Source organism: Podarcis vaucheri (genome assembly GCF_965113315.1).
Source record: "Podarcis vaucheri genome assembly, chromosome: 13".
NCBI classification, from domain to species: domain Eukaryota; kingdom Metazoa; phylum Chordata; class Lepidosauria; order Squamata; family Lacertidae; genus Podarcis; species Podarcis vaucheri.
Window position 1 is genome coordinate 10,521,455 of NC_138751.1, and position 72,089 is coordinate 10,593,543.

The 72,089-nt window shown below is 42.5% G+C and overlaps 2 protein-coding genes across 2 annotated transcripts; both read left to right on the forward strand.

Moving 5' to 3' along the window:
- Nucleotides 1-6,072: 6,072 nt before the first annotated feature.
- Nucleotides 6,073-6,972, forward strand: LOC309517410 (vomeronasal type-2 receptor 26-like; the record flags this gene model as incomplete). The annotated part of the gene is made up of 1 exon (XM_082196647.1): nucleotides 6,073-6,972. One exon carries the CDS (start codon nucleotides 6,073-6,075, stop codon nucleotides 6,970-6,972), a length of 900 nt encoding a protein of 299 aa, XP_082052773.1.
- A 16,180-nt stretch (nucleotides 6,973-23,152) lies between these two features.
- Nucleotides 23,153-32,502, forward strand: LOC309517411 (vomeronasal type-2 receptor 26-like; the record flags this gene model as incomplete). The annotated part of the gene is made up of 5 exons (XM_082196648.1): nucleotides 23,153-23,232; nucleotides 23,744-24,035; nucleotides 27,204-28,085; nucleotides 30,159-30,285; nucleotides 30,866-32,502. The coding sequence occupies 5 exons, from the start codon at nucleotides 23,153-23,155 to the stop codon at nucleotides 31,765-31,767; spliced, it is 2,283 nt and encodes a 760-aa protein (XP_082052774.1). The 3' UTR covers nucleotides 31,768-32,502.
- Nucleotides 32,503-72,089: the final 39,587 nt, after the last annotated feature.

The window sequence follows — 72,089 nt, forward strand, 5'->3', positions numbered from 1 at the left end:
CGTTAAAACAGGTACCACTTGGGCTTGTGTAGACTGATCTACAATTGGTGAGGAATTCATCTTATTTACATGAGCATGATCTTCTGAGTTATGGAGACAGAGTAGCAACTCGTCCAATCTGTCCATTATCTCTGTTTGCTCCTGTTTTGGCAATTGGGAGAAGGATAGAAGTAACTCACGCTCCGTAGAATTCTCCAGACGTATAGCCTTTGTCAGTGGAGGCAGGGGGGCGTCAATCCAGCTGATTAAATCTGCGGCCAGGGGAGTTGGGGTCGTGGCAACTGGCGGACCCTCAGACTTATCTGCTTTCTTTTTGAACGAGCAGTTTGGTAAGAGGGGGCAGATCTTGGTATTGGTAAAGACTCTTGTAGCAAGGATTCCATAGTTAATTAGAAGGCTTCTTGAGGACATAATAAGTGCAGGGAGCTTTTTGGTTTTAAAGGAGAGCAGCACTCTCTGCCTCTGAGGTCTGCTGCTAATATGATCTGTATGCTTCAGGTCAATAGAGCTAGGGATTACCCTTAGAAGCTCCGCTAAGTGTCTCCTTATATCACTCTTATAATGCCAGTTTATCACCTTGCCTCTAAAGGGGCAAACCGTTAGGCAGATTTTGGTAGCTTGCAGCAGCAGTTTGTTGGGAGATGCAAAGTGTTGCTCCTTCTTATTTTGCTCACTTTGCTCACTTTTCTGATTGCCAGCAGCTTGAGGAATTATACAGGAGGTATGAGGTAAAACGGGTGCTCTGGGCATTTGTAAGGGCTTCATCTCTGGTAGTACATCAGGGGAACTGTCTTTACCTGTTAGGGATACAAGCGAGATAATCTTCTCCAAGGATCCTCGGATGTCTTTTATGTATTTAAAGATATAGTCCACTGTTTTAGCAACTAGGTCTAGAGTAGTCGAATGTTCAAATAGTATCTCATCAATGCAGCTTTCACGGGCTCTAGTGCAGTCATTCAAGTGGATGCCAGTATTATTATTGCTCAAAGGTTTAGTAGGCAGGTTATCAAAAGGTTCTTTCACAATGGTTTCCTCGTCATTCATCTCTGCTAGCAGTGTGAAAGAGTTTGAAACCGGAATATTAAAAATATCCTTTGTACTTTCAGATTCACTAATTTTTGTTTGTTTAGCAAGAGGCAGGCATCTCAGTTCCTCTGTGTCGTCTAAATCCCCGGAATCTCTGGTACGTTTCCCAGTTCCTCTCCCACAAGCAGGGCCATATAATTGCTTAGTCATTTCTCTCTTCATGCAGCCGCCCCAGTTTCAAGGTCAATGGTTGACTCCCCGATAAAAGGAGACGTCCTCCAACTTACTAATTTAAAACTAAAACTAAAAAACTAAAAACTAAAGTTAAAGGCTAAAAGATAATAGGTTTCTATATTCATTAAAACAATATTAAAAGATAAATCAGGGAGCTCACACTCACGCTGACTAAGTGCCGTTCGCCATCTTCCGCAAATATTAAGTAAGATATTAAAAGGCTGTGCATTTAATTTGACAAGCTGATCTACTTTCGGTCATGGCCGCTCGTTTAGTTGGAGCTGCGTCATTCCGATTCTAATTCCATGCAAACTTTGCATCTCTCCAGTCATTCTCCAAATCAAAGTTGGGAAACTCTTTATCCTCTTCCAAATATATCTTTAGCCGAATACTTTGAACTTGGTTTTCCACTTTTGAATAATTGTTATTTCCACACAGTTAATGACTATTAGAATCATATTATATCACCAAATAAACCACCTCTCCAGTCTCGCTTGCTATAAATAATCAGGCAGTAGGTTCGTTCAGAGGAGGATTTTGCCACATAACATAGCAAAACGAAATATTATAACAAAGGAGGCTCAAACCCCCCCCCCCACACACACAAACACTTTCAGTTCCAACATACCAAGTCAACATAGATGTTTATCCTTTTTCCATTCGAATCCTTTTTAGCACCTCAGTGGCTGAATTAATTAGCAGAGTAGTTTCTTCCCCTTCGCTCAGATCATGTTCAAAACTTAAATCCAGTTTTTCATCTTAAGAACTGGAAGCTTGCTGCTAATTGGAGGCAGCTTTGGAGAGTTGCCAAGAAACGATCCAGGTTTTCCATCCAGCCACCCCCAGCACCCCCCTTCCTTCTGAATTTGGGGCCAGGTTGGGCGATCTGCGGATGAGCTGCCACTCCCCAGCCTGGGGCATGTAGGGAGGCTGATTACTCCCTTCTCAGTCTCTTATTCCAGAACGTACGGCAGTGATGGAATTCAGCAATCCTCCATCGCAGCTCACCGGAAGCTCCTCCCCCAAATGCTCCCCTATTCTTCGATACAATCAATATGTACAAGAATGAAGCTGTGATGATGCCATAATAATAATAAATATCAACAGAAAACATTGAGCAAGGTTATCTGTATTTTCCTATATAAGCTGGAGTTGGTGCTGTCCCTAAACTTGGTAAACTTGGCATACAGATTCAATATATATTCAATATTTTTAGTGTGCGTGCGTGCACGTGTTTATATTTGAATTAATTGGAGTATCAGGAGTTCTTGTTTCCACTTGGAAATGTTTGGCTTTTGCTTTTTCCAGATTTCATATGGTTCATTTGAACCAGCCATAAATGATGGAAGCAAGTTCCCTTCCTTTTACCGCACGGTCCCCAATGAAGTCCTTCAGTATCAGGGAATTATCCAATTACTTCTGCATTTCAGATGGAAATGGGTTGGTCTCATCACTCCAGCTAATGAAGCTGGGGAACATTTCTTACAGACAATTGAGCCAATGCTTTTCAAGAATGGAATCTGTTCGGCATTCACAGAAAGCGTTAAACCCAATATACATTATAACAGTAACTTACTAGAAATGCTGGAGGACTCAAGGATTTTGTTACCAACTTTCACAACCAGCAGAGCTAATGCAATTGTTCTATATGGAGGAAGTAGATTTAGTATATGGTTGTCAAGTGCTTTAATCGTAATGGAGTTTACTCAGCTACTATTTCCTCAAAAGAAGTCACATGAAGGAAAGGTATGGATTACAACTACCCAAATTGATTTCATATTATATAGCCTTCAAAAAAAATTTAATGTTAAAATACGAATGCTCCATGGTGCAATATCCTTTGCAATTCACGCCAAGGAGATTCACAACTTTCAAGACTTTCTTCGGAGTATACGTCCTCATTGGACAGAAACAGATGGTTTTATCCAAGATTTCTGGGAAGATGCATTCAGTTGTTCACTTCCAAATTCCACTCTCTCACCAATCATGTGTACTGGAGAGGAGATGCTGGAGAGTCTTCCTGCACCATTTTTTGAAATGAGCATGACTGGACACAGCTACAGTGTTTATAATGCTGTCTATGCTTTGGCGCATGCCTTAAATAGCATGCACTTGGCTGGAGCCATCCGCAACAGAAGAGGTGCTAGGGGAAGACTCTCTCCTCAATATATAGAACCTCGGCAGGTATTGTTCTCTGTTACAAAGCATTCACTGCATTGGTATATTATGATAGTTGGCATTTAATCATCAGTAAAGAAATAAAAGAATAAAACTTAAGAAATTAAAAATGAACCTTAAGTAAATTTATTGTATGAAAGATGGGAATTAGAATATTTCCTATAATGATACTAAACAGACTTTAGATGACACAGACTTTCAGAAGCAACAGACTACAAAAAACTATCTCCTTCATGCTGCAAACCCCTCCGTTTTCTCCAAATATCCCTCCCCACTTCTCTCTGTCTCTCTTACCTCTCCAGTTACCCAGTGGTGTAAGGTTGGGGGCCTGGGGTCCATGGCCCCGGATGCATAATTCTGATGGAGCAAACCAGGACCCCAACCCCAGGCACTGGCTTTGGCAGGGATCTTCATATCCAAAAGAAAACAGAAGAGCAGCCCATCAGGGAGCTGCCACTGCCTGGACACGCCCCGGAAGGCCCCACCCCCAACTCCTCATCTTTCCCTGTCTGTAAACCACCAGGGGTTTCTGGGCCCTGAAGCCTTGCTGGCTGACCTACAGAAGAGGCTAGCAATTGTGTGATAACCATCTCAAGACCCTCCCCAATTCTCTCGGTCTCTCTTACCTGTCCAGTTACGCAGTGGTGTAAGGTTGGGGGCCTGGGGCCCATTGGCCTTGGCACATAATTCTAAGGGAGAACAACCAGGACCCCAACCCCAGGCACTGGCTATTGCAGGGATCCTCATATCCAAGAGAAAACAGAAGAGCAGCCCACCAGGGAGCTGCCACTACCTGGGCACATCTTGGAAGGCCCTGTCCCCAGCTCCTCATCTTTCCCTGTCTGCCAATCACCAGGGGTTTCTGGCCTCACTGGTAGGTCCCCAGAAGAGGCTAGCAACTGTTTGATCACTGTCTCTAGACCCTGCGTTTCTCCCTTCTCCTCTTCTGCATTGAGTCTGGATTTCAGTCTGCCACTGCCTCTTCCTGCTCCCTTAACCCTGTTGACTTTTCTGCTTCTGACACCTCTTCCTCCCAGTCTGCTCCCTCTTCTGCCACTGACCACTCCTTGTCATCCCACCACCAATCCCCTAGCTCTGAGCCTCCTTTCCTTGGGGCGTCCCTTTCGGGTTCTCCAGCTGCTGCTTCCTACCACTCCTCTGCATCCAACCATGATCAAATCCACTCTATAAACTATGGAAAGGTCCAGTCCGATGTTCTCATGTTGCACTCCTATCTTTTGAGAACATAAGCTCCCATCTCTTCTCTTACATGACTTCTCAATTTCCTTCCCTTTCTTGGATATAGACAAAGGCTGGTCTCAAGCAAGCAGGACTATGGTCTCATCTCTTCATAATATCTTGATGCAAGTCTGTTGAATGTTGAATTGACACTGATTCATGATTTCCTACTCCTCCTGTATCTGCAACTAAAATATGGATGCTCTTCGTTGTGAACTGAAGTGTTCTACTTTGATTCTCTTTCCACTTAGCTCCACTCATTCCTGCAGAGAATCTCATTCAACAACAGTGCTGGAGATGAAATTGCATTAAATGAATATGGAGAGTTAGCAGCTGGCTTTGATATTACCAACTTGGTCACTTTCCCAAATAATTCCTATGTCAGAATCAAAGTGGGCAGGTTGGATCCTCAGGCCCCTCCAGGCAAAGAGCTCACCATTAATGAAGACAGAATCAAATGGCACAGGCGCTTCACTAAGGTATGCAAATACTAATATCTTCTTAAGTTTGTATGATGCTTAGAACAGCAGCTTTTTACCACAATGTATGTGCCACTTGTGTACCTACGGATCATTTCATGCTATTAGTCCTCCTATTTACTATTACATCACCTGATAGTGGATATTTGATAAATTCCCCAAAACAATATCATAATATTAAACTCTTCCTATCTCTTTGGATAGGTGCCACCGCTTTCTCTATGTAATGCCAACTGCCATCCTGGTTACGGGAAGAAAAAGAAGGAGGGGGAGAAGTTTTGCTGCTATGATTGTGATCCATGTCCAGAAGGAATGATTTCAAATGAGAAAGGTTAGAGATGACATCTTAAGATACTGCAGAACCTCTGGGCTCCTGGCTATTTGGTAGACATTAAACTGCTGCAGGAGAGAAGGCTGAAATTAACAGATGTGTTCTTCTCATTGTTTATAGATAACATCAATATATTTTAATCTTTAAAACATCTTGAAGATTTCTTTTTTAAGTGGAAGCTAATGTATTTTACCTCCAACTTCAATGAAATTAGGGTGGACTAGAAGTGGTGTTTTCTCCTCTAAGAATTAGGTTGTTTGACAATGGGGTGAAACTCTTATCAAACTCGCTTTTCGGAGATCCAAAGATTTCAGCTTTAATGCATTTCTCATTTTGTTGTAGTGTTTATGTGGCTCTAAGAAAAAGCAGGGAGACAGTAAAAAAAAATATGTCACCAATATAAAAAATTCCAGAATTGATACACAAGTTTTATTTTTGATACACCTAGTGCAAAAGCATTTGGGCTTGAAGCTCTTATACATTCTGACGTAGAAAACACTATGCTAAATGGACTAGTGATGTGAAATTCTTAAGAATACTTTTGGTTACTTCAAATTGTCACACATTGTTTGTGCATTTTCAGACATGGAAACATGTGTCAGTTGCCCAGCAGATCAGTATCCAAACAGCGGCCAGGATCTATGCATTCCTAAGATTCCAAACTTCCTAGCCTTTGATGAAACCTTGGCCATTGTTTCATCTTCCTCTGCACTTTTATTCGCTCTAATCACAATTCTGGTGCTCAGCATCTTCATTAAGCATCGCAATACAGCCATAGTCAAAGCCAACAACCGAAGCCTCACCTACGGTCTCCTTATCTCCCTCCTCTTGTGTTTCTTCTCTTCTTTGCTGTTTATTGGAAAACCTAATATGGTGACTTGCCTTCTCCGACAAACTGCTTTTGGCATTGTCTTCTCTGTGGCCCTCTCCAGCATCTTAGCCAAAACCATATTGGTGGTTTTGGCATTCATGGCTACCAAACCAGGATCCAATATGAGGAAATGGGTAGGCAAAGAACTGGCTTATTCCATTGTCTTTTCCTGCTCCATTGTCCAAGTAGGAATCTGTGTCCTCTGGCTGGCAACCTCTCCCCCATTCCCAGATGTGGACATGCACTCAATGAGTGAAGAAATTATATTCTTATGTAATGAAGGGTCAGTCTCCATGTTCTATTGTGTTTTAGGCTACATGGGCTTCCTGGCGACTATCAGCTTCACGGTGGCCTTCTTGGCCAGGAAGTTGCCTGACACTTTCAACGAAGCCAAGTTCATCACCTTCAGCATGCTGGGCTTCTGCAGTGTTTGGCTCTCTTTCATTCCAACCTACCTGAGCACCAGAGGAAAATACATGGTGGCTGTGGAGATCTTCTCCATCTTTGCTTCTGGTGCTGGGTTACTGGCTTGCATTTTCACCCCTAAATGCTACATTATTGTGGTGAGGCCTGGCCTGAACAACAAAGAGCAGCTAACACAAAGAAAGGTCTAAATGGCAGTGGAATTTGTTGTTCACTTGGGTGTTAGAATACATGGACTTGGTGGCTGGTATCACTTTCCGAGTCCCTACTCCGGATATGAGTAAAGTTTTCTCCTTAACCTTTTTGTCTGCCAAAGATGTCCCAAAGGCAATGGGTACAGATTTTTCCTCAGGTTCTACTCCCTAAGCCTTTTTCACAAATGACTAATGCTGTAAAGCAGTGGAGGTTTAGGTTCAAAGTTTCCTTCTCCTAGGTGGGCTTCCTTCCTAGGTTTACGAGACCCATCTGCCCCTCATTTCCCTCTACAGCTCCTGCAGTAGCCATCTTTTTGAGCATTGAGCCCACTTTTGCTCTCATCTGCTATATCCTGTCTTTGCATGCAGAGAAATTCCATAACTCACTGAGGATTCGAGGCCCATTGGCTGCCCTCATCTGGTTTAGGGAGCCAGTTGTATTTTCTGGGGTGGGGTGTGGCTGCTGTTGAATGCTGACAACTTCTAAGAGCCCCAGGTGAGAACTGAGTGCAGAGTGGGGATCAGAGGTAGACAAACTGCACCAGAAGGAGCACGACTTGTTCCCCAGTAGAGTTACTACCCCTCCCTAACACTCCATACACCCCTGTCATGTATTACTATATATTTAAAGCAAATGGAATCTTAATAGCAAAACTCTCAGCCTTTTCATTTAGAAATGCTTAAGTTCAGTTGATCAATGTTCTACATGTACTGTATTAATGATTGTTAATAAAAAAGTCTCTTATCAATTACTTCATGGAATCTGCAAATTCATCTTGAAGACAAAAAATGAGTACCAGAAACAAAAAACAATGTGAAATGATTGAGGGCTCTGCATTCTTTATCTCTCACCCACAAGGCAGCTGAGGAATAGAAGAAGGAGAAGTTTAAAACAGCTATTTCCCTTGTTTTTTAAATAGTTTTAACAAGGAAAAGTAGCAGAGATATGCAACCATATCTGGAGGAAAGCATATTGGATATTGCTAACACTAATAGGACAAGCTGCCCGTGGACTGTCTGGCCAGAGTGGTGCATGCTCTAGTTATCTCCCGCTTGGACTACTGCAATGCGCTCTACGTGGGGCTACCTTTGAAGGTGACTCGGAAACTACAGCTAATCCAGAATGCGGCAGCTAGACTGGTGACTGGGGGCGGCCGCCGAGACCACATAACACCGGTCTTGAAAGACCTACATTGGCTCCCAGTACGTTTCCGAGCACAATTCAAAGTGCTGGTGTTGACCTTTAAAGCCCTAAACGGCTTCGGCCCAGTATACCTGAAGGAGCGTCTCCACCCCCATCGTTCTGCCCGGACACTGAGGTCCAGCGCCGAGGGCCTCCTGGCGGTTCCCTCATTACGAGAAGCGAAGCTACAGGGAACCAGGCAGAGGGCCTTTTCAGTGGTGGCACCCGCCCTGTGGAATGCCCTCCCATTGGATGTCAAGGTGATGGACAACTACCTGACATTCAGAAGACATCTTAAGGCGGCCCTATTCAGGGAAGCTTTTAATGTATGATATTTTAGTGTTTTTTGGTTTCTGTGGAAGCCGCCCAGAGTGGCTGGGGAAGCCCAGCCAGATGGGCGGGGTACAAATAAATTATTATTATTATTATTATTATTATTATTATTATTAGCCTTTTTTTCTGAATTATACTTCTAACCAGTATGAAAGAGTGGTGGCGGAGAATATCTCAAATAACCCTAATGGCTTCAGAGAATACAGATGTGTTGTTTCTAAAGTTGATTCTAAAGTCTAGTTATGCTATTTCTGTTATAATATTTTTTATTAATTTTAAATTACCATTCAATCATAGCGTCATTAAAACAATACCAAACTGTAATACTAATACTAAGCACTCAAATACTGAATCAGATAATTTAGGTGCCCCCCCCCACATGCTAGATCATTTCCTTTATTTCTGCATTCCAAAATCTTATTAATTTCTATTATATTCCAGTGAAAATAATAATCCCTTATACAACAACTGCAATAGTAAGAACTTCTATTTGTGTTGACACATTAAATGATTTATAGAACTACAAATGAGGCACTCAAACTATATCCTTGTTCTTCCAGTGTGTGGCAGTTATTCTGTCCATGGTGTCTCTTCCAATCCTTGTAAAATGTTGTGTCTATTGTGACGGAAAAGTTGCTTCCACAAGTATTTCTTTTTACTTTTTTTCCTGCCAGCAAATGCTTAAATATCAGCAGGCTCTGATTGGCTGTGGTTCCAGGAGGGAGAGTTTAAAGGGAGCAGATTTCAAGGGAGAGGGCGTTAGAGTGTGGTTAAGAGGGGAGCTGAGTTGAGGTGGTTGAGGAGGGAGGCTTGAGAGGTTGGAAGTTAGGGAGAGAGGATAGGAGTGTGGAGGAGGGAGAGTTGGTTCTGGAATAAAACATCCACTCCGAGTATACACTGAGTGTAGTGTCCTGCAGGGGTAATAGGATCGAATCTTGCTGGGAGACTGAGGGTAAGACAGGAAAAGGAGGAACTGAAAGAGATGAGTCTACTTAGGTCTCAAACTAATCAGGAAGGGAGAGACTTAAAAAGGAACTGAACTATAAAGCCGAAACCTCTGAAAGCGAATTGAAGTAAACTAGCGTATTATTATTTAAGTAACCTAAGTTTCTCTACTTGTATTATACAACCTTGTTCTAAAAATAAATCTTTATTGATTATCTAAAAACACCTGCTTGAAACTCAACTTCTTAGTTATCCCCCTCACAAAGATCCCCCCCCCAGGATATTCTGGGATAATTAGTTTTGTTTTTAAGCCTTCGGGTCAAAGGTTGTTCGGTTAGGTGGGGGCAATATATTTAAGTGAGAGCATGCACATGGGCGTGAGCGGTGACTGAGTCGCCGAGCTTGTCACATCTATCTTTTCCAATTCGGTTAATGTGATGGCAAACCATATCTGATCAGTGTTACATAGGTGGTAGAGTGAAGGATGCCCCAGTACTAACAAATTAGGAAGCGGGGAAAGGATGGTGATTCTCTCCCCTATCATTACTCAAATTACAATAATCAAACTACCTGACTGAACCGCCAAATGCCACAGTGGAAAAAAAGAATCAACAAGCAAGCCTGAAATGATTATAAGCTCCTCTGTGCTCCATAAACAACTAGGCAGGGCTCTGTTACTTATCAGTTATCACTTTCCCTTTTTCATATCAAACCGCTGCATCTTGTTTGGCATCCAAGGCATTCTGTTGTGACAATGTTCAGGCTAACAATAAGGTGGATATTTGTCCTTTAAAGTGCCAAATTGACAGAGTCAGCTGCCACCCAATTTGTCTTATTCAGATCAGGTGGAGGAGAGGAATAACACTGTAGAGAGAATCAGGGGTGCCCATGCACACAAGGAAATTTGCCATCAGGATGTTGCTCCTGCTGCTTCTGCTGCTCCCCAATATAGTGTCCCAAGTGCAAAGTGCTAAATGCACAACAAATCATCCTGTTCATGTTCCACATGAGTGGTATGAGCCAGGTGACCTGGTCATTGGTGCAATAGTATCTCATATCTGTTACATAGACCCCAAATTATCCTTCAATAAACACCCTTCCCAGGTCTTCATTGATACCCCACTGTAAGTAACCGGTAATTAGCATTATTTTATTTATTCCTTACATGCTGTATCTGACTGAAAATAACTTTGATTGATTTGGAAAAATATAGCTTTAGAAATTATTTTTTTTAAAAAATGAGTGTGGATATTTTATTAGAAATCTCTGTGTACATAAGCTATGTGCATAGTGTCAAGAACATTAAGTAGGAGAAAGAGAAAAGGCATAAAAACCTAGGAGAAACGTATAGCCAAAAGTGTTGGTCTCAACTTTGTTGATGATACCCAAATTTTCAAGCAGGTGAAAACAAACATGGGTTGCTGAAGATATTGAAGAAATGTGCAACAGCTTTTTTAATGACACAGTATTATGAAACTGCCTAATAAGTAAATAAACTTTGCTGGCTTTGTCCTTTCTTTATAAAGGCAGGCAGGTGAGTCTCTCATACCTAGATTATGATTACTTTTCCCACTCTTAATTTCATTTGCAGGGTGTTGACAAAGTTCTACCAGCAAATCCTGGCCTTGGTGTTTGCTGTTGATGAGATCAACGAGAATCCCAGGATGTTGCCCAATGTCTCTCTCGGCTTCCACATCTATGATAGCTATTATGATTCAAAGATGACCTACCGAAACACTCTGGACCTGATCTTTAAATCACATCACTTTGTTCCCAACTACAGGTGTGGCATCCAGAAAAATGTCATAGGAGTCATTGGGGGACTCAGCTCTGATACCTCCTGGTGCATGGCAAACGTCTTAGGTCCTTTCAAGATTCCACAGGTAGAATATGGATTTTGAAAAACTGAGATTTCATGCTTTCCTTGCAGTAGGAATCTACTGATTCATAAATATGGAGTGGGGAAATAGACAAAGTAAAAGGGCTATAATATGCATAACCAACAATGTGTGTAAGAAGGGCAATTTGTGTTTAATAGATGTAATAGAACATTTCTCTAAAGCTGCCAGGTTTGTAAAGGAGGCACCTAGATTGGTTCACATACAACAATCCTGAACGCACTGCACTGGCTTCCTTTGAGCTACTGAATATAGGACATTGACATTGGCTTCATAGGCAAAAATAGCTGACAACACATTAACTAAAAATATTCTTCCCCTTAAAAATCAAGATAGTCCTTTCCCAAAGTATGATGTTAATCAACATTGTTCACTTTCAGAGGCTAATTGAAAAAGTGTTTTCTTCCTTTGTTCTGGCATTTGTCATGTGTCATTTCAGAGCGTTATATAGTGGTGTCAGCATTGTGCTATTCTGCTACATTGTAGTATTTCATTTTAGTTGTTTTAAATAGTGCTGGTACAGTATTTTATATTTTACTGATATTTTATATGATTTGGTTTATAGTGCTCAGAGATGAATAGTATTCACAATCTAATGGAGATCTTCAGGATTTCCCAGGAAATCTTCCTGAGAAAGTTCTTAGTAGGTAGAGAAACAACCGCTCCCTACATTCATTACAAAGTTTACAGATCAAAAGTACATGGTCAACAATTTCTATCACTCCACTTCCATCTTGGAATTTTGCTTAATCATCCACTTAGTATATTAACACAAGCCATTATAAATGCTCCCATATTCTTCTTTTTTTAAAAAATAATATTTATTAAATTTTCCACTTTAACAATCCAATAAAATCATATTAAATATTCCAAATTATACATATTATTCAACCATCAAACAGTCCAAATATTAGGCGAAATTATAAAAAAAAAATTGGAGGCATCTTCCCATGTTCTCAGGCCAGGGTGGTTCTGATCATCTCATACTTTTGCTGCTTTCATAATTTTCATGATAGTTCCCATAAGTCATTCTGATGTTAATACTTATTACATTTCACAGCCTCTGAACAAGCAGGATAAAACAAAACAATATATTCTGTGTGGAATTTACATCCCGAGTTCCTTCTGTATGTTCACGATGTCTCTTCACAAAGTGATGTTTCCACCAAGCCAGTCCAAAAATCTTCTCAACTTGGGCAGCAGCCAAGTCAGTCCAGATAAAATCAAAGCAAGGCATCTGCCCAATGCTTTAAGACCAGCTGTCCTTCAAATGGTTAACCTGTCCAGGGAAGATTTTGCCATATAAAACAGGGAATGCAAATATTAAGTAAAATATTAAAAGGCTCTGCATTTAATTTGATAAGCTGATCAACTTTCGGTCATGGCCGCTCGTTTAGTTGGAGCTGCGTCATTCCGATTCTAATTCCAGGCAAACTTCCCAAGGTTTATTTTGCATCTCTCCAGTCATTCTCCAAATCAAAGTTGGGAAACTCTTTATCCTCTTCCAAATATATCTTTAGCCGAATACTTTGAACTTGGTTTTCCACCTTTGAATAATTGTTATTTCCACACAGTTAATGACTATTAGAATCATATTATATCACCAAATAAACCACCTCTCCAGTCTCGCTTGCTATAAATAATCAGGCAGTTGGTTCGTTCAGAGGAGGATTTTGCCACATAACATAGCAAAATGAGTTGCCAAGAAAAGTTCCAGGCTTTCCATCCAGCCACCCCCAGCGCCCCCCTTCCTTCTGAATTTGGGGCCAGGTTGGGCGATCTGCGGATGAGCTGCCACTCCCCAGCCTGGGGAATGTAGGGAGGCTGATTACTCCCATCTCAGCCTCTGATTCCAGAACGTACAGCAGTGATAGAATTCAGCAATCCTCCGTCGCAGCTCACTGGAAGCTATTCCCCCAAATGCTCCCCTATTCTTCGCTACAATCAATATGTACAAGAATGAAGCTGTGATGATGCCATAATAATAATAAATATCAACAGAAAACATGGAGCAAGGTTATCTGTGTTTGCCTATATAAGCTGGGGTTGCTGCTGTCCCTAAACTTGGTAAACTTGGCATACAGATTCAATATATATTCAATATTTTTAGTGTGCGTGCGTGCACGTGTTTATATTTGAATAAATTGGAGTATCAGGAGTTCTTGTTTCCACTTGGAAACGTTTGGCTTTTGCTTTTTCCAGATTTCATATGGTTCATTTGAACCTGCCATAAATGATGGAATCAAGTTCCCTTCCTTTTACCGCATGGTCCCCAATGAAGACCTTCAGTATCAGGGAATTATCCAGTTACTTCTGCATTTCAGATGGAAATGGGTTGGGCTCATCACTCCAGCTAATGAAGCTGGGGAACGTTTCTTACAGACAATTGAGCCAATGCTTTTCAAGAATGGAATCTGTTCGGCATTCACAGAAAGCGTTAAACCCAATATACATTATAACAATAACTTACTAGAAATGCTGGAGGACTCAAGGATTTTGTTACCAACTTTCACAACCAGCAGAGCTAATGCAATTCTTCTATATGGAGAAAGTAGATCTAGTATATGGTTGTCAAGTGCTTTAAGCATGATGGAGTTTACTCAGCTACTATTTCCTCAAAAGAAGTCACATGAAGGAAAAGTATGGATTACAACTACCCAAATTGATTTCATATTATATAGCCTTCAAAAAAAAATTAATGTTAAAATACGAATGCTCCATAGTGCAATATCCTTTGCAATTCACTCCAAGGAGATTCACAACTTTCAAGACTTTCTTCAGAGTGTATACCCTCAGTGGACAGAGACAGATGGTTTTATCCAAGATTTCTGGGAAGATGCATTCAGTTGTTCACTTCCAAATTCCACTCTCTCAAAAACTGTGTGTACTGGAGAGGAGATGCTGGAGAGCCTCCCTGCACCATTTTTTGAAATGAGCATGACTGGCCACAGCTACAGTGTTTATAATGCTGTCTATGCTTTGGCACATGCCTTAAATAGCATGCAATTGGCTGCAGTCATCTGCAAATGGAGAGGTGCTAGGGGAAGACTCTGTCCACAATATGTAGAACCTTGGCAGGTATTGTTCTCTGTTACAAAGCATTCACTGCATTGGTACATTATGATAGTTGGCATTTAATCATCAGTAAAGAAATAAAAGCATAAAACTTAAGAAATTAAAAATGAACCTTAAGTAAATTTATTGTATGAAAGATGGGAATTAGAATATTTCCTATAATGATAATAAACAGGCTTTAGATGACACAGACTTTCAGAAGCAACAGACTACAAAAAACTATCTCCTTCATGCTGCAAACCCCTCCGTTTTCTCCAAATATCCCTCCCCACTTCTCTCTGTCTCTCTTACCTCTCCAGTTACCCAGTGGTGTAAGGTTGGGGGCCTGGGGTCCATGGCCCCGGATGCATAATTCTGATGGAGCAAACCAGGACCCCAACCCCAGGCACTGGCTTTGGCAGGGATCTTCATATCCAAAAGAAAACAGAAGAGCAGCCCATCAGGGAGCTGCCACTGCCTGGACACGCCCCGGAAGGCCCCACCCCCAACTCCTCATCTTTCCCTGTCTGTAAACCACCAGGGGTTTCTGGGACCTGAAGCCTTGCTGGCTGACCTACAGAAGAGGCTAGCAATTGTGTGATAACCATCTCAAGACCCTCCCCAATTCTCTCTGTCTCTCTTACCTGTCCAGTTACCCAGTGGTGTAAGGTTGGGGGCCTGGGGCCCATGGCCCTGGGAGCATCATTCTGAGGGAGCACAACCAGGATCCCAACCCCAGGCACTGGCTATTGCAGGGATCCTCATATCCAAGAGAAAACAGAAGAGCAGCCCATCAGGGAGCTGCCACTACCTGGGCACATCTTGGAAGGCCCTGTCCCCAGCTCCTCATCTTTCCCTGTCTGCCAATCACCAGGGGTTTCTGGCCTCACTGGTAGGTCCCCAGAAGAGGCTAGCAACTGTTTGATCACTGTCTCTAGACCCTGCGTTTCTCCCTTCTCCTCTTCTGCATTGAGTCTGGATTTCAGTCTGCCACTGCCTCTTCCTGCTCCCTTAACCCTGTTGACTTTTCTGCTTCTGACACCTCTTCCTCCCAGTCTGCTCCCTCTTCTCCCACTGACCACTCCTTGTCATCCCACCACCAATCCCCTAGCTCTGAGCCTCCTTTCCTTGGGGCATCCCTTTCGGGTTCTCCAGCTGCTGCTTCCTACCACTCCTCTGCATCCAACATCCAACCATGCTCAAATCCACTCTATAAACTATGGAAAGGTCCAGTCCGATGTTCTCATGTTGCATTCCTATCTTTTGAGAACATAAACTCCCATCTCTTCTCTTGCATGACTTCTCAAATTCCATCCCTTTCTTGGATACGAAGGCTGGTTTCAAGCAAGCAGGACTATGGTCTCTCCATCTTGATGCAAGTCTGTTGAATTTTGAATTGGCACTGATTCATGATTTCCTACTCCTCCTGTATGTGCAACTAAAATATGGATGCTCTTCGTTGTGAAATGAAGTGTTCTACTTTGATTCTCTTTCCACTTAGCTCCACTCATTCCTGCAGAGAATCTCATTCAACAACAGTGCTGGAGATGAAATTGCATTAAATGAATATGGAGAGTTAGCAGCTGGCTTTCATATTACCAACTTGGTCACTTTCCCAAATAATTCCTATGTCAGAATCAAAGTGGGCAGCTTGGATCCTCAGGCCCCTCCAGGGAAAGAGCTCACCATTAATGAAGACAGAATCAAATGGCACAGACGCTTCACTAAGGTATGCAAATACTAATATCTTCTTAAGTTTGTATGATGCTTAGAACAGCAGCTTTTTACCCCACTGTATGTGCCACTTGTGTACCTACGGATCATTTCACGCTATTAGTCCTCCTATTTACTATTACATCACCTGATAGTGGATATTTGATAAATTCCCCAAAACAATATCATAATATTAAACTCTTCCTATCTCTTTGGATAGGTGCCACCGCTTTCTCTATGTAATGCCAACTGCCATCCTGGTTACGGGAAGAAAAAGAAGGAGGGGGAGAAGTTTTGCTGCTATGATTGTGATCCATGTCCAGAAGGAATGATTTCAAATGAGAAAGGTTAGAGATGACATCTTAAGATACTGCAGAACCTCTGGGCTCCTGGCAATTTTGTTGACATTAAACTGCTGCAGGAGAGAAGGCTTAAATTAACAGATTTGTTCTTCTCATTGTTTATAGATAACATCAATATATTTTAATCTTTAAAGCATCATGAAGATTTCTTTTTTAAGTGGAAGCTAATATATTTTACCTCCAACTTCTAGAAAATTAGGGTGGAATAGAAGTGGTGTTTTCTCCTCTAAGAATTAGGTGGTTTGACAATAGGGTGAAACTCTTATCAAACTCACTTTTCTAAGAAACAAAGATTTCAGCTGTAATGCATTTCTCATTTTGTTGTACTGTTTATGTGGCTCTATGAAAAAGCAGGGAGACAATAAAGGAAAAAAAGATGTTACCCATGTAGAAAATTCCAGAATTGATAGACAACTTTTATTTTTGATACACCTAGTACAAAAGCATTTGGAATTGATGCTCTTATACATTCTGACGTAGAAAACACTATGATAAATGGACTAGTGATGTGAAATTCTTAAGAATACTTTTGGTTGCTTCAAATTGTCACACACTGTTTGTGCATTTTCAGACATGGAAACATGTGTCAGTTGCCCAGCAGATCAGTATCCAAACAGCGGCCAGGATCTATGCATTCCTAAGATTCCAAACTTCCTAGCCTTTGATGAAACCTTGGCCATTGTTTCATCTTCCTCTGCACTTTTATTCGCTCTAATTACAATTCTGGTGCTCAGCATCTTCATTAAGCATCGCAATACAGCCATAGTCAAAGCCAACAACCGAAGCCTCACCTATGGTCTCCTTATCGCCCTCCTCTTGTGTTTCCTCTCTTCTTTGTTGTTTCTCGGAAAACCTAATATGGTGACTTGCCTTCTCCGACAAACTGCTTTTGGCATTGTCTTCTCTGTGGCCCTCTCCAGCATCTTAGCCAAAACCATACTGGTGGTTTTGGCATTCATGGCTACCAAACCAGGATCCAATATGAGGAAATGGGTAGGCAAAGAACTGGTTTATTCCATTGTCTTTTCCTGCTCCATTGTTCAAGTAGGGATCTGTGTCCTCTGGCTGGCAACCTCTCCCCCATTCCCAGATGTGGACATGCACTCAGTGCCTGAAGAAATCATATTTCTATGTAATGAAGGGTCAGTCTCCATGTTCTATTGTGTTTTGGGCTACATGGGATTACTGGCCACTTTCAGCTTCACGGTGGCCTTCTTAGCCAGGAAGTTGCCTGACACTTTCAACGAAGCCAAGTTCATCACCTTCAGCATGCTGGTCTTCTGCAGTGTTTGGCTCTCCTTCATTCCAACCTACCTGAGCACCAGAGGAAAATACATGGTGGCTGTGGAGATCTTCTCCATCTTTGCTTCTGGTGCTGGGTTACTGGCTTGCATTTTCACCCCTAAATGCTACATTATTGTGGTGAGGCCTGACCTGAATAACAGAGAGCAGCTAACCCAAAGAAAGGTATAAATGACAATGGAATCTGTGGGTCTGTTGGGTCTTAGAATACATGGACTTGCTGGCTGGTATCACTTTCCGAGTCCCTGCTCTGGATGTTTGTAGAGTTTGCTCCTTAACTGTTTTGTCTGCCAAAGATGTCCCAAAGGCAATGGGTACAGATTTTTCCTCAGGTTCTACTCCCTAAGCCTTTTTCACAAATGAGTAATGCTGTAAGGCAGTGGAGGTTTATGTTCAAAGTTTCCTTCTCCTACGTGGGCTCCCTTCTTAGGTTTACGAGACCCATCTGCCCCTCATTTCCCTCTACAGCACCCGCAGTAGCCACCTTTTTAAGCATTGAGCCCACTTTTGCTCTTATCTGCTATGTCCTGTCTTGGCATGAAGAGAAATTCCCTAACAGACTGAGGATTTGAGGCCCATTGGCTGCCCTCACCTGGTTTAGGGAGCCAGCCAGTTGTATCTGATTCATGGGGTGTGGCTGCTGTTGCATGCTGACAATTTCTAGGAGCCACAGGTGAGAACTGAGTGAAGGGGTGGGGATCAGAAGTTAACAAACTACCCCAGAAGGAGCATGACTTGGTCCCCACTAGAGTAACTACCCCTCCCTAACACCCCATACACCCCTGTCATGTATTAAAGGTAAAGGGACCCCTGACCTTTAGGTGCAGTCATGACCGAATCTGGGGTTGCGGCGCTCATCTTGCTTTACTGGCCGAGGGAGCCGGCGTACAGCTTCCGGGTCATGTTGCCAGCATGACTAACCGCTTCTGGCAAACCAGAGCAGTGCACGGAAACGGCGTTTACCTTTCCACCGGAGCGGTACCTATTTATCTACTTGCACTTTTGACTTGCTTTCGAACTGCTAGGGTGGCAGGAGCAGGGACCGAGCAATGGGAGCTCACCCCGTCGTGGGGATTCGAACCGCCGATCAGCAAGCCCCAGACTCTGTGGTTTAACCCACAGCGCCACCTGCATCCCTTAAACATTGCTGCCTCTCCCCGTCAGGGAATCGAACCCCGGTCTCCCGTGTGACAGGCGGGGATACTTACCACTATACTAACCTGTCATGTCTTACTGTATATTTAAAGCAAATGGAATCTTAATAGCAAAACTCTCAGCCTTTTCATTTAGAAATGGTTAAGTTCGGTTGATCAACGTTCTACATGTACTGTATAAATGATTGTTAATAAAAAGTCTCTTATCAATTACTTCATGGTATCTACAAATTCATCTTGAAGACAAAAAAAGCGTACCAGAAACAAAAACATTGTGAAATAGTTAAGGGCTCTACATTCTTTATCTCTAACACACAAGGCAGCTGAGGAATAGAAGAAGGAGAAGTTTAAAACAGCCATTTCCCTTGTTTTTTAAAATAGTTTTAAGAAAGAAAAGGAGCAGAGATATGCAACAATATCTGGAGGAAAACACATTGGATATTACTAACACTAATAGGACAAATCTTTTATTTCTGAATTATACTTCTAACCAGTTTGAAAGAGAGGCGGCAGAGAATATCTCAAGAAAGCCCATTTTTAAGAATACAGATGTGTTGTTTCTAAAGTTGATTCTAAAGTCTATTTCTGTTATAATAATTTTTATTAATTTTCAATTACCATCCAATAATAGCATCATTAAAACAATATCAAATTGTAATACTAATACTAAGCACTCAAATACTGAATCAGATAATTTAGATGCCCCTCCCCACATGCTAGATGATTTCCTTTATTTCTGCATTCCAAAATCTTATTAATTTCTATTATATTCCAGTCAAGATAATAATCCCTTATACAACAACTGCAATATTAATATTTTCTATTTGTATTGACACATTGATTCATAGAACTGCAAATGAAGCACTCAAACTATATCCTTGTTCTTCCAATGTGTAGCAGATATGCTGTCCATAGTGTTTCTTCCAGTCCTTCTAAAATGTTGTGTCTATTGTGACAGAAATTTTAGTTCCACAAGTATTTCTTTTTACTTTTTTCTCCTGCCAGCAAATGGATAAATAACAGCTGCCTCTGACTGGCTGTGGTTCCAGGAGGGAGAGTTTAAAAGGAGCCAATTTCAAGGGAGATGGGGTTAGACTGTGGTTAAGAGGGGGGTTGGGTTGAGTTGAGGTGGTTGAGGAGGGAGGTTGGGAGTTAGGTAGGGAGATAGGATAGGAGTGTGGAGGAGGGAGAGTTGGTTCTGGAATAAAACATCCACTCCGAGTGTACAGTGAAGGACTGAGTGTATTGTCCTGCAGGAGTAATAGAACCAAATTTTGTTGGGAGACTGAGGGTGAGGCAGGAGAATGAGGAGCTGAAAGAGATGAGTCTACTTAGGTCAGCTCAAACTAATCTGGAGGGGAGAGACTCTTCTGAGGAAAGAAGAGACTTCCAAATCCCAGTGAAGGAAGGGGGGTGAGCCCTTAAGACTATTACTGAAAGTACATCAGGAGCTGCATTTGTTAAACGGGTGGGTAAATGAAGGAAAGTACCGCCTTAGAAAGGAACCGAACTATAAAGCCCAAGCCTCAGAAACTGAATTGAAGTGAACTAGCATATTATTATTGCTGAAGTAACCTAAGTTTCTCGACTTATATTATACTACCTTGCTTTAAAAAATAAATCGTTATTGTTTATTTAAAGAACACCTGCTTGAGACTCCAACTTTTTGGTTATCCCCCTCACAAAGATCCCCGACAGGATATGCTGGGATTGTTAGGGGGTTTTTTTTAAGCCTTCGGGTAAAAAGTTGTTCGGTGTAGTGGGAGCAATATATTAAAGTGAGAGCAGGCACATGGACGTGAGCGGTAACTGAGGCGCCAAGCTTTGCGCATCCACCTTTTCCAAGTTCTTGCTGTTCTCCATCATGCCTTGTGTGCATCTGATATCCCATTGATGCTATAATCCAGTGCCCCTACTTCTTGATAAGGCAAGGATGCTATCCAGAATTGCTGCCACCATTCAGTTAATGTGATGGCAAACCATGTCTGATCAGTGTTACATAGGTGGGAGAGTGAAGGATAATAATAATAATAATAATAATAATAATAATAATAATAATAATAATAATTTATTATTTATACCCCGCCCATCTGGCTGAGTTTCCCCAGCCAATCTGGGCGGCTCCCAATCAGTGTTAAAAACAGTACAGCGTTACATATTAAAAACTTCCCTGAACAGGGCTGCCTTAAGATGTCTTCTGAATGTCAGGTAATTATTTATCTCTTTGACATCTGATGGGAGGGCGTTCCACAGGGCGGGCGCCACTACCGAGAAGGCCCTCTGTCTGGTTCCCTGTAGCCTCACTTCTCGCAATGAGGGAACCGCCAGAAGGCCCTCGGCGCTGGATCTCAGTGTCTGGACTGAACGATGGGAGTGGAGACGCTCCTTCAGGTATACAGGACGGAGGCCATTTAAGGCTTTAAAGGTCAGCACCAACACTTTGAATCGTGCTCGGAAACTTACTGGGAGCCAATGCAGATCTCTCAGAAGCAGTGTTATGTGGTCCCGGCGGCCACTCCCAGTCACCAGTCTAGCTGCCGCATTCTGGATTAATTGCAGTTTCCGGGTCACCTTCAAAGGTAGCCCCACGTAGAGCGCATTGCAGTAGTCCAAGCGTGAGATAACTAGAGCATGCACTACTCTGGCGAGACAGTCCGCGGGCAGATAGGGTCTCAGCCTGCGTACCAGGTGGAGCTGGTAGACAGCTGCCCTGGACACAGAGTTAACCTGTGCCTCCATGGACAGCTGTGAGTCCAAAATGACTCCCAGGCTGTGCACCTGGTCCTTCAGGGGCACAGTTACCCCATTCAAGACCAGGGAATCCCCCACACCAACCCGCTCCCTGTCCCCCCAAAACAGTACTTCTGTCTTGTCAGGATTCAACCTCAATCTGCTAGCCGCCAGTACTAACAAATTTGGAAGTAGGGAAAGGATGGGGCCATTTCAACTCAATCCTGCTGACCTTGTAGGTTCATTCCTTGCCTATGATTTTGTGATATTACACTTATAATTACATTGGCAGATCCAGCTTCCTGTCTACCAGCTGCAGTAATAGATGCTTTTGGATTCACTATCTGCAGTCCAGATTCAGAGCATTACTCCCAGGCTGGAAAAAAAAAACGGTGAACATTGCTTTTTTACTAGAAGCCAAATCACAGGCCAAAGCGATGCAGTGACTTTTGGAAACTGTGGGATAACTGCTTCTCCCAGGGCATGATGGGAAATATCAACAGTTGCAGGAATGAAGGATCCAGCACCATATAAGGACGGGAAAACATCATGGGGGGGAATTGTCACACGCAGGAAGAAATAAGGATGACACTTAGAGTTCCTCAATTGAAACTTTATAAATTACCTAATATACCAACACAAATAGAAATCAGAAGACTGTAGCAGTTATCTAACAGATTGCTATATGTACATGGAATGCAATGGAAGTTATTAACATAGTGGAACACAGAAATAATGAAGAAGAATGAAGCCATCAAATTTAGCATTCAAGGGGAAACATTTAATTAAATCATATAATTGGCATTTGGATAATTGGCATTCATAATTGCATTAATTATATAAAACTGGTATTGTTATATTGAGGTCGCTATTGGAACCATATTGGTAAATCAATAAAAATATATATTTAAAAATTAATAATAGTTATATTTTGGCAGTTCCCCTACTGCTGATGCGCCATAGAATCCAAAAACACTGCACAAGTGATTCTCTCCCCTATCATTACTCAAATTACAATAATCAAACTACCTGACTGAACCGCCAAATGCCAGGGTGTAAAAAAAGAATCAACAAGCAAGCCTGAAATGATTATAAGTTCCTCTGTGCTCCATAGACAACTAGCCTGGGCTCTGTTACTTATCAGTTATCAGTTTCCCTTTTTCCTGTCAGAACACTGCATCTTGTTTGGCATCCAAGGCATTCTGTTGTGACTGTGTTCAAGCTAACAATAAGGTGGATTCATGTCCGTTAAAATGCCAAATTGACAGAGTCAGCTGCCACCCAATTTGTCTTGTTCATATCCGGTGGAGGAGAGGAATAACACTGTCGAGAGAAGCAGGGGAGTCCATGCACACAAGGGTATTTGCCATCAGGATGTTCCTCCTGCTGCTTCTGCTGCTCCCCAATATAGTGTCCCAAGGACAAAGTGCTAAATGCACAACAAATAATCCTGCTCATGTTCCACACGAGTGGTATGAGCCAGGTGACCTGGTCATTGGTGCAATGGCATCTCATATCTTTTACATACACCCCAAATTATCCTTCAAGAAACACCCTTCCCAGAACTTCATGTATGCCCCAATGTAAGTAACTGTTAATTAATATTATTTTAATTATTCCTTATATGCTATATCTGACAGAAAATAACTTTCATTGATTGCTATAGAATTTAATTTTTAAATGTGTGGAGAGATTTTATTAGAAATCTCTGTACGTATAGGCTATGTGCATACTGTCAATGAACAATAAGCTTTTTTGAGTCTAATTGTGTAAAGACAGATAGAAAAGAGAGTAGGAGAAAGAGAAAAGAGATGGCATAAAAAAATAGGAAAAGTATATAGCAAAGTAGTATGGTACTGAAGTTTTTGATGATACCTAAATTTTCAAGGTGGCAAAAACAAACACAGGTTGCTGAAGATATAAAGAAATATGCAACAGCTTTTTTAATTACACAGTATTCTTAGATTGCCCAAATAAGTAAATAAACTTTGCTGGCTTCATCCTCTCCTTATATGCAGGCAGGTGAGTCTCTCCTATCTAGATTCTGTGCACTGTTTAATTTTCCCATTAAACAAAACCTCACTTCATTTGCAGGGTGGTGACAAAGTTCTACCAGCAAATCCTGGCCTTGGTGTTTGCTGTTGATGAGATCAATGAGAATCCCAGGATGTTGCCCAATGTCTCTCTTGGCTTCCACATCTATGATAGCTATTATGATTCAAAGATGACCTACCGAAACACTCTGGACCTGATCTTTAAATCACATCAGTTTGTTCCCAACTACAGGTGTGGCATCCAGAAAAATGTCATAGGAGTCATTGGGGGACTCAGCTCTGATACCTCCTGGTGCATGGCAAACGTTTTAGGTCCTTTCAAGATTCCACAGGTAGAATATGGATTTTGAAAAACAGAGATTTCAAGCTTTCCTTGCATTAGGAATCTACTGATTCATAAATATGGAGTGGGGAAATAGACAAAGTAAAAGGGCCATAATATGCATAAACAACAATGTGTGTAAGAAGGGCAATTTGTGTTTAATAGATGTAATAGAAGATTTCTCTAAAGCTGCAAGGTTTGTAAAGGAGGCACCTAGACTGGTTCATATATATCAATTCTGAACGCACTGCACTGGCTTCCTGTGAGCTACTGAATATATGACATTGACATTGGCTTCATAGGCAAAAATAACTGAGAACATATTAACTAAAAATATTCCTCCCCTGAAAAGTCAAGATAGTCCTTTCCCAAAGTATGATGTTAATCAACATTGTTCACTTTCAGAGGCTAATTGAAAAAGTGTTATCTTGCTTTGTTCTGGCATTTGTCATCTGTGATGTCAGAGAGTTATATAGTGGTGGCAGCATTGTGCTATTCTGTTGCATTGTTGTATTTCATTTTAGTTGTTTTAAATAGTGCTGGTACAGTATTTTATTGACATTTTATATGATTTCGTTTATTGTGCTCAGAGATGAATAGTATTCACAATCTAATGGAGATCTTCAGGATTTCCCAGGAAATCTTCTTGAGAGAGTTCTTAGTAGATAGAAAATCAACCGCTCCCTACATTCATTACAAAGGTTACAGATCAAAAGTACATGATCAACAATTTCTATCACTCCACTTACACCTTGGAGTTTTGCTTAATCATCCACTTAGTATATTAACATGAGCCATGATAAATGCTCCCCTATTCATTTTTTTAAAATATATTTATTAAATTTTCCACTTTAACAATCCTATCCAATGATATTAAATATTCCAAATTATACATATTATTCAACAATCAAAAAGTCCAAATATTATGCCAAATTATATTTTAAAAAATTGGAGGTATCTTCCTATGTTCTGAGGTCGGGGGTGGTTCTGATCATCTCATACTTCTGCTGCTTTCATAATTTTCATGATAGTTCCCATAAATCATTCCAATCTTAATACTCATTACATTTCACAGCCCCTGAACAAGCGAGATAAAACAAAACAATATATTATTTGTGGAATTTACATACCGAGTTTCCTCTGTATGTTCACGGTGTCTCTTCACAAAATGATGTTTCCGCCAAGCCAGTCCAAAAATCTTCTCATCTCGGGCAGCAGCCAAGTCAGTCCAGATAAAATCAAAGCAAGGCATCTGTCAAATGCTTTTAAGACCAGCTGTCCTTCAAATGGTTAACCTGTCCAGGGAAGGTTGTGTCATATAAAACAGGGAATGCAAATATTAAGTAAGATATTAAAAGGCACCTATCCCCCTAAGACAACGCATTTAATGTGACAAGCTGATCTACCTCCGGTCATGGCCGCTCGTTTAATTGGAGCTGCATCATTCCGATTCCAATTCTATGCAGATTCCCTAAGTTTTTTTGGTGTCTCTCAGGTCATTCTCCAAATCAAAGTTGGGAAAGTCTTTATCCTCTTCCAAATCTGCAGCCAAATACTTTGAACTTGGTTTTCCACTTTTGAATAATTGTTATTTCCACAAAATTAATGACTATTAAGGTAAAGGTGGCGCTGTGGGTAAAAGCCTCAGCGCCTAGGGCTTGCCGATCGAAAGGTCGGCGGTTTGAATCCCCGCGGCGGGGTGCGCTCCCGCTGCTCGGTCCCAGCGCCTGCCAACCTAGCAGTTCGAAAGCACCCCCGGGTGCAAGTAGATAAATAGGTACCGCTTACCAGCGGGAAGGTAAACGGCGTTCCGTGTGCTGCGCTGGCTCGCCAGATGCAGCTTTGTCACGCTGGCCACGTGACCCGGAAGTGTCTCCGGACAGCGCTGGCCCCCGGCCTCTTGAGTGAGATGGGCGCACAAACCCCAGAGTCTGTCAAGACTGGCCCGTTCGGGCAGGGGTACCTTTACCTTTAAGGTAAAGGTAAAGGGACCCCCGACTCTGGGGTTGCGGTGCTCATCTCGCTTTATTGGCCGAGGGAGCCGGCGTACAGCTTCTGGGTCATGTGGCCAGCATGACTAAGCCGCTTATGGCGAACCAGAGCAGAGCACAGAAACACCGTTTACCTTCCCACCTGAGCGGTACCTATTTATCTACTTGCACTTTTGACATGCTTTCAAACTGCTAGGTTGGCAGGAACTGGGACCGAGCAACGGGAGCTCACCCCGTCGTGGGGATTCAAACCGCCGACCTTCTGATCGGCAAGTCCTAGGTTCTGTGTTTTAACCCACAGTGCCACCCAGGTCCCCTAATGACTATTAGACTCATATTATATCACCAAATGCACCACCTCCCCAGTCTCGCTTGCTATAAATAATCAGGCAGTTGATTCTTTCAGAGGAGGATTTTGCCACATAACATAGCAAAACAAAATATTATAACAAAGGAGGCTCACTCCCCCCCCACACACACACACACTTTCAGTTCCAGCATACCAAGTCTACATAAATGTTTATCCTTTTTCCATTCAAATCCTTTTTAACACCTCAGTGGATGAATTAATTAGAAGAGTAGTTTCTTCCCCTTCACTCAGATCATGTTCAAAACTTAAATCCAATTTTTCATCTTAAGAACTGGAAGCTTGCTGCTAAATGGAGGCGACTTAGGAGAGTTCCCAAGAAACGATCCAGGTTTTCCATCCAGCCACCCCCAGCGCCCCCCTTCCTTCTGAATTTGGGGCCAGGTTGGGCAATCTGTGGATGAGCTGCCACTCCCCAGCCTGCGGAATGTAGGGAGGCTGATTACTCCCTTCTCAGCCTCTGATTCCAGAACGTACGGCAGTGATGGAATTCAGCAATCCTCCATCGCAGCTCACCGGAAGCTCCTCCCCCAAATGCTCCCCTATTCTTCGATACAATCAGTATGTACAAGAATGAAGCTGTAACAATGCCATAATAATAATAAATATCAACAGAAAACATTGAGCAAGGTTATCTGTGTTTTCCTGTGTAAGCTGGGATTGGTGCTGTCCCTAAACTTGGTAAACTTGGGATATACGGTAGATTCAATATATATTCAATATTTTAGTGTGTGTGCGTGCACGTGTTTATATTTGAATAAACAGGAATATCATGAGTTCTTGTTTCCACTTGGAAACGTTTGGCTTTTGCTTTTTCCAGATTTCATATGGTTCATTTGAACCAGCCATAAATGATGGAATCAAGTTCCCTTCCTTTTACCGCATGGTCCCCAATGAAGACCTTCAGTATCAGGGAATTATCCAGTTACTTCTGCATTTCAGATGGAAATGGGTTGGGCTCATCACTCCAGCGAATGAAGCTGGGGAACGTTTCTTACAGACAATTGAGCCAATGCTTTTCAAGAATGGAATCTGTTCAGCATTCACAGAAAGAGTTAAACCCAATATACATTATAACAGTAACTTACTAGAAATGGTGGACATAAAGGTTTTGTCACCAAGTTTCACAACAAGCAAAGCTAATGCAATTCTTCTACATGGAGGAAGTAGATTTGGTATATGGTTGTCAAGTGCTTTAAGCATAATCGAGTTTACTCAGCTACTATTTCCTCAAAAGAAGTCACATGAAGGAAAAGTATGGATTACAACTACCCAAATTGATTTCATATTATATAGCGTTCAAAAAAAAATTAATGTTAATATACGAATGCTCCATGGTGCTATATCCTTTGCAATTCACTCCAAGGAGATTCACAACTTTAAAGACTTTCTTCGGAGTGTATATCCTCATTGGACAGAGACTGATGGTTTTATCCAAGATTTCTGGGAAGATGCATTCAGTTGTTCACTTCCAAATGCCACTCTCTCAACATCCAACGATCACATGTGTACTGGAGAGGAGATGCTGGAAAGCCTTCCTGCACCATTTTTTGAAATGAGCATGACTGGCCACAGCTACAGTATCTATAATGCTGTCTATGCTTTGGCACATGCCTTAAATAGAATGCACTTGGCTGCAGTCATCCGCGAAAGGAGAGATGATGGGGGAAGACTCTCTCCTCAATATGTAGAACCTTGGCAGGTAATGTTCTCTGTTACAAAGCATTCACTTCATTGATACATTATGTGAGATAGCATTTAATCATCAGTAAAGAAATAAAAGAATAAAACTTAAGAAATTATAAATAAACGTTAAGTAAATTTATTGTTTGAAAGATGGGAATTAGAATATTTCCTATAATGATACTAAACAGACTTTAAATGATACAAACTTTCAGAAGCAACAGACTACCAACAACTAACTCCTTCACGCTGCAAACCCCTCCGTTTTCTCCAAATATCCCTCCCCAGTTCTCTCTGTCTCTCTTACCTGTCCAGTTACCCAGTGGTGTAAGGTTGGGGGCCTGGGGTCCATGGCCCCGGGTGCATAATTCTGACGGAGCAAACCAGGACCCCAACCCCAAGCACTGGCTTTTGCAGGGATCCTCATATCCAAGAGAAAACAGAAGAGCAGCCCATCATGGAGCTGCCACTACCAGGGCACATCTTGGAAGGCCTTGTCCCCAACTCCTCATCTTTCCCTGTCTGTCAACCACCAGGGTTTTCTGGGCGCTGAAGCCTTACTGGTAGGTCCCCAGAAGAGGCTAGCAATTGTGTGATCACTGTCTCTAGACCCTGCTTTTCTCCCTTCTCCTCTTCTGGATTTCAGTCTGGCACATCCTCTTCCTGCTCCCTTAACCCTGTTGCCTTTTTTGCTTCTGACACCTCTTCCTCCCAGTCTGCTCCCTCTTCTCCCACTGACCACTCCTTGTCATCCCACCACCAATCCCCTGGCTCTGAGCCTCCTTTCCTTGGGGTGTCCCTTGGGGGTTCCCCAGCTGCTGCTCCCTATCACTTCTCTGCATCCAACATCCAACCATGGTCAAATCCACTCTATAAACTATGGAAAGGTCCAGTCCAATGTTCTCATGTTGCATTCCTATCCTTTGAGAACATGAGCTCCCATCTCTTCTCTTGCATGACTTCTCAAATTCCTTCCCTTTCTTGGATACAGACAAAGGCTGGTCTCAAGCAAGCAGGTGTATGGTCTCATCTCTTCATAATATATTTATGTAAGTCTGTTGAATGTTGAATTGGCACTGATTCATGATTCCCTACTCCTCCTTTATGTCCAACTAAAATATGGATGCTCTCCAATGTGAACTGAAGTGTTTAACTTTGATTCGCTTCCTCTTAGCTCCACTCATTCCTGCAGAGAATCTCATTCAACAACAGCGCTGGGGATGAAATTACATTAAATGAGTATGGAGAGTTAGCAGCTGGCTTTGATATTACCAACTTGGTCACTTTCCCAAATAATTCCTATGTCAGAGTCAAAGTGGGCAGGTTGGATCCTCAGGCCCCTCCAGGTAAAGAACTCACCATTAATGAAGACAGAATCAAATGGAACAGACGCTTCACTAAGGTATGGAAATAATGGCACAGTCCCTGAAAACCCAGAATTTGTGGTTATCCACGAAATGGAATGTAACAAAAGCACTTCACACATTATTCATTTTGAAATTCACTAGCACTTGAAACCACTTCAGACTAGTGATGAGTTAGAATAGAGGAGTGCTCCCAGACCTCTTGCTTCAAACGGAATGCAACTCCTCCCAGAACAGGTCAGGCATGGGAACCCAAAGCATTTCTCTCTGAGACAGGATGTGGCCTAACAGGGAACCACTACCCAAAAGTCATGGAATGATTTCCTATTGCTAGTTTATTGTACTGACCCTGCAGGTAGGAGCAGAACCACTATAATGGCTTACCTTTAATTCCTTGTGCCACCACAAAGGAACAGCATGTGGACTCCTTGGAGCAAATGCTGTTAGGTGGTGACTCCATCAAAAGGCCAAGCCAGGGGTGAAATCACACAGAATTCTAACACAGCTGAAAGGATGGGTGGTCCAGGCATGAATACTGATATCTTCTTAAGTTTGTATAATGCTTAGAACAGCAGCTTTTTACCACAATGTATGTGCCACTAGTGTACCTACGGATCATTTCATGTTATTAGTCCTTCTAATTACTATTAAATCACCTGATATTGGAAATTTGATAAATTCCTCAAAACAGTATCATAATATTAAACTCTTCCTATCTCTTTGCGTAGGTGCCACCACTTTCTCTATGTAATGCCAACTGCCATCCTGGTTACGGGAAGAAAAAGAAGGAGGGGAAGAAATTTTGCTGCTATGATTGTGATCCATGTCCAGAAGGAATGATTTCAAATGAGAAAGGTTAGAAATGATATCTGAAGATAATGCAGAACCTCTGATTTCCTGGCAATTTTGTTGACATTAAACTGCTGCAGGAGAGAAGGCTTAAATTAACAGATGTGTTCATCTCGTTGTTTATAGATAACACCAATATATTTCAATCTTTAAAACATCTTGAAGATTTCTTTTTTAAGTGGAAACTAATATGTTTTTCCTCTAACTTCTACAAAATTAGGGTGGAATAGAAGTGGTGTTTTCTCCTCTAAGAATTAGGTGGTTTGCCAAGGGGGTAAAAGTCTCATTAAACTCGATTTTCTGAGATCCAAATATTTCAGCAGTAATGCATTTCTCATTTTGTTGTACTGTTCATGTGGCTCTAAGAAAAAGCAGGGGGACAGTAAAAACAGATGTCACACATGTGGAAAATTCCAGATTTGATACACACGATTTATTTTTGATACACCTAGTACAAAAGCATTGGGGCTTGAAGCTCTTACACATTCTGGCATAGAAAACACCATGCTAAATGGACTAGTGATGTGAAATTCTTAAGAATACTTTTGGTTACTTAGATTCCCACACATTACTTCTGTATTTTCAGACATGGAAACATGTGTCAGTTGCCCAGCAGATCAGTATCCAAACAGCGGCCAGGATCTATGCATTCCTAAGATTCCAAACTTCCTAGCATTTGATGAAACCTTGGCCATTGTTTCATCTTCCTCTGTGCTTCTATTCTCTCTTATCACAATTTTGGTGCTTGGCATCTTCATTAAGCATCGCAATACAGCCATAGTCAAAGCCAACAACCGAAGCCTCACCTATGGTCTCCTTATCTCCCTCCTCTTGTGTTTCCTCTCTTCTTTGTTGTTTCTCGGAAAACCTAATATGGTGACTTGCCTTCTCCGACAAACTGCTTTTGGCATTGTCTTCTCTGTGGCCCTCTCCAGCATCTTAGCCAAAACCATATTGGTGGTTTTGGCATTCATGGCTACCAAACCAGGATCCAATATGAGGAAATGGGTAGGCAAAGAACTGGCTTATTCCATTGTCTTTTCCTGCTCCCTTGTTCAAGTAGGAATCTGTGTCCTCTGGCTGGCAACCTCTCCCCCATTCCCAGATGTGGACATGCACTCAATGCCTGAAGAAATCATATTTCTATGTAATGAAGGGTCAGTCTCCATGTTCTATTGTGTTTTGGGCTACATGGGCTTCCTGGCCACTATCAGCTTCACAGTGGCCTTCCTAGCCAGGAAGTTGCCTGACACTTTCAATGAAGCCAAATTCATCACCTTCAGCATGCTGGTCTTCTGCAGTGTTTGGCTCTCCTTCATTCCAACCTACCTGAGCACCAGAGGAAAATACATGGTGGCTGTGGAGATCTTCTCCATCTTTGCTTCTGGTGCTGGGTTACTGGCTTGCATTTTCACCCCTAAATGCTACATTATTGTGGTGAGGCCAGACCTGAACAACAAAGAGCAGCTAACACAAAGAAAGGTCTAAATGACAGTGGAATTTGTGGCTCTGTTGGGTCTTAGAATACATGGACTTGGTGGCGGGTATCACTTTCCAGGTCCCTGCTCTGGATCTGTGTAGAGTTTGCTCCTTAACTGTTTTGTCTGCCAAAGATGTCCCAAAGGCAATGGGTTCAGATTTTTCCTCAGGTTCTACTCCCTAAGCCTTTTTCACAAATGAGTAATGCTGTAAAGCAGTGGAGGTTTATGTTCAAAGATTCCTTCTCCTAGGTGGGCTCCCTTCCTAGGTTTACAAGACCCATCTGCCCCTCGTTTCCCTCTACAGCACCTTTAGTAGCCACCTTTCTGAGCACTGGGCCCACTTTTGCTCTCATCTGCTATATCCTGTCTTTGCATGCAGAGAAATTCCCTAACTCAATGAGAATTTGAGGCCCTTTGGCTGCCCTCACCTGGTTTAGGGAGCCAGTTGAATCTGTTTCATGAGATGTGGCTGCTGTTGCATGCTGACAACTTCTAGGAGCCACAGGTGAGAACTGAGCGCAGGGTGGGCGTCAGTGGTAGACAAACTACCCCAGAAGGAGCACAACTTGTTCCCCGCTAGAGTTACTACCCCTCCCTAACACTCCATACACCCCTGTCATGTATTACTGTATATTTAAAGCAAATGGAATCTTAATAGCAAAACTCTCAGCCTTTTCATTTAGAAATGGTTAAGTTCAGTTGATCAACGTTGTACATGTACCGTATGAATGATTGTTAATAAAAAGTCTCTTATCAATTTCTTCATGGAATCTGCAAATTCATCTTGAAGATAAAAAAGAGTACCAGAAACAAAAAACAATGTGAAATGGTTGAGGGCTCTACATTCTTTATCTCTAACCCACAAGGCAGCTGAGGAATAGAAGAAGGAGAAGTTTAAAACAGTCATTTCCCTTTTTGAAAAAAAATAGTTTTAAGAAAGAAAAGGAGCAGAGATATGCAACAATATTTGTAGGAAAACACATTGGATATTACTAACACTAGTAGGACAAACCTTTTTTTCCTGAATTATTCTTCTAACCAGTTTGAAAGAGTGGTGGCAGAGAATATATCAAGTAAGCCAAATGGCTTCAGAGAATACAGATGTGTTATTTGTAAAGTTGATTCTAAAGTCTATTTCTGTTATAATTTTCAATTACTATCCAAGAATAGCATCATTAAAAAAATATCAAATTGTAATACTAATACTAAGCACTCAAATACTGAATCATATAATTTAGTTGCCCCCCCCCCATGCTAGATGATTTCCTTTATTAATTTCTATTATATTCTGGTCAAAATAATAATCCCTTATACAACAACTGCAATATTAAAAACTTCTATTCATGTTGACACATTAAATGATTCAAATGTGGCACTCAAACTGCATCCTTGTTCTTCCTGTCTGTGGCAGTTATTCTGTCCGTGGTGTTTCTTCCACTCCTTGTAAAATGTTGTGTCTGTTGTGACGGAAAAGTTGGTTCCCCAAGTATTTCTTTTTACTTTTTTTCTCCTGCCAGCAAATGATTAAAGAGCGGCAGCCTCTGATTGGCCTTGTTAGAAGGAGGGAGAGTTTAAAAGGAACGGATTTCGAGGGAGATAGAGTTAGACTGTGGTTAAGAGGGGAGGTGAGTTGAGGTAGTTGAGGTGGGAGGTTGGGAGTTAGGTAGGGAGATAGGATAGGAGTCAGGTTGAAATATAAAGATTGTGGAGGAGGGAGAGTTGGTTCTTGAATAAAACATCCACTCTGAGCGTGCAGTGAAGGACTGAGTGTAATGTCCTGCAGGAGTAATGGGACCGGATCTTGCTGGGAGACTGAGGGTGAGACAGGAGAAGGAGGAGCTGAAGGAGATGAGTCTACTTAGGTCTCCAACTAATCTGGAGGGGAGAGACTCTTCTGAGGAAAGAAGAGACTCCCAAATCCCAGTGAAGGAAGTGGGGAGGTGGTGAGCCCTTAAGACTCTTACTGAAAGTACATCAGGAGCTGCATTTGTGAAAGGGGTGCGTAACTGAAGGAAAGTACCACCTTAGAAAGGAACCGAACTATAAAGCCAAAACCTCTGAAAGCGAATTGAAGTGAACTAGCGTATTCTTATTGAAGTAACCTATGTTTCTCCACTTTTATTATACTTCCTTGTTTTTAAAAATAAATCTTTATTGTTTATTTAAAGAACAGCTGCTTGAAACTCCAACTTTTTGGTTATCCCCTCACAAAGATCGTCCACAGGATAAGCTGGGATAGTTAGAAGAAGAAGAAGAGTTTGGATTTGATATCCCGCCTTTCACTCCCTTTAAGGAGTCTCAAAGTGGCTAACATTCTCCTTTCCCTTCCTCCCCCACAACAAACACTCTGTGAGGTGAGTGGGGCTGAGAGACTTCAAAGAAGTGTGACTGGCCCAAGGTCACCCAGCAGCTGCATGTGGAGGAGCGGAGACACGAACCCGGTTTCCCAGATTACATGACTACCGCTCTTAACCACTACAGCACACTGGCTCTCAGTGTGGGGTTAGGTTTTGTTTTTAAGCCTTCCGGTCAAAGGTTGTTCAGTGTGTTGGGGGCAATATATTAAAATGAAGCAGGCACATTGTCAGGGAACTGGGGGGCTGAGAAAGGGGAAACACTGGGGAAATATAGAGAGCAGCCTCCGATAATGAGCAGCTGCACCTCATCAGAGAGGGAATATGAGGAGGGGCTATCAGGAAGCAATGAATCAGGGAGGGAGAAACAACTTCCAGGGCTTTGCTCTTTACGTAAGGGAGGAAGGAAAAGGGGAGGCTTCAGGAAGTTGTTATGCTGGAGAGGACGAAGGGAGGGGGCAGTTTCGGCAACTGACACCAACTGAGAAGGGCATGCTTTTAAGATTGTAAACAGTATAATGGACTTAATAAATCTTGTAAAGCTGGCTGGAGTCCCGGGCTCTTATCTCTTCTAGCACACACCAATCATCTTGACAGCTTGCCGAAACTCATATGGCGGGTGCTAGCAAGAAAGGACAGATAACAGTGATGGAAGAGGCAGCAAGGAAAGAATTTGCTGAGTTGAAGCAATGTCATTTGCAGTTGGAAGAGCACGCGCAGGAGCTGCGAATTAGTCTGGAGGAGAGTCGTTCGCAAAATAAGGAACCAAGGGGTGACCTGCTGGGAAGGAAAATGCCTTCATTGGTTGGTAGGTTTGATGGGGACCCTCAGGAATATTTGAGCTTTAAGACTGAAATGAAATATGCTTTGGAGCTCCAGGGGAGTGAATTTGCTAACGATCATTAGAGAGTGGCATTTGTAATCAGTCATCTATCTGGGATGGCTAGGGAATGGGTGAGGCCCCCAATTGCCACCGGTAACGATGCCCTCCGGTACTTGGGGAAGTTTTATGAGGCGATGGATGCCATGTTTACAAATGAGAGCCAAGTTGATATGACTCAGCAGCAACTACTGGCTTTGAGGCAAGGGAAACTGACTGTTCGCAGTTACTGGTCTCAATTTGCCATGCTGGTCCACAAGCTGGGCTGGGATTTGAGTTCTTAACCAGTGCAGGCCCTTTTTAAGGCAGGGCTAAATTCAGACGTGAAAGATGAGCTTTCAAGAGGCCCCTGGCCCAAAGATATGGACTCGTTAACCAAGGCTGCCTTAGCTGTTGGAATCAGACAGGAAGCCCGGAGAGGCGGGAGAACAGAGGGGAGGGTTTCCATGGCAATCGCATTCCTGAGATGCTGGCAGGGGCTACTCAAGGTCGGAGTCAGCCAGAGCCCATGGAAATCGACTCAGCCCGCGCATGGGAGCATTCAAAAGTCCAGCCACAGGGCAAAAAGGAGGGAAAGGACTGGCAGGCTGCCAATAAGTGTTTTCTGTGCCAGAAACCAGGCAACTTTGCCAGAGTGTGTCCTGAATGTAATAACTGGCAGGGAATGGTGGGGACCACTCCACAGGGAGAAGAAGAAGTGCCCCCAGATGCAGGGAAATGGGAAAGCCTGGCTGGTGGGAAACCGGGGCAGCAACGAGGGAGGAGGAGCAGCGAAGAGCCCCAACCAGGCCACACCAAAGCAGGCATAGTGGTTAGGGTGCTGCAGGAGCTCCCAAATGGCCACACAATGGAGGTCCACGCCTTAGTGGATTCGGGGGCCAGTGCTAACTTCTTGAGCAGGGACTTTGCTGCACAGCACCAGCTGCATCTCCTGCCCCTTGATTTTCCTCTGCAAGTTACCACGATTGATGGAAGGGAACTTTTGGGAGGGGAAGTCATACATCAGACAGACTCCTCCCATGTGAATGCAGGTTTCCACGCACTCCGAGACCATCGTTTTTCACGTAGCCACCTTCACGTAGCCCATTATTCTGGGAATGAGTTGGTTGGCCTTGCATGACCCGGTGGTTTCTTGGCACCCGCGATCCCTGTCTTTCGGGTCGACTCACTGTTTGGAGAACTGCCTGGGAGGAGGAGAACCTTGGGAAAAGAAGGCCCAGGTGGCGACAATGTGCCTGGGGAAGAAAGGCAAAATCCCTCCACAATACAGGGACTTGGAGGAGGTGTTCCGTGAGAGAGAGGCCGACACGTTACCGCCTCACCGGCCATATGCCAGATTAACTTGGTCCTGGGGGCCAAGCTACCGGTGGGTAAGCTGTACTCGATGTCCGACCAAAAGATACAGGAGTTGAAGGAGTTTATTGACAAAAACTTGAAAAGGGGGTTCATCAGGGAGTCCAAGGCAGTGGGTGGCAGCCCTGTGTTCTTTGTGGACAAGAAGGCAACGAAAGAAAAGAGACTTGTAGTTGACTTTAGAATTTTGAACTCCTTGATGGAACCCCTGGCCTTCCCCATGCCAAGAATCGACAACGTTTTGGCAAGAGTGCGGAAAGGGAAAAATTTTACTAAGCTAGACCTCGGGGGGCACACAATCTCATTAGGGTGTGAGAGGGAGACAAATGGAAAGCCACCATGTTTACCCCACTTGGGGCATTTGAATATCTCGTTATGCCCTTCGGCTTACAAAGCGGAAGCCCATGCTTTCAGGCGTTCATGCACCACATGCTGGGACCGCTACTGTACCGTAACTGCGTTTGTTTTTTGGATGACATTCTGGTATATTCCGAGAACGAAAAGCAGCATGTGGAGGACTGCGTGAGGTTCTGGGGAAGCTAAAGGAGCATCGCCTGTGGGTAAAGCTGGAAAATTGCCAGTTCCACACGAGGGAGGTTGAGTTCTTGGGCTACCAGCTGTCGGATAAGGGTCTATCAATGCATCCTGAGAAGGTGAAAGCCGTGGTGGAATGGAAAAGCCCCAAGACCAGGAAGATGTTCTGTGGTTCCTGGGGTTCAGCAACTTCTACAGGAAGTTCATCAAGAACTTTGCACGTTTGACGACGCCCATAACTGACTGCCTTAGTAGGAAGAAGAAGTGGACTGAGGTGGCGCAAGAGGGATTTGAGAAACTGAAGAAGGTTTTTGCCTCGGAGGAGCAGTTATTGCACGTCAACCCTGACCTGCTGCTGCGAGTGGAAACTGATGCGTCAGACCGGGCCATCAGATGCAGCAAGATGGTAGGGGGGATTGGAGACTGTGCGCCTTTTTCTCCAGGAAACTGAAAAAGTCGGAGCTAAACTACAGTATTTACGACAAAGAATTGCTTGCTATTTTTGCAGCTTTTAAACAGTGGAGACACTTCCTGATTGGTGCTAAACATCAGATACAGGTGTGCACGGTTCATAAGAACCTGGAATACTGGCGGACGGCGCATGTGTTGTCCCAAAGGCAAATATGTTGGGCGGAGTTTTTTGCCAATTTCTACTTTAGGATTCAGTATGTTCCAGGAGAACAGAACGTGAGGGCGGATGCGCTATCACGCAAACCGGAGTACTGGGTGGAATAGGGACCTCCTGTAGCCAGGCTCATGTTCCCGGAGAACAGGTGGACTTGTGGGGGGTCACTGGTGAAGGACAATGAACTGGTCAACTGATCAGAAACGATGCTTTTGCTCAGCGGAAGCTGAACAAACTTAAGGAAAACGGGGGAGGTGAGGGAGGTTTTGAGGAGAAAGGGGGGCTTTTGTTCTATCGGGGGACACTGTTTGTCCCAGGTGAATCCCTAAGGGCCAAGATCCTCAAGCAGCTCTACGACAACCCCACTGCGGGACATTTTGGGCAATACAAGACCATGTTGTTGGTTACAAGGGACTTTTGGTGGCCCAAGGTGAGGGAGGACGTGCAGGAATATGTGAGAGGTTGTGACACCTGTCAGAGGGCCAAAGGGGAGAGGGCTGCTCCGGCAGGGTTACTTTGCCCACACCAGGGAAGCCATGGAAAGTGGTGTCTGTAGATTTTATAACTGACCTACCTGTGACCAGAGGTAAAACATCAGTCATGGTAGTGGTGGATCTACTAACCAAGATGTGTCACTTTGTGCCATGTTCCCATGCAGTGACGGTGGAGGAGACAGCCAAGCTGTTCGTAGAGCATGTGTTTCGGTTGCATGGGGTTACTTCTAAGGTAATTTCTGACTGGGGGACGCAGTTCACCTTACGATTTTGGCGCAAGCTCATGGGTTTGCTGCAAGTAGAAGTGAGCTTCCTGACAGCAAGGCACCCCGAAACCAACGGGCAAGCGGAGAGAGCAAATGCCATTTTGCAACAGTATTTGCGGTGTTATGTCAGTCAGAGACAGAACGACTGGGCGGACAAATTAGCACTAGCAGAATTTGAGTACAACAACGCCGAGAATGTGTCCACAGGGATGACTCCTTTCTTTGCCAATCACGGGTGTCACCCCAGGGCCTTTCCGGCGAGGGGAGAAGAGTCATCGAGTGTGCCGGCCGCTGAACAGTTTGCGGAAGAGATGGAGGCCATTCACCAACAGCTTCAGTTGAACTTGGAGAGGGCCAAAGAGGTGTACAAGAGGGAAGCAGACAGGCATAAAAGACCAGGGGAGGTCATCCGGGTGGGGGATAGGGTGTGGTTGTCCAGACAGGGGTTGCCCTGGAGGGGTGGGTGCAAAAAGCTCAAGCCCAGGAGAGTGGGTCCCTTTGAGGTCATCCAACAGGTCAATCCTGTGGCGTTTAAGTTAATGCTGCCGGACAGTATGAGGATTCTGTCGGATTTCAAGCCTTATCAGAGGAACTGGCCACTCTCCAGGCACCCGGCTTGATCTCCTTGTTGACCTCCCTGTCTGCATTTCCCGGCAGGACACAGGCTAGGTCACGATCTGCGATCCTCCTCAAGCGTGAGAAGAACACACCACTCTTCCCTGCTCCCTGCCTCCCCCAGGGAGGGGAAAGAGATAGACAGAAATGTATTTACATGCCTTTATTTCTGTCTTTGCAGCATTACAGAGAAACGTGTCTGCTCTCTTCAGACACCAACAGCAGAGAGACAAACTCCATCTCCTGTACTTCCTGTACAGGTCAAATGACACTCTGAGCTAACATCCGGTGCTCAGCACAGTGAATAGACTGCCCCTTTGTTCTCACGGTACAGTCCCAAACATTCCCATCATGTTTTGCTTTCCAGCCAGCTGCAGCTCGCTGCCGCATTGCTCCTTTTCCGTAACAGATTCATCCTGTCTTCCACAGATCACTGCTGTCACCCTATCGGGAAGGGAGCAACCATCAGGGTAGGGGGAAGGAAAGAATAAGGATTACGCTTAGAGTTCCTCACTTGAAACTTTATAAATTACCTAATATACCAACACAAATAGAAATCATAAGACTGTAGCCGTTATATAAGAGATTATTATATGGGCATGGAATGCAATGGAAATTCCTAACATAGTGGAATACAGAATTAATGAAGAAGAATGAAGCCATCAAATCTAGCATGCATGGGGGCCAGTTTCATTAAATCATATTGTTTGACATTTGAATAATTGGCATTCATAAATGCATTAATTAGATAAAATTGGTATTGTTATAATGAGGTCGCAATGGGAACAATATTGAAAAAATCAATAAAAATATATATTTTAAAACAATAATAGTAATATTTTGACATTTCCCCTACTGCTGATGCGCCACAGAATCCAAAAACACTGCACAACTGATTCTCTCCCCTATCATTACTCAAATTACAATAATCAATCCACCTGACTGAACCTCCAAAGGCCGGAGTGGAAAATGATTATAAGCTCCTCCGTGCTCCATAAACAACTAGACAGGGCTCTGTTACTTATCACTTATCAGTTTCCCTTTTTCATATCAAATCACTGCATCTTGTTTGGCATCCAAGGCATTCTGTTGTGACAGTGTTCAAGCTAACAATAAGGTGGACACATGTCCCTTAAAGTACCAAATTGACAGAGTCAGCTGCCACCCAATTTGTCTTGTTCAGGTCAGGTGGAGGAGAGCAATAATACTGTCGAGAGAAGCAGTGGAGTCCATGTACACAAGGGAATTTGCCATCAGGATGTTGCTAATGCTGCTTCTGCTGCTCCCCAATATAGTGTCCCAAGGACAAAGTGCTAAATGCGCAACAAATCATCCTGTTCATGTTCCACACGAGTGGCATGAGCCAGGTGACCTGGTCATTGGTGCAATGGCATCTCATATTTATTACATAGTCCGCAAAGTTTCCTTCAAGAAACACCCTTCCCAGGACTTCATTGATGCCCCACTGTAAGTAACTGGTAATTAATATTATTTTGATTATTCCTTATATGCTAAATCGGACAGAAAATAACTTTCATTGATTTGAAGGGGGGATTGCTTTAGAACTTTATTTTTTAATATGTGGAGAGGTTTTATTAGAAATCTCTGTACATATAGACTATCTGCATATTGTCAATGAACAATAAGTTTTTTTGAGTCTAATTGTTTAAAGAGAAACAGAAAAGTGATGGCATAAAAAATAGGAAAGCATATAGCCAGGTAGTATGGTACTTAACTTTTTTGATGATACCCAAATTTTCAAGGTGGCAAAAACAAACACGGGTTGCTGAAGATATGAAGATATGAAGAAACAGCTTTTTTAATTACACAGTATTCTTATATTGCCCAGATAAGTAAATAAACTTTGCTGGCTTTATCCTCTCTTTATATGCAGGCAGGTTAATCTCTTCTATCTAGATTCTGTGCACTGTTTAATTTTCCCATCAAACAAAACCTCCCTTCATTTGCAGGGTGTTGACAAAGTTCTACCAGCAAATCCTGGCCTTGGTGTTTGCTGTCGATGAGATCAACGAGAATCCCAGGATGTTGCCCAATGTCTCTCTCGGCTTCCACATCTATGATAGCTATTATGATTCAAAGATGACCTACCGAAACACTCTGGACCTGATCTTTAAATCACGTCACTTTGTTCCCAACTACAGGTGTGGCATCCAGAAAAATGTCATAGGAGTCATTGGGGGACTTAGCTCTGATACCTCCTGGTGCATGGCAAACGTCTTAGGTCTTTTCAAGATTCCACAGGTAGAATATGGATTTTGAAAAACAGAGATGTCATGCTTTCCTTGCATTAGGAATCTACTGATTCATATATCTGGAATGGAAAAATGGACAAAGTAAAAGGGCCATAATATGCATATCCAACAATGTGTGTAAGAAGGGCAATTTGTGTTGAATAGATATAATAGAAGATTTCTGTAAAGCTGCCAGGTTTGTAAAGGAGAAACCTAGACTGGTTCATATACATCAATCCTGAATGCACTGCCCTGGCTGCCTGTGAGCTACTGAATATATGATATTGACATTGGCTTCATAAGCAAAAATAGCTGAGAACACATTAACTAAAAATGTTCCTCCCCTTAAAAATCAAGATAGTGCTTTCCCAAAGTATGCTGTTACTCAACATTGTTCACTTTCAGAGGCTAATTGAAAACACTGTTTTCTTCTTATTGTTCTGGCATTTCTCACTTCACAGCGTTATAGAGTGGTGTCAGCATTGTGCTATTCTGCCTCCAGAACGAATTAAGTACTTAACCCGAGGTACCACTGTACAATCTAATGGAGCTCTTCAGGATTTCCCAGGAAAACTTCCTGAGAGAGTACTTAGTATACAGAGAATCAACGGCTCCCTACAAATATTACAAAGGTTACAGAGCAAAAGTACATAAAGACTCTCCTCCCTGAAAGAGAGGGGAGTGGTTGTGGACGGGAGCCCGAACACCGCTCCTAGCAGGGGGCGTTGCCCCCTGCCTCCAGCTCACCTGGCTGGCACTCACGCCCCCCCCCCGGTGGCCGCCCAACCAGGTGCCATGGGGGGCGTGTCCAGCAGCCTTTATGCTGCAGTGCCAGCCTCTCACCGGCCTCATTTCTCTTTGTCGTCCTGTGCGAGTCAGGACGATACTCTCTCTTCAGTGTTCCTGCAGCGAGAAGCGGCCACGTGGAGCTAACTTGGAAGAGGACTTCTGAGAAAGGGAAGCCTGTAATTCCTCCTTTGCTTTTACCTTACCTTTACTTTAATTCCACCTTTAATTCCTTCTTTACTTTTCTCCAAATACCTCCTAATTGTTCCTAATTTCATCTCTGATCCTGAAGCCTTTACTCTGTGTATGTGTGTGCTGTGCTTCTCCGACTTCAAATCAGTCACTCTGTGTGTGTGTGTGTGTGCTGCTCTTCAGGCTTCAAAACAGACACTCTCTGTGTCTTTGCGGGCAGCATCTCAGCATGCTTGGAAGGGGGGAAATCTGAGAGCTGCTGGTGTGGGTTCTATCAGTGCTTACTATTTCTGTTTGAATTGCTGGTGCATTTTAAAACTGCCGTATTGCTGTGAATTCCTGTGAATTCTGTGAGGACTTTTCCAGCAGTTTATTATTGTTTCAACTCCCCCCCTTCCCCCTTCGTTGCCCCCCTCCTACTCTTGGAATTTTGTCCCTCCTGAGCTGACATTGTCCTCCCTCCCCCTTTGCTAGCTGGCTTCGTGTCCTTCTCTAGCAGGCTCCGTGGTTTGGCTTGGAGCCCTTCCTCCCCCTCTCCCCACGTGTTGCCTTCTCCCTTTGGTGTTGCTCCCCCACGCCTCCACGATTTCAGGGGGCGGCAGCTCCATTTAAAAACTTCTTTCAGACGACTGCATTGCCCCAATTTTGCTATTGTCCCATTTTGCTGCTTATTGCTTTACCTTAAACCCTTCCTGGTGCTCCGAGCTCCCTCACTCCACACACCCTACTAAAGGGTGGCCTGGTGAATAAACCCACTTGTTTTGCGATCCAATGCCTAAGCCAATACCTTTTCATTGCTGTAATCAATAAAGTTGTGGCCTTTTCTAGCCCATTAACCTTATATCACGTGTCCCTGTGTCTTCATTTTACTTCACGGGGGTCGGGTCCTCGAACCACAAAGACTCTCCTCCCTGAAAGAGAGGGGAGTGGTTGTGGACGGGAGCCCGAACACCCTGCCTCCAGCTCACCTGGCTGTTGCCCCCTGCCTCCAGCTCACCTGGCGTTGCCCCCTGCCTCCAGCTCACCTGGCTGGCACTCACGCCCCCCCCCCGGTGGCCGCCCAACCAGGTGCCATGGGGGGGCGTGTCCAGCAGCCTTTATGCTGCAGTGCCAGCCTCTCACCGGCTTCATTTCTCTTTGTCGTCCTGTGCGAGTCACCCACCCTCCACTCCCTTTGAGTTAGGGCTTAGGTCATTGGCCTTGCTATGGACCTTAGGTTGGTCGCCCCGGTTGCCCGGGGGGCCTGGTAGGAGTTTTTCCATTTGGCATTAGGCTTTTTGGTTTTTTCGCCTACCTCGTAGCAATCGCCATAACTTTCTGGTGGTATTGGTGGGTAGGTTAGGCATTGGAATAATGTGTTGTGGTGTGTCGAAGTGCTAGGTGTGGCCATCGCCTATGCCTTCAATTTATAGGGGTATTCCGGTAAAGGAATCTGGCGGTCGTGTATTCCGTCCGAAGCCTGCTTGGCGGGAGGCCATGGCACGACCCGCGGTGACATCAGGGGTGAGCCTATAGTTGGATTAGCATCAACAGGTGATGAACCCCTGGTGAATAAACCCACTTGTTTTGCGATCCAATGCCTAAGCCAATACCTTTTCATTGCTGTAATCAATAAAGTTGTGGCCTTTTCTAGCCCATTAACCTTATATCACGTGTCCCTGTGTCTTCGTTTTACTTCGCGGGGGTCGGGTCCTCGAACCACAATCAACAATTTCTATCACTCCACTTCCAACTTGGAGTTTTGCTTAATCATCCAGTTAATAAATAAACATGAGCCATGATAAATGCTCCCCTACTCTTGGTTACAGTCAAAATGTACAAGAATGAAGCTGTGATGATGCCATAATATTAATAATAAATATCAATAGATAGAGAATCAACCTCTCTCTTAAACCGCTATAAAGGTTACAGAGCAAAAGTACATGATCCACCTCCACTTTGGACTTTTGTTGAGTCTTCCATTTAGTATATTAACATGAGCGATGATAAATGCTCCTCTCTACTTGGAGACAATCAGTGTGTACAAGTATAATGCCATATTATGATGCCATAATATTAACAATAAATATCTACCAACTCCACCTGGTACGCAGGCTGAGACCCTACCTGCCCGCGGACTGCCTCGCCAGAGTGGTGCATGCTCTGGTTATCTCCCGCTTGGACTACTGCAATGCGCTCTACGTGGGGCTACCTTTGAAGGTGACTAATCCAGAATGCGGCAGCTAGACTGGTGACTGGGGGCAGCCGCCGAGACCACATAACACCGGTCTTGAAAGACCTACATTGGCTCCCAGTACGTTTCCGAGCACAATTCAAAGTGCTGGTGTTGACCTTTAAAGCCCTAAACGGCCTCGGCCCAGTATACCTGAAGGAGCGTCTCCACCCCCATCGTTCTGCCCGGACGCTGAAGTCCAGCGCCGAGGGCCTTCTGGCGGTTCCCTCATTGCGAGAAGCAAAGCTACAGGGAACCAGGCAGAGGGCGTTTTCGGTAGTGACGCCCGCCCTGTGGAACGCCCTCCCATCAGATGTCAAAACGATAAACAACTACCTAACATTCAGAAGACATCTTAAGGCAGCCCTGTTCAGGGAAGTTTTTAATGTATGATATTTTAGTGTGTTTTTTTGTTTCTATGGAAGCCGCCCAGAGTGGCTGGGGAAACCCAGCCAGATGGGCGGGGTACAAATAATAAATTATTATTATTATTATTATTATTATTATTATTATTATTATTATTATTATTATATCTGTAGAAACCATGAGCAAGATTATATCTGTTTTTCTATGTAATTTGGTACATTTGGGATATCCACTTGGAAACGTTTGGCTTTTGCTTTTTCCAGATTTCATATGGTTCATTTGAACCACCCATAAATGATGGAACCAAGTTCCCTTCCTTTTACCGCATGGTCCCCAATGAAGACCTTCAGTTTCAGGGAATTATCCAGTTACTTCTGCATTTCAGATGGAAATGGGTTGGGCTCATCACTCCAGCTAATGAAGCTGGAGAACGTTTCTTGCAGAACATTGAGCCAATGCTTTTCAAGAATGGAATCTGTTCAGCATTCACAGAAAGTGTTAAAACCAGTATACATTATAATGGTAACTTACTAGAATTGGTGGACATAAAGATTTTATTACCAGCATTCAAAACCAGCAAAGCTAATGCAATTCTTCTATATGGAGAAAGTAGATTTAGTATATGGTTGTTAACTGCTTTAAGCTCAATGGAGTTTACTCAGCTACTGTTTCCTCAAAAGAAGTCACGTGAAGGAAAAGTATGGATTACAACTACCCAAATTGATTTCATATTATATAGCCTTCAAAAATTTACTGTAAATATACGAATGCTCCATGGTGCTATATCCTTTGCAATTCACTCCAAGGAGATTCACAACTTTAAAGACTTTCTTCGGAGTATACGTCCTCATTGGACAGAGGCAGATCATTTTATCCAAGATTTCTGGGAAGATGCATTCAGTTGTTCACTTTCAAATTCCACTCTCTCAAAAACTGTGTGTACTGGACAGGAAATGCTGGAGAGCCTTCCTGCACCATATTTTGAAATGAGCATGACTGGCCCCAGCTACAGTATTTATAATGCTGTCTGTGCTTTGGCACATGCCTTAAATAGCATGCACTTGGCTGGAGCCATCCGCAACAGAAGAGGTGATAAGGGAAAACTCTCTCCTCAGTATGCAGATCCTTGGCAGGTATTGTTCTCTGTTACAAAGCATTCACTGCATTGGTACATTATGTGAGTTGGCATTTAATCATCAGTAAAGAAATAAAAGAATAAAACTTAAGAAATTAAAAATAAACCTTAAATAAATTTAATGTATGAAAGATGGGAATTAGAGTATTTCCTATAATGATACTAAACAGAGTTTAGATGACACAGGCTTTCAGAATCAACAGACTACCAAAAACTACATGTAACTGAAGCTGTGCCATCCACCTTCTCCATATTATAAAACCCCTCCATTTTCCATCCACATCCCTCCCCAGTTCTCTCTGTCTCTCTTACCTGTCCAGTTCCCCAGTGGTGTAAGGTTGGGGGCCTGGGGCCCATGACCCTGGGAGCATTATTCTGAGGGAGCACAACCAGGATCCCAACCCCTGGCATTGGCTTTTGCAGGGATCCTCCTATCCAAGAGAAAAAAGAAGAGCAGCCCATCAGGGAGCTGCCTCTACCTGGGCACCTCCTGGAAGGCCTCGTCCCCAACTCCTCATCTTTCCCTGTCTGTCAACCACCAGGGTTTTCTGGGCGCTGAAGCCTCACTGGTAGGTCCCCAGAAGAGGCTAGCAACTGTGTGATCACTGTCTCTAGACCCTTTTCTGCCTTTAAGTCTGGATTTCAGTCTGACGCATCCTCTTCCTGCTCCGTTAACCCTGTTGCCTCTTCTGTTTCTGACACCTCTTTCTTCCAGTCTGCTCCCTCTTCTCCCACTGACCACGCTTTGTCATCCCAAAACCAATCCCCTGGCTGTGAGCCTCCTTTCCTTGGGGTGTCCCTTTGGGGTTCCACAGCAGCTGCTTCCTTCCACTCCTCTGCATCCAACATCCAACCATGCTCAAATCCACTCTATAAACTATGGAAAGGTCCATTCCAAGGTTCTCATGTTACATTCCTATCGTTTGAGGACATAAGCTCCCATCTCTTCTCTTACATGAATTTCCCTTCCTTTCTTGGATACAGACAAAGGCTGGTGTCAAGCAAGCAGGTCTATGGTCTCTTCTCTCCATAATATCTTTATGCAAGTATGTTGAATGTTGAATTGGCACTGATTCATGATTTCCTACTCCTCCTGTATGTGCAACTAAAATATGGATGTTCTCCATCGTGAACTAAGTGTTTAACTTCCATTCTCTTTCCACTTAGCTCCACTCATTCCTGCAGAGAATCTCATTCAACAACAGTGCTGGGGATGAAATTGCATTAAATGAATATGGAGAGTTAGCAGCTGGCTTTGATATTACCAACTTGGTCACTTTCCCAAATAATTCCTATGTCAGAGTCAAAGTGGGAAGTTTGGATCCTCAGGCCCCTCCAGGGAAAGAGCTCACCATTGATGAAGACAGAATCAAATGGAACAGACGCTTCACTAAGGTATGGAAATAATGGCACAGTCCCTGAAAACCCAGAATTTGCGGTTATCCACAAAATGGGATGTAACAAAAGCACTTCATACATTATTCATTTTGAAATTCACTAGAACCTGAAACCACTTCAGACTAGTGATGAGTTAGAATAGAGGAGTGCTCCCAGACCTCTTGCTTCAAATGGAATGCAACTCCTCCCAGAACAGGTCAGGCATAGGAACTGAAAGCATTTCTCTCTGAAACAGGATGTGGCCTAACAGGGAACCACTACCCAAAAGTCATGGCATGATTTCCTATTGCTAGTTTATTGTACTGACCCTGCAGGTAGGAGCAGAACCACTATAATGGCTTACCTTTAATTCCTTGTGCCACACAAAGGAACAGCATGTGGACTCCTTGAAGCAAATGCCGTTAGGTGGTGACTCCATCAAAAGGCCAAGCCAGGGGTGAAATCACACAGAATTCTAACACAGCTGTAAGGTTGGCTGGTCCAGGAATCTTCTTAAGTTTGTGCCACTTGTGTAGCTACGGAACATTTCACACTATTAGTACTCCTATTTACTATTAAATCACCTGATATTGAATATTTGATAAATTCCCCAAAACAATATAATAATATTAAACTCTTCCTATCTCTTTGCATAGGTGCCACCGCTTTCTGTATGTAATGCCAACTGCAATCCTGGTTACGGGAAGAAAAAGAAGGAGGGGGAGAAGTTTTGCTGCTATGATTGTGATCCATGTCCAGAAGGAATGATTTCAAATGAGAAAGGTTAGAGATGACATCTTTAGATAATGCAGAACCTCTGGGCTCCTGGCAATTTTGTTGACATTAAACTGGTGCAGGAGAAAAGGCTTAAATTAACAGATGTGTTCTTCTCATTGTTTATAGATAACATCAATATATTTTAATCTTTAAAACATCTTGAAGATTTCTTTTTTAAGTGGAAGCTAATATATTTTACCTCCAACTTCTACAACATAGGGGTGGAATAGAAGTGGTGTTTTCTCCTCTAAGAATCAGGTTGTTTGACAATAGTGTGAAACTATTATCAAACTCGCTTTTCTGAGATCCAAAGATTTCAGCTGTAATGCATTTCTCATTTTGTTGTACTGTTTATGTGGCTCTAAGAAAAAGCAGGGAGACAATAAAGAAAAAAATAAGTTACCCATGTAGAAAATTCCAGTATTGATCCACAAGTTTTATTTTTGATACACCTATTATAAAAGCATTTGGACTTGAAGCTCTTATACATTCAGACGTAGAAAACACTATGCAAAATGGACTAGTGATGTGAAATTCTTAAGGATACTTTTGGTTACTTTAAATGCCCACACATTACTTCTGTATTTTCAGACATGGAAACATGTGTCAGTTGCCCAGCAGATCAGTATCCAAACAGCGGCCAGGATCTATGCATTCCTAAGATTCCAAACTTCCTAGCCTTTGATGAAACCTTGGCCATTGTTTCAACTTCCTCTGTGCTTCTATTCTCTCTGATCACAATTTTGGTGCTTGGCATCTTCATTAAGCATCGCGATACAGCCATAGTCAAAGCCAACAACCGAAGCCTCACCTATGGTCTCCTTATCTCCCTCCTCTTGTGCTTCCTCTCTTCTTTGTTGTTTATTGGAAAACCTAATATGGTGACTTGCCTTCTCCGACAAACTGCTTTTGGCATTGTCTTTTCTGTGGCCCTCTCCAGCATCTTAGCCAAAACCATATTGGTGGTTTTGGCATTCATGGCTACCAAACCAGGATCCAATATGAGGAAATGGGTAGGCAAAGAACTGGCTTATTCCATTGTCTTTTCCTGCTCCATTGTCCAAGTAGGAATCTGTGTTCTCTGGCTGGCAACCTCTCCCCCATTCCCAGATGTGGACATGCACTCAATGAGTGAAGAAATCACATTTCTATGTAATGAAGGGTCAGTCTCCATGTTCTATTGTGTTTTGGGCTACATGGGCATCCTGGCCACTATCAGCTTCATGGTGGCCTTCCTAGCCAGGAAGTTGCCGGACACTTTCAATGAAGCCAAATTCATCACCTTCAGCATGCTGGTCTTCTGCAGTGTTTGGCTCTCCTTCATTCCAACCTACCTGAGCACCAGAGGAAAATACATGGTAGCTGTGGAGATCTTCTCCATCTTTGCTTCTGGTGCTGGTTTACTGGCTTGCATTTTTTCCCCTAAATGCTACATTATTGTGGTGAGGCCTGACCTGAACAACAAAGAGCAGCTAACCCAAAGAAAGGTATAAATGACAGTGGAATTTGTGGTTCTGTTGGGTCTTAAAATACATGGACTTCCTGGCTGCTATCACTTTCCAGGTCCCTACTCTGGATATGTGTAGAGTTTGCTTCTTAACTTGCCAAATATGTTCCAAAGGCAACGGGTACAGATATTTCCTCAGGTTCTACTCCCTAAACCTTTTTTCACAAATGACTAATGCTGTAAAGCAGTGGAGGTTTAAGTTCAAAGTTTCCTTATCCTAGATGGGCTCCCTTCCTAGGTTTATGAGACCCATCTGCCCCTCATTTCCCTCTACAGCTCCTGCAGTAGCCACCTTTTTGAGCACTGGGCCCACTTTTGCTCTCATCTGCTATATCCTGTCTTTGCATGCAGAGAAATTCCCCAATTCACTGAAGATTTGAGGCCCTCACCTGGTATGTCCCACAGAGGAACTTACGATCTTCAAACAAAAAACATCTTGGAGGTCCCAGGCCACAGAGAGGTTAGGCTGGCCTCAACCAGAGCCAGGGCTTTTTTGGCTGTGGCTCCAGTCTGCCACAAGAGATTAGGGCCCTGCGGGACATGACATCTTTCCGCAGGGCCTGCAAGACAGAGCTGTTCTGCCAAGCCTTTGGGCAGGGCACAGCCTCACTCCCTCCTTTGGCAATCTTCACAGACCTCTAGCCCAATGGTTGCCATCCATCTGATTTTTTAATGAAATGAGTTTAGAATGTTAGCCGCCCTGATCCCGGCCTTGGCTGGGGAGAGCGGGATATAAATAAAAGTTTATTACAGTGGTGCCTCGCAAGACGAAATTAATTCGTTCCGCAAGTTTTGACGTCTAGCGAATTTTTCGTCTTGCGATGCACGGTTTCCCATAGGAAACAAAGTCGCGAAACGTTTTCGTCTTGCGAAGCAAGCCCATAGGGAAATTCGTCTTGCGAGGCAAATCGAAAACGGAAAAACCTTTCGTCTAGCGAGTTTTTTGTCTTGCGAGGCATTCGTCTTGCGAGGTACCACTGTATTATTATTATTATTATTATTATTATTATTATTATTATTATTTAGGGAGCCAGTTGCATCTGATTCGTGGTATGTGGCTGCTGTTGCATGCTGACAACTTCTAGGAGCCACAGGTGAGAACTGAGTGCAGGGTGGGGATCAGAGGTAGACAAACTGCACCAGAAGGAGCACAACTTGTTCCCCGCTAGAGTTACTACCCCTCCCTAACACTCCATACACCCCTGTCATGTATTGCTGTATATTTTAAGCAAATGGAATCTTAATAGCAAAACTCTCAGCCTTTTATTTTAGAAATGGTTAATTTCAGTAGTTCAATGTTGTACATGTACTGTATGAATGATTGTTAATAAAAAGTCTCTTATCAATTACTTCATGGAATCTGCAAATTCATCTTGAAGACAACACAGGGTACCAGAAACAAAAAACATTGTGAAATAGTTAAGGGCTCTACATTCTTTATCTCTCACCCACAAAGCAGCTGATTAATAGAAGATGGAGAAGTTTAAAACAGCCATTTCCCTTGATTTTTAAATAGTTTTAACAAACTAACAAATTAGCAGAGATATGCAACATTATCTGGGGGAAAATACATTGGCTATTACTAACACTAATAGGACAAACCTTTTTTTTCTGAATTATACTTCTAACCAGTTTTGAAGAGTGGTGGCAGAGAGTATCTCAAATAGGCCAAATGGCTTCAGAGAATACAGATGTGTTATTTCTAAAGTTGATTTAAAGTCTATTTATGCTATTTCTTTTATAATAATTTTTATTTATTTTCAATTCCCATCCAATAATAGCGTCATTAAAACAATACCAAATTGTAATACTAATACTAATCGCTCAAATACCGAATCATATAATTTAGGTGCCCCCCCACATGCTAGATTTCCTTTATTTCCGCATTCCAAAATCGTATTAATTTCTATTATATTTCAGTCAAAATAATAATCATTTATACAACAACTGCAATATGAATAACTTCTTTTTTTAAAAAAAAATAATTTTTATTAACAGGCCAATTACATCACATTATCCATATCACATTAATTCCAAATTATACAGCCAATTTTAAATTTTGTTGGGGGTACCCCTACATCAAGCTCCGCTCAAGTCCAAAACAGCATCACTTATCTTACTGCTTTAATTAGACAGTTCTGTCCAGTTTGATCCGGATAGTCCTTTATTACTTCCTTTCTCTTCTTATTGTTATCATAAATTCCTTTCTTTGCAATCTCTGATGATTTTCACAAGCAGGTTAAAAGCTGGCATTCTATGTGGATTTTGTACTCTTCCAAAAATCATATCGATCAGGGACAGCCTCTGTACAACACTTCCATACACAAAATTAATCTCCGATCTGTCCTTTATTTTTCAAATAAATCAAATGAGTCTGGGGGCTCTGTCAGGCCAAACTCACATTCCAACATTCCTTCTCAATCGAACAAACCTGATTCTCCTCCCCCAGTCCTTCTTCCTCCGGCAAGCCTGTCTTGGCGAGACGCCATTTTTTAACTGCGTCATAATTTTTTTTCTCTTTTCTCACCGTTCTCCAGTCTTCTTTCCTATTATAATCCATCCCACATAGTTCTTAAAGTCCTGCCTATGATTCATAAAAACGTGATGATCTTGTTTCTATCTGGGGTGAAGGATTATTAATGTCACATCATGCAGAAAAAAAGAGTTTTTTCCTCCCCCCCCCCCTTCGTTCCAAACATACAGTCTCCTTGTGGTAATTCATCAGAAGATTTACTTATCCGTCAGTCACTCCTGGTCGCAGAGATCCATTAATCAGCAGTCTTATCAGTCGAGCTTTACTTGATGTATGTGCTTTCAGCTTCATTTCCAATCATATGTTTCCAATTATAATTCCAAGCTGTAGCAACCAGCACACGCTAATTGGAATCGGCATCAGGAAGATCTGACTTCACCGAGGGCCTGTGCCAAGTGTTCGGCACCCCCATCACTCGTATCAGGGGGTGCACTGTGAACACCGCTGGCAGGACAGTGCTCCCCCACATCCTGGGGGAGTTTAGGAAGGCTGCATACTTCCCATAGCAGCCCCTGAGTACCTCGTATGGGTCAGAGAGATGTTATTGTCGGCCATCTTCCAACGCGCCACCTGGTGGCCAACCGCAATATGAATAACTTCTATTCGTGTTGACACATGAAATGATTCATAGAACTACAAATGTGGCACTCAAATTACATCCTTGTTCTTCCTGTGTGTGGCAATTATTCCTTCCGTCGTGTTTCGTCCTTGTAAAATGTTGTGTCTATTGTGACAGTAAAGTTGGTTCCACAAGTACTATTTTTTTTGCTTTTTTCTCCTTCCAGCAAATGCTTAAAGAACAGCAGCCTCTGATTGGCTGTGGTTCTAGGAGGGAGAGTTTAAAAGGAGCGGATTTCGAGGGAGATGGAGTTAGAGTGTGGTTAAGAGGGGGGTGGAGAAGGGAGTCTGGGAGTTAGGTAGGGAGATAGGATAGGAGTCAGGTTGAAATATAAAGAGCGTTGAGGAGGGAGAGTTGGTTCTGGAATAAAACATCCACTCTGAGTGCATAGTGAAGGACTGAGTGTATTGTCCTGCAGGAGTAAAAGGACCACATCCTGCTGGGAGACTGAGGGTGAGGCAGGAGAATGAGAAGCTGAAAGAGATGAGTCTACTTAGGTCAGCTCAAACTAATCTAGAGGGGAGAGACTCTTCTGAGGAAAGAAGAGACTCCCAAATCCCAGTGAAGGAAGGGTGTGTGTGGTGAGCCCTTAAGACTATTACTGAAAGTACATCAGGAGTTGCATTTGTTAAAGGGGTGGGTAACTGAAGAAAGTACCGCCTTAGAAAGGAGCTGAACTATAAAGCCGAAACTTCTGAAAGCGAATTGAAGTGAACTAGCGTATTATTATTAAAGAAGTAAGCTAAGTTTCTCCACTTGTATTATACTACCTTGTTTTAAAAATAAATCTTTATTGTTTATTTAAAGAACACCTGCTCCAACTTTGTGGTTATCCCCCTCATAAAGATCCCCTACAGGTATTAAGGGATAGTTAGCTTTTGTTCTTAAGCCTTCAGCTCAAAGGTTGTTCGATGAGGTGGGGACAATATATTTAAGTGAGAGCGGACACATGGGTGTGAGCGGTAACTGAGGTGCCAAGTTTGTCACAACTACCTTTTCCAAGTTGTTGCTGTTCTCCATCATGCTTTGTGTGGCTCTGATACCCCATTGGTCTATTGATGCTATAATCCAGTGTCCCCACTTCTTAGTAAGGCAAGGATGCTATCCAGAATAGCTGCCACCATTCAGTTAATATGATGGCAAACTATGTTTCATCAGTGTTACATAAGTGGGAGGGTGATGGATACCACAGTACTAACAAATTAAGAAGCGGGGAAAGGATGGGACCAGCTCAACTCTAGCCATCCTGCTGACCTTGTAGGTTCATTCCTTGCCTATGATTTTGTGATGTTACAAATATAATTACATTGGCAGATCCGGCTTCCTGTCTACCAGCTGCAGTAATAGATGCTTTTGGGTTCAACATCTGTGGTCTGAATTCAGACCATTCCTCCTAGGCTGGAAAAACATGGTGAACACTGCTTTTTTACTGGAAGCCAAACACAGGACAAAGTGATGAAGTGACTTTTGGAAACTGTGGGATAACCGCTTCTCCCAGGGCATGATGGGAAATATCAACAGTTGCAGGAATGAAGGATACAGCACCATATATGGAAAGGAAAAAATCAAGGGGAGAACTTGTCACATGCAGGAAAGAATAAGGACTACACTTAAAGTTCCTCACTTCAAACTTTATAAATTACCTAATATATACCAACACAAATAGAAATCACAAGACTGTAGCTGTTATCTAAGAGATTACTATATGTCGATAGAATGCAATGGAAATTATTAACATAGTGGAACACAGAAATAATGAAGAAGAATGAAGCCATCAAATCTAGAACGCAAGGGGAAACTTTTAATTAAATCATATAATTTGACATTTGAAAAATTGGCATTCATAATTGCATTATTTGGATAAAATTGGTATTGTTATATTGAGGTCGCTATTGGAACAATATTGGTAAATCAGTAAGAATATATATTTAAAAATTAATAATAGTAATATTTTGGCAGTTCCTCTACTGCTGATGCACCATAGAATCCAAAAACACTGCACAAGTGTTTCTCTCCCCTATCATTACTCAAATTACAATAATCAAACTACCTAACTGAACCGCCAAATGCCAGAGTGGAAAAAAAGAATCAACAAGCAAGCCTGAAATGATTATAAGCTCCTCTGTGCTCCATAGACAACTAGGCAGGGCTTTGTTACTTATTAGTTATCAGTTTGCCTCTTTCATATCAAACCACTGCATCTTATTTGGCATCCAAGCATTCTGTTGTGACAGTGTTCAAGCTAACAATAAGGTGGATACATGTCCCTTAAAGTACCAAATTGAAAGAATCAGCTGCCACCCAATTTGTCTTGTTCAGAACAGATGGAGGAGAGGAATAATACCGTAGAGAGAAGCAGGGGAGTCCATGCACACAAGGGTATTTGCCATCAAGATGTTGCTCCTGCTGCTTTTGCTGCTCCCCAATATAGTGTCCCAAATACAAAGCGCTCAATGCACCACAAATAATCCTGTTCATGTTCCACACGAGTGGCATGAGCCAGGTGACCTGGTCATTGGTGCAATGGCATCTCATATCTATTACATAGTCCCCAAATTATCCTTCAAGAAACACCCTTCCCAGGACTTCATTGATGCGCCACTGTAAGTAACCGTTAACTAATATTATTTAATTATTCCTTATATGCTATATCTGACTAAAAATAACTTTGATTGATTGGGTAGGAAGATAGCTTTAGAACTTTATTTTTTTAATGTATGGAGAGATTTTATTAGAAATCTCTGTGCATATAGACTATGTGCATACTGTCAATGAACAATAAGCTTTTTTTTTCGAGTCAAGTTGTGTAAAGAGAGATAGGGAAGAGAGTAGGAGAAAGAGAAAAGAGATGGCATAAAAAATAGGGAAAGCATATAGCAAAGTAGTATAGTACTCAACTTTTTTGATGATACTCAAATTTTCAAGGTGATGAAAACAAACACGGGTTGCTGATGATATGAAGAAACAGCTTTTTTAATTACACAGTATTCTTAGATTGCCCAAATAAGTAAATAAACTTCGCTGACTTCATGCTCTCTTTATAAGCAGGCAGGTGAATCTCTTCTATCTAGATTCTGTGCACTGTCTAATTTTCCCATCAAACAAAACCTCACTTCATTTGCAGGGTGGTGACAAAGTTCTACCAGCAGATCCTGGCCTTGGTGTTTGCTGTTGATGAGATCAACGAGAATCCCAGCATGTTGCCCAATGTCTCTCTCGGCTTCCACATCTATGATAGCTATTATGATTCAAAGATGACCTACCGAAACACTCTGGACCTGCTCTTTAAATCACGTCACTTTGTTCCCAACTACAGGTGTGGCATCCAGAAAAATGTCATAGGAGCCATTGGGGGACTCAGCTCTGATACCTCCTGGTGCATGGCAAACGTCTTAGGTCTTTTCAAGATTCCACAGGTAGAATATGAATTTTGAAAAACAGAGATGTCATGCTTTCCTTGCATTAGGAATCTACTGATTCATATATCTGGAGTGGAAAAATGGACAAAGTAAAAGGGGCATAATATGCATATCAAACAATGTGTGTAGGAAGGGACCGTATCTGTTTAATAGATGTAATAGAAGGTTTCTCTAAAGCTGCCAGGTTTGTAAAGGAGGCACCTAGACTGGTTCATATACATCAATCCTGAACGCACTGCATTGGCTTCCTGTGAGCTACTCAATATATGACATGGGCACTGGATTCATAAGCAAAAATTGCTGGAAACACATTAACAAAAAATGTTCCTCCCCTTAAAAATTAAGCTAGTCCTTTCTCAAAGTATGATGTTACTCAACATTGTTCACTTTCAGAGGCTAATTGAAAACACTGTTTTCTTGCTATTGTTCTGGCATTTGTCACTTCAGAGCGTTATATAGTGGTGTCAGCATTGTGCTATTCTGCTGCATTGCTGTATTTCATTTTAGTTGTTTTAAATAGTGCTGGTACAGTATTTTATATTTTACTGATATTTTATATGATTTGGTTTATAGTGCTCAGAGAAGAATAGCATATACAGTGGTACCTCGGGTTACATACGCTCCAGGTTACATACGCTTCAGGTTACAGACTCCGCTAACCCAGAAATTGTGCTTCAGGTTAAGAACTTTGCTTCAGGATGAAAACAGAAATCGTGCTCCGGCGGCACGTCAACAGCAGGAGGCCCCATTAGCTAAAGTGGTACTTCGGGTTAAGAACAGTTTCAGGTTAATAACGTACCTCCAAAACGAATTAAGTACTTACCCCGAGGTACCACTGTACAATCTAATGGAGCTCTTCAGGATTTCCCAGGAAAACTTCATGAGAGAGTACTTAGTAGATAGAGAATCAACGGCTTCCTACAAACATTACAAAGGTTACAGAGCAAAAGTACATAATCAACTATTTCTATCACTCCACTTCCACCTTGCAGTTTTGCTTAAACATCCACTTAGTATATAAACATGAGCCATGATAAATGCTTCCCTATTCTTAGTCACAATCAAAATGTACAAGAATGAAGCTGTGATGATGCCATAATATTAATATTAATAATAAATATCAGTAGATAGAGAATCAACCACTCCTTACAATCACTATAAAGGTTACAGAGCAAAAGTACATGAACCACCTTCACTTTGGACTTTTGTTGAGTCTTCCATTTAGTATATTAACATGAGCGATGATAAATGCTCCTCTCTACTTGGAGACTATCAGTGTGTACAAGTATAAAGCTGGGATGATGCCATAATAATAACAATAAATATCTACAGAAACCAAGAGCAAGATTATATCTGTTTTTCTATGTAATTAGGTACATTTGGGATATATATTCAGTGTGTGTGTGTGTGTGTGTGTGTGTGTTTATATACAAATATTTTGGGATATGATGATTTCTTGTTTTCCAGATTTCATATGGTTCATTTGAACCAGCCATAAATTATGGAACCAAGTTCCCTTCCTTTTACCGCATGGTCCCCAATGAAAACCTTCAGTATCAGGGAATTATCTGGTTACTTCTGCATTTCAGATGGAAATGGGTTGGGCTCATGACTCCAGCTAATGAAGCTGGAGAACGTTTCTTACAGACAATTGAGCCAATGCTTTTCAAGAATGGAATCTGTTCAGCATTCACAGAAAGAGTGGAACTCTATCTAATTTATAACAGGAACCAACTGCATGACTCAAGGATCTGGTTACCAATTTTCACAACCAGCAGAACCAATGTAGTTCTTGTATATGGAGAAAGTAGATTTAGTATATGGTTGTCAGCTGCTTTAAGCACAATGGAGTTATCTCAGCTACTATTTCCACAAAAGAATTCACGTGAAGGAACAGTATGGATTACAACTACCCAAATTGATTTCATATTATATAGCCTTCAAAAATTTACTGTTAATATACGAATGTTCCATGGTGCTATCTCCTTTGCAATTCACTCCAAGGAGATTCACAACTTTAAAGACTTTCTTCAGAGTGTATATCCTCATTGGACAGAGACAGATGGTTTTATCCAAGATTTCTGGGAAGATGCATTCAGTTGTTCACTTTCAAATTCCACTCTCTCACCAGCCATGTGTACTGGAGAGGAGATGCTGGAGAGCCTCCCTGCACCATATTTTGAAATGAGCATGACTGGCCACAGCTACAGTATCTATAATGCTGTCTATGCTTTGGCACATGCCTTAAGTAGCATGCGCTTGGCTGGAACCATTCGCAACAGGAGAGATGCTAAGGGAAAACTCTCTCCTCGGTATGCAAATCCTTGGCAGGTATTGTTCTCTGTTACAAAGCATTCACTGCATTGGTACATTATGTGAGTTGACATTTAATCATCAGCAAAGCAATAAAAGAATAAAACTTAAGAAATTAAAAAATAAACCTTTAGTAATTATATCAAAGATGGGAATTAGAATATTTCTTATAATGCTACTAAACAGACTTTAGATGACATAAGGAAAAAACTACACGTAACTGAAGCTGTGCCAACCACCTTCTCCACACTGCAAAACCCCTCCATTTTCAATCCACATCCCTCACCAATTTTCTGTCTCTCTTACCTGTCCAGTTACCCAGTGGTGTAAGGTTGGGGGCCCCAGGCGCATAATTATAAGGGAGCACAACCAGGACCCCAACCCCCAGGCACTGCCTTTTGCAGGGATCCTCATATCAAAGAGAAAAGAGAATAGCAGCCCATCAGGCGGCTGCCACAACCTGGACACGTCCTGGAAGGCCCCATCGCCAACTCCTCATCTTTCCCTGTATGTGGATACCAGGGGTATCTGGGGCCTGAAGCCTCACTGGTAGGTTCCCAGAAGAGGCTAGCAATTGTTTGATCACTGTCTCTAGACTCTGCTTTTCTCCTTTCTCCTCCTCTGCCTCTTAGTCTGGATTTCAGTCTGACGCATCCTCTTCCTGCTCCCTTAAGCCTGTTGCCCCTTCTGCTTCTGACACCTCTTCCTCCCAGTCTGCTCCCTCTTCTCCCCTGACCACTCCTTGTCATCCCACCACCAATCCCCTGGCTCTGAGCCTCCTTTCCTTGAGGTGTCCCTTGGGGGTTACCCATCTGCTTCTTCCTGCCACTCCTCTGCATCCAACATCCAACCATGGTCAAATCCACTCTATAAACTATGGAAAGGTCCACTCCAATGTTCTCATGTTGCATTCCTATCCTTTAAGAATATAAGCTACCATCTCTTCTCATACATAACTTCTCAAATCCCTTCCCTTTCGTGGATCTTGACAAAGGCTGGTCTCAAGCAAGCAGGTGTATGGTTTCATCTCTCCATAATATCTTGATGCAAATCTGTTGAATGTTGAATTGGCACTGATTCATGATTTCCTACTCCTCCTGTATGTGCAACTAGAATATGGATGCTCTCCAATGTGAACTGAAGCGTTTAACTTCAATTCTCTTTCCACTTAGCTCCACTCATTCCTGCAGAGAATCTCATTCAACAACAGTGCTGGGGATGAAATTGCATTAAATGAATATGGAGAGTTAGCAGCTGGCTTTGATATTACCAACTTGGTCACTTTCCCAAATAATTCCTATGTCAGAGTCAAAGTGGGCAGCTTGGATCCTCAGGCCCCTCCAGGGAAAGAGCTCACCATTAATGAAGACAGAATCAAATGGCACAGACGCTTCACTAAGGTATGGAAATAATGGCACAGTCCCTGAAAACCCAGAATTTGTGGTTATCCACAAAATGGGATGTAACAAAAGCACTTCACACATTATTCATTTTGAAATTCACTAGCACCTCAAACCACTTCAGACTAGTGATGAGTTAGAATAGAGGAGTGCTCCCAGACCTCTTGCTTCAAACGGAATGCAACTCCTCCCAGAACAGGTCAGGCATAGGAACCCAAAGCATTTCTCTCTGAGACAGGATGTGGCCTCACAGGAAACCACAACCCAAAACCCAAAAGTCATGGAATGATTTCCTATTGCTAGTTTCTTGTACTGACCCTGCAGGTAGGAGCAGAACCACTATAATGGCTTACCTTTAATTCCTTGTGCCACACAAAGGAACAGCATGTGGACTCCTTGAAGCAAATGCCATTAAGTGGTGACTCCATCAAAAGGCCAAGCCAGGGGTGAAATCACACAGAATTTGGTGTGATTTCACCCCTGGCTTGGCCTTTTGATGGAGTCAAACACAGCTGTAAGGTTGGATGGCCCAGGCATGAATACAGACATCTTCTTAAGCTTGTATGATGCTTAGGACAGCAGCTTTTAACCCTACTGTATGTGCCACTTGTGTGTTGTTGTTGTTTAGTCGTTTAGTCGTGTCCGACTCTTCATGACCCCATGGACCAGAGCACACCAGGCACTTCTGTCTTCCACTGCCTCCCGCAGTTTAGTCAAACTCATGCTGGTAGCTCCATCTTTCCAAAAATTAGGGTCTCTTCCAGGGAATCTTCTCTTCTCATGAGGTGGCCAAAGTATTGGAGTCTCAGCTTCAGGATCTGTCTTTCAAGGGAGCATTCAGGGCTGATTTCCTTAAGAAAAAGTGTACCCACGGATAATTTCACCCTATTAGTCCTCCCATTTACTATTAAATCACCTGATAGTGGATATTTGATAAATTCCCCCAAACAATATCATAATATTAAACTCTTCCTATCTCTTTGCATAGGTGCCACCGCTTTCAGTATGTAATGCCAACTGCCATCCTGGTTACGGGAAGAAAAAGAAGGAGGGGGAGAAGTTTTGCTGCTATGATTGTGATCCATGTCCAGAAGGAATGATTTCAGATGAGAAAGGTTAGAGATGACATCTTAAGATACTGCAGAACCTCTGGGCTCCTGGCAATTTTGTTGACATTAAACTGGTGCAGGAGAGAAGGCTTAAATTAACAGATGTGTTCTTCTCATTATTTATAGATAACATCAATATATTTTAATCTTTAAAACATCTTGAAGATTTCTTTTTTAAGTGGAAGCTAAGATATTTTACCTCAAACTTTGACAAAATTGGGATGGAATAGAAGTGGTGTTTTCTCCTCTAAGAATTAGGTTGTTTGACAAAAGGGGAAAGTCTTATCAAACTCACTTTTCTAAGATCCAAGAATTTCAGCTGTAAATCATTTCTCATTTTGTTGTATTGTTTATGTGGCTCTAAGAAAAAGCAGGGAGACAATAAAAAAAAGATGTCACCCATGTAGAAAATTCCAGAATGGATACACACGCGTTTTATTTTTGATACACCTAGTACAAAAGCATTTGGGCTTGAAGCTCTTATACATTCTGACATAGAAAACGCTATGCTAAATGGACTAGTGATGTGAAATTCTTAAGAATACTTTTGGTTACTTTAAATGCCCACACATTACTTCTGTATTTTCAGACATGGAAACATGTGTCAGTTGCCCAGCAGATCAGTATCCAAACAGCGGCCAGGATCTATGCATTCCTAAGATTCCAAACTTCCTAGCCTTTGATGAAACCTTGGCCATTGTTTCATCGTCCTCTGCGCTTCTATTCTCTCTGATTACGATTCTAGTGCTTGGCATCTTCATTAAGCATCGCAATACAGCCATAGTCAAAGCCAACAACCGAAGCCTCACCTATGGTCTCCTTATCTCCCTCCTCTTGTGTTTCCTCTCTTCTTTGTTGTTTCTCGGAAAACCTAATATGGTGACTTGCCTTCTCCGACAAACTGCTTTTGGCATTGTCTTCTCTGTGGCCCTCTCCAGCATCTTAGCCAAAACCATATTGGTGGTTTTGGCATTCATGGCTACCAAACCAGGATCCAATATGAGGAAATGGGTAGGCAAAGAACTGGCTTATTCCATTGTCTTTTCCTGCTCCATTGTTCAAGTAGGGATCTGTGTCCTCTGGCTGGCAACCTCTCCCCCATTCCCAGATGTGGACATGCACTCAATGCCTGAAGAAATCATATTTCTATGTAATGAAGGGTCAGTCTCCATGTTCTATTGTGTTTTGGGCTACATGGGCTTCCTGTCCACTATCAGCTTCACAGTGGCCTTCTTGGCCAGGAAGTTGCCTGACACTTTCAATGAAGCCAAGTTCATCACCTTCAGCATGCTGGTCTTCTGCAGTGTTTGGCTCTCCTTCATTCCAACCTACCTGAGCACCGGAGGAAAATACATGGTGGCTGTGGAGATTTTCTCCATCTTTGCTTCTGGTGCTGGGTTACTGGCTTGCATTTTCACCCCTAAATGCTACATTATTGTGGTGAGGCCTGACCTGAACAACAGAGAACAGCTAACACAAAGGAAGTTATAAATGACAGAAAAAGTTGTGGTTCTGTTGGATCTGAGGCTACATGGACTTGCTAGAGGGTATAAATTTCCAGGTCCCTACTCTGGATTTTTGTAGAGTTTGCTTCTTAACTTTTTTGTCTGCCAAAGTTTCCCAAAGGCAATGGGTACAGATTTTTCCTCAGGTTCTACTCCCAAAGCCTTTTTCACAAATGAGTAATGCTGTAATACAATGGAGATTTAGGTTCAAAGTTTCCTTCTCCTAGGTGGGCTCCCTTCTTAGGTTTACAAGACCCATCTGCCCCTCATTTCCCTCTACAGCACCTGCAGTAGTCACCTTTTTAAGCATTGGGCCCACTTTTGCTCTCATCTGCTATATCCCGTCTTTGCATGCGGAGAAATCCCCCAACTCAGTGAGGATTTGAGGCCCATTGGCTGACCTCACCATGGTTTAGGCAGTCAGTTGAATCTGTTTTGTGGGATGTGGCTGCTGTTGCAAGCTGACAACTTCTAGGAGCCACAGGTGAGAACTGAGTGCAGGGTGGGGATCAGAGGTAGATAAACTACCCTAGAAGGAGCACGACTTGTTCCCCGCTAGAGTTACTATCCCTCCCTAACACTCCATACACCCCTGTCATGTTTTACTGTATATTTAAAGCAAATGGAATCTTAACAGCAGAACTCTAAGTCTTTTCATTTAGAAATGCTTCATTTCAGTTGTTCAGTGTTGTACATGTACCGTATGAATGATTTTTAATAAAAAGTCTCTTGTCAATTACTGCATGGAATCTGCAAATTCATCTTGAAGACAACACAGGGTACCAGAAGCAAAAAAACATTGTGAAATAGTTGAGGGCTCTACATTCTTTATCTCTCACCCACAAAGCAGCTGATGAATAGAAGAAGGAGAAGTTTAAAAAAGCCATTTCCCTTGATTTTTAAATGGTTTTAACAAACTAACAAATTAGCAGAGATATGCAACATTATCTGGAGGAAAATACATTGGAGATTACTAACACTAATAGGACAAACCTTTTTTTCTGAATTATACTTCTAACCAGTTTGAAAGAGTGGTGGCAGAGACTTCCGGAGGCGGTGCCATCAGCAATGGCGGATTCCCTCTAGCTCTGAGGGAGTAGCTCCCCGGAAATCGGGTCTTGCCGCTACGGCGAAGCGGGGACCCCTTTGAAACCACAGGCGGGTGAAGCCTGTGACCGTGAAACTCGGCGGGCACCCTTAGCGCCCCCCCCAATCTGCGAGGGAACCCTGTAAAGGGTTCCAGAGCGAAACGGGGAGTTTGGCGCGGTGCTGAGAGTCAACTGCTTCTTCCGTGGAGTGAAGCCGCGCAGCTGTTGCCGGAGAGCACTGACCTTTTTCCTGTGACAATTCAGCTAACAAACAACTACCCGTGAGTAGGTTAAGTTTGAAGATTGGGAAATTTAAGGAAAAATTTGACTAATTTGGCACTGAAGCGGGAAGGCGCAAACAGGAAGTCCGCCTTCCGTTTTTCTGTAAATAGATCAAAGCGAAGACTGTCTAAGCTAAGACCCTGAAAATCGGGTTGAAAAAGACTTAAATCTTAACATCAATTAAAAGAGAACTCCCTCCCTGAGGTGCGGGAAAGGGGAGGGAGAAGGGGAAGTATTTGTTGCCTGCAGAAAAAGAAGACAGAAAGGGAACAAAGACCATCACTTAATACCTGGGAACGGACTGTCAAGGGACAATGGAATTGCCGTATTGTGAATCGCGCAGTTAAAAGATTGCAACTTTTTGACAGATAACTCTGTAAGAGAGATACTTTGATTCTGAAGGGTCCCTCCGGACCAGAAATTGTTGCATTTTTTGGCTAAAGGGGGGATCTTTGAAAGTTGGATCAATATGGAGGCCAAATGGCCAAAATATTGGGAAATTTTGGAACAAGAAGGAGACAAATTGAAATTGCAGAGTTTTGAGAAATTAAAAGATAAAGTGTGAGACTGGCTTCATTATTATCAGATAATGGAGGCTTATAATTTGGACAAGATAATTGGCTTCCAGGTGGAAAAATCAAAATTAGAAACAGAACTGTTAGAACCTAAAACTAAGATTTTGTCAAAGATGTATAACTTGCTGTTGAAATGGAATACTCAGGATGAAACGGTGAAATCTGCTATGATTAAATGGGCACAAGATGTTGGACATAACATTATGTCTGCTGACTGGGAACAGTTGTGGACCACAGGTATGAAATTTACGGCATGTAATGCCCTAAGAGAGAATATTATGAAAATGATATACAGGTGGTACATGACACCAGTCAAGCTTGCAAAAATCTATCACTTGCCCGATAATAAATGTTGGAAATGTAAAGAGACTGAAGGTACATTCTTTCACCTTTGGCGGACGTGCCCAAGGATTAAGGTTTTCTGGGAGATGATATATAATGAAATGAAAAAGGTATTTAAATATACCTTCTTGAAGAAACCAGAGGCCTTTCTCCTGGGCATGGTCAGCCAATTGGTGCCAAATAAGGATAGAACTGTCTTTATGTATGCCACAACAGCAGCAAGAATACTTATGGCAAAGTATTGGAAGACACAAGATCTACCCACCTTGGAAGAATGGCAGATGAAGGTGATGGACTATATGGAACTGGCAGAAATGACTGGCAGAATCCGAGACCAGGGAGAAGAGTCGATGGAAGAAGACTGGAAAAAGTTTAAAGACTATCTACAGAAATATTGTAAAATTAATGAATGTTAGAATGATGTTGGATAGAAATTAAGTGGTTTATAGCTGTAATGTTATAAGGGAATATGAGAAAATGGACTATTAATAGGTAAAAACCCAATGTTATAATATTTTAAGATTGAAGATTAGGATAAACAAAGAGGGGAGGGATTTGCTGAACTAACAACTGAAAAGGGAGGCGTGAGGAGGTCCGGGAAATAAGCAAATGAAAGATAAGTTATTGAAAGATTGAATTGTTTTTAACTATTTTTATTTTGTATTTTTCTTTTTTCTTTTTTATCTTTTTGTAATACTTTGAAAACTTTAATAAATATCTTATTAAAAAAAACAAAGAAAATTAGCAGAGATATGCAACATTATCTGGAGGAAAACACTATTTATGTTATAATAATTTTTATTAATTTACAATTACCAGCCAATAATACCCTCATTATAACAATACCAAATTATAGTACTAATACTAATTATTCAAATACTAAATCATATAATTTAGGTGCCCCCCCACATGCTAGAAGTGCTGGTATTTCTGCATTCCAGAATCATCTTAATTTCTATTATATTCCGGTCAAAATAATAATCCCTTATACAACTGCAATATTAATAACTTCTATCTGTGTTGACACATTAATTAATTCATAGAACAAAAATGAGACACTCAAACTATATCCTTTCTTTTCCTGTGTGTGGCAGTTATTCTGACCCTAGTGTTTCTTCCAGTTCTTGTAAAATGTTGTGTCTGTTGTGACGGAAACATTGGTTCCAAGTATTTCTTTTTACTTTTTTCACCTGCCAGAAAATGGTTAAAGAGCGGCAGCCTCTGATTGGCTGTGGTTCCAGGAGGGAGAGTTTAAAAGGGTCAGCTTTGGAGGGAAATGGAGTTAAAGTGTGGTTAAGAGGGGGGTTGAATTGAGGCAATTGAGGAGGGAGGTTGGGAGTTAGGTAGGGAGATAGGATAGGAGTCAGGTTGAAATATAAAGAGTGTTGAGGAGGGAGAGTTGGTTCTGGAATAAGACATCCACTCCGAGTGTGCAGTGAAGGACTGAGTGTATTGTCCTGCAGGAGTAAAAGGACCAAATCTTGCTGGGAGACTGAGGGAGAGACAGGAGAAGGAGGAGCTGAAAGAGATGAGTCTACTTAGGTCTCAAACTAATCTGAAGGGTAGATACTCTTCTGAGGAAAGAAGAGACTTCTAAATCCCAGCGAAGAAAGGGGGGTGAGCCCTTAAGACTATTACTTAAAGTACCTCAGGAGATGGATTTGTTAAAGGGGTGGGTAACTGAAGGAAAGTACCGCCTTAGAAAGGGACTGAACTATAAAGCCCAAACCTCTGAAAGTGAATTAAAGTGAACTAGCATATTATTATTGAAGTAACCTAAATTTCTCCACTTATATTATACTACCTTGTTTTAAAAATAAATCTTTATTGTTTATGTAAAGAACACCTGCTTCAACTTCTTGGTTATTCCCATCACAAAGAACCGCCCCAGGATATTCTAGGATAGTTAGGTTTTGTTTTTATTTATTTATTTTAATATAATATTTTAATAGGTTTTATCAGTAGAAAAGTTTAGAAAAAACAAAAAACAAAAGCAAAGCAGATATAAAATACAAGAGTACAAAAATACAAAATACAAAAATACACACACTAAACACAAAAAAGAAAAAAAAGAAAAAACACATATAAAAGAAAAACAAAATTTCCCTCTTTCTTAATCTCTCCACTTTAGTTAACTTATTTTCCTGACTTCCTCACGTCTCCCATTTTTGTATCCCTTTTAAATTTGGTTCAGCAAATTCATATTCTATTAGTTTATCTATTATTAATCCCCTCATACTTTTTGCCTTGTTGCCAGAGCCCCTTCAATTCATTTCAATGTCATCAGCATTCAAAAATTTTAAAATGTTTCTGCAAATAAATTTTAAATTTCCTCCAATCTTCTTCCACCGACTCTTCTCCCTGGTCTCGGATTCTGCCAGTCATTTCCGCCATCTCCATATAGTCTATTAGTTGCATCTGCCATTCTTCCAAGGTTGGTAGGTCTTGTGTCTTCCAATGCTTTGCGATGAAAATTCTTGCTGCTGCTGTAGCATACATTAAAAAAAATCTATCCTTCTTTGACACCGATTGGCCAACAATGCCTAGGAGGAAGGCCTCTGGTTTCTTCGGGAAAGTATATTTAAATACCTTTTTCAGTTCATTATATATCATTTCCCAGAAAGCCTTAATCCTTGGGCACGTCCACCAAAGGTGAAAGAATGTACCTTCAATTTCTTTACATTTCCAACATTTGTTATCGGGCAAATGATATATTTTTGAGAGCTTGACTGGGGTCATGTACCACCTGTACATCATTTTCATAATATTCTCTCTTAGGGCATTACATGCCGTAAATTTAATCCCGGTGGTCCATAACTTCTCCCAGTCAGCAAACATAATGTTATATCCTATATCTTGTGCCCATTTTATCATTGCAGATTTTACCGTTTCTTCCTCAGTATTCCATTTCAACAGCAAATGTTAGGTTTTGTTTTTAAGCCTTCAGGTAAAAGGTTGTTCGGTGTAGTGGGAGCAATATATTAAAGTGAGAGCAGGCACATGGGCGTGAGCAGTAACTGAGCCGCCAATCTTGGCGCATCCATCTTTTCCATGTTGTTGCTGTTCTCCATCATGCCTTGTGTGCATCTGATATAATCCTATAATCCAGTCTCCCCATGTCTTGATAAGGCAAGGATGCTATCCAGAATGGCTGCCACCATTCAGTTAATGCTATGGCAAACCCTGTCTGATCAGTGTTACATAGTTGGGAGAGTGAAGGATGCCCCAGTACTAACAAATTTGGAAGCGGGGAAAGGATGGGGTCAGCTCAGCTCTAGATATCCTGCTGATTTTGTAGGTTCATTCCTTGCCTATGATTTTGTGATGTTACAAATTTTATTACATTAACAAATTCAGCTTCTTGTCTACCAGCTGCGGCAATAGATGCTTTTGGATTCACTATCTGCAGTCTGGATTCAGACCGTACCTCCTAGGCTGGAAAAAATGGTGAACACTGCTTTTTTATGGGAAGCCAAATCACAGGACAAAGCGATGCAGTAATTTTTGGAAATCGTGGGATAACCGCTTCTCCCAGGGCATGAAATTGTGGGATAACCGCTTCTCCCAGGGCATGAAATTGTGGGATAACCGCTTCTCCCAGGGCAACATGGGAACCATCATCAGGCATCACTGAAACCTGGTGGGATAAGTCCCACGATTGGAATGTAATAATGGAGGGATACAATCTATTTCAGAGAAACAAACCAGACAAGAAAGGAGGAGGAGTGGCGTTATATGTCAGGGATGTGTATACCTGTGAAGAGATCCAAGATTTAGAACCTCAAAGCCAAAATGAGAGCATTTGGGTCAAAATTAAGGGAGAGAAGAATAACAGAGACCTCATTGTGGGAGTTTACTATAGATCCCCAAGCCAAACGGAGGACATAGATGATGCCTTCCTGGAACAGATGGCCAAGCATGCAAAAGGAAGGGAGATAGTAGTAATGGGGGACTTCAATTACCCGGATATTTGTTGGATGTCAAACTCAGCCAAGAGCATAAGGTCAAACAGATTCCTCACTGGCCTTGCAGACAACTTCATTGTTCAGAAAGTGGGAGAAGCAACAAGAGGAACAGCCATTTTAGATCTGGTCCTAACCAATGTTGATGACCTGGTTAGTGGGGTAGAAGTGGAAGGATCATTAGGCTCGAGTGATCATGCTCTTCTGAAGTTTACTATACAGCGGAAAGGAGCAGCCAAGCATACTAGGACTCAATTTCTTGACTTTAAGAAAGCCGACTTCATAAAACTTAGGGAAGTGCTGGGTGAGATCCCATGGACAGTAATACTAAAAGGAAAGGAAGTTCATGATGGCTGGGTGTTTGTTAAGACGGAGATAGTAAAAGCACAACTTCAGGCAATACCAATGAGACGGAAACATGGAAGGTGCCTAAAGAAGCCAGGGTGGCTATCAAAAGAACTTTTAACTGAGTTAAGATTAAAAAAGGATGTGTACAAAAAATGGAAAAGGGGGGAAACCACCAAAGAGGAATTCAAACAAATAGCCAGCACATGTAGACACAAAGTCAGAAAAGCTAAAGCACAGAATATACTCAGGCTTGCTAGAGAGGTTAAAAGCCACAAAAAAGGGGACTTCCGGGTTGGTGCCTCCGGCAATGGCGGATTTCCTCTTATCAGGAGGAATCCGCTCCGTGGAAATTTGGGTCTGGCCGCCACGGCGAAGGCGGAGACCCGTATAAATCACAGGCGGGAGAAACCTGTGAACGTGGGATTCGGCGGGCACCTTTTGCACCTCCCCTACTCGCAGGGAAACCCGGTTTCGGGGATCCGGAGCGACGTGGGGTGAGTGGTGCGGTGCTTCGAATCGTCTGCTTCTTCCACGGAGCGAAGCCGCATAGCTGTTGCCGGAGAGCATTGACTTTTTCCTGTGGACAATTTGACACCAAAGTAATTACCCGTAAGTAGAGCTGAGACGGAAGAATCAGATTTTAGACATTTAATTTGGCATCGAAACGGGGAGGTTCAAAGCAGGAAGTCCGCCTTCCCTACTTGTAAACAGACTGAGGCAAGGAGGCTGTAGGCTGAAGTCTTGGAAAGCCTTTTGTAAAAAGCCTAAATTTCCATCGGTAAAGAGCATAAAACCCCCCTTGGAGGCAGGAGAAGAGGGGGGGAGTTGTGGACTGAGTATGCCTGCAGGAGAGAGTGAAGGGAGTTAAAATACCGCTGCTCTGACCCTGGAAATGGGCTGCCAGTAGGACTGGCGTTTTGGAATGTTCATAGACAGCACTTAGAACATTCCTTCACAGCTAGCAAAGGAAGAGAAATACATTGTTTCTATTGTCTCCGGCTGCTTCTAAAAAGGAGTAAAAAGTAACTGAAATCTGAAATTAACTTTGGATTGTATGAGTTGCATTTAAAGGGGACATTGTTGATTATTATAAACAGAAACTGTTTCCCCCTAGTGGAAGTCTCTGAAATTGGTTACTTTATAAGAGCTGGGCTAGGGGGACTTCCAGCTGCAAGATAAAAACTGTGAGACTCTGAGATTGACCTTGAATCTCCCAAGTGTTATGGTAAATGGAAAGGGAAAAAACAGATGAAATGTCGGCAGAAGAGGCCTTAGTGGTCGCATTAGTGAAAATAAACGATTCGCTGGAACAGCTTCACAGGAAAACAGACAATCTGGGACAAAAGGTGAACACCAACACAGAAACCATTCAGAGATTGATACAGGAATTTACCTTGACACAGCAAACTGTGGATGAAGTTATGGAGAAAACCCTTGCTGCTGAATGTAAAACAATACAACTGGAGTGTGAAAGAGCCCCATCCATTCAAAGGCAACTCGATGTGACATCTGTTATGATGGAACTTAAAGAAAAACAGATGAATTTGAGGACCAGAGCCCTACCTGAATTGGGAAAGGAAAGCTTGACAGAGCTTCAGGAGGAGACAGGACTAACATCGGTTGAGAAAGAGAGGCTTTGGGGGGTCAGTAGACTGCCAAAAATGTGAATTTACTTAAGGGTAACTGTGAAGAATGTTGGATTGAAGAGAAGGGGGATTGGGAAATATGGACAAATCTGAAGTTGCTATTGTTGGGCCGAGCTGTTGTGGTGGGGTGAGGGTTGCTGTGTTGCCGGGGATGTTGCTTTTGTTCCAAATAGTGCAAGTTTTGGATGGGATGGATTGTTTCAGGAGGTGGCAGAGGGATGTTTTTGGTTTTGTTTGGCAGGGCAGGAAGCCTCGAGTAAAACTTAAGATATTGACGGATGCTAAAGAAGGAGGTGGACCTGCCCTGCCAGACCCCTAAACTTTGTTGTGAACCATCTGCTTTTTGCTGGCTGAGAGAATGGTTGTCTCTTGGAAGCACTGAAGTGTTGGATAATGGCAGATGAAGTTGATGGACTAGATGGAATTGGCGGAAAAGACTGGCAAGATCCGAGACCAGGGGGAAGAGTTGGTGGAAGAAGACTGGGAAAAGTTTAAAGATTATTTATAGAAATATTGTAAAATTAATGAATGTTAGGGGGACTTCCGGGGTGGCGCCATCGGCAATGGCAGACTCCCTCTGAACCGGAGGGACCAGCTCCGCGCGAAACGGGTCTTTTCCGCTGCAGCGAAGCGGGGACCCTTTCAGAAATCACAGGCAGATGAAGCCTGTGACCGTGGGACTCGGCGGGCACCTTTAGCGCCCCCCAACCCGCAAAGGAACCCACTAACGGGCTCCGAAGCGAAGAGGGGGAAGTGGCGCGGTGCTGTGAGTCAACTGCTATTTCCGTGGAGCGAAGCCGCACAGCCGTTGCCAGAGAGCGCTGCCTTTTTCCTGGGACAATTTGGCATCTAAAGTAATCACCCGTGAGTACTCAAATATTGAACAATTTGACTTCAAATAAGAACTGGCGATTAGAAAGGAATTGGACTTAAAAATTTACCTTAATTTAGCACTGAAATGGGAAGGTCTAAACAGGAAGTCAGCCTTCCGTTTCCTTGTAGTCAGAAGAAAGCAAAGACAACGTAAACTAGAGCTTAGAAAAATACTTTTAAAGGATTGGTTTTCACCATTTAAAACCGTTGAACCCCCCTTCGGTAGCAGGAGAAGAAGGGGGATCTTTTTTGGACTGTTTAAACCTACAGAAGTGAGTTTAAAGTAAAGTAACTTTCCACCATCCTGACCCTGGAGCCGGGTGTCAGAATTGACGTTTTGAAGCTCATTGATCAGATACAAATGCTTTTGACAGATAATTAAAAGAAGAGTAACATTGTGATTCCACTGTTTCCTTTCGCATTTTAAAGGAACTAATATTGACAAAATATCTTTAAAAAAGAAAAACTTTGTTGCTATTGTCCTTAAAAGAAAGAACAACCAGAAGTCCCCTCCCCCTTAGAGGGCGACTGTGAAATTGTAACCAATTCTAGGGAGCTTGCAGCTGCCACAGATTACAACTGTGGGAAAG